Raw genomic sequence first — 72,089 nt, 5'->3', positions numbered from 1 at the left:
CTATTTATAATTGCTATTGAATTCTATTTTAAAGAAATCTCTCTAATGAAAGGCAAACCTCTCCTTATTTTTCTTTACAATTTAGTCTGTGTGTGAAAAGTTGGTCATTTAAAGTTTTTGTTTCCCATATAACTGGTCTCCTTGTTAAGTGCAACAAACCTAATATGCTTTGTTGAGTTCTCTATTTCTAAATTCAGTTTAACACCAATGTTTATTGCTTTCTTATTCTTTTGAAGACTCAGAAGTAGGTGGTTTGAGGGGATACAAAAATGAACAAGCCACAATTACTTTGTTGATGGAGCATCAAATCTAGTGGAAGAGCTAAAATGTCCTCAAATAACTACATTAGAAAACATAATGTGATAAATACGACCACAGAGCAACAAAGAACCTTAGCCAGATAGAGAAACATGCTCAACTGCTGAGTGCCCAGGGCATATAGGGCTGACAAACAAATGTTAGAGTAGCCCTTTCTATTTGAAAATGACTGAGCCCTGTTATGAATTATGCCCCCCCCACAAAAGGAGAAATTTAGACACAGAGGCAAACATGCACAGAAGGAAACAATATGAAGACACAGGGAGAAGATGCCCATGTGACCCGTGATGAATCAATGTACAAGCCAAGGATTGTCAGCAAACACCAGAAGCCAGAGGAGGCAAGGAAGAATTCTCCCCTAGAGGGAGCCCTTAGAAAGAGCATGGCTCTTCTGACACCTTGATTTCAGACTTCTAGCCTCCAGCACTGAGACAATAAATTTCTGTCGTTTAATTCACCCAGTTTTCATAATTTGTTAGGGCAGCCCTAGGAAACGGATAGAAGTCCTAAACTCAACGTGATACTAAAGAAATATAAAAGTACCATGCACCAGGCAGGGACTTGGAAACTACCAACCATATTCTGATTATATTTCAATCTAATGCTAAGATTCTGATCTGTGGGAGTAAAGAACTGTCCAAGCACCCTTAACATAAGACCATTTTTATGTATGCCATTTAAAAAGAGTCTACCGGCTACACTAGTATTTCTACTAGAAATCAAACTATCTACTGTTTAACTGCTTTTTTCTTTCACAAACAAAAACCAAGCAAACAAAAACTTCTCACGTTTGCAGTGCTGTACAGATGGTAGGCTTTGAAAAGTATTTTTTGTCAATTAACCCATAAAAATAGCATAAATTACACTTTTTTTCAAATGGGCAAATGTTTGCCCCAGCTAACCCAAGTGTGTTGTTAAAACCAAATACAATAATGAGCATCAAAATGCTTAGAAATATTTAGTAAAGCACTAGGGAAATATATAAAGTATTAAGATTACTGAGCAATTTAATCCATAAAATTTAAAAATACTCTTTAAAACATATGTTTACTTTAAATATTGACCATGTCTTTAAAAAGGTATTTTACTTGAAAATGAAATCATTATTGAATAAGATTCACTTGCATGATTTCTCTTTACGCGTATCTAATTTTCACTAAAGAAACCTGTTATTACTTAAAGGAGGGATTTATTCTGACATGAAAAAAATAAAAGACGATAAAAATGTGAGAGACTAACAGAGACTCAGAGAAGAACAGGATGCAAATGTAACTAACTCTAAAATCACTGTTGTTTACAAAGAAATCTCTCCTTTGATTTACCTGGGTGTGCATTAATCACATCTCAAAAAAACCCAGGAAAAGCAAAACAAAAATAACTAGAAAAGCAAAATGAGGGAATATTGATTTTCTTTGTTTCTCTGATTAGATAAGAGTTGGATGCCTATACTCCACTTTCTGAATTATTTATTCCAATTTGATTCAATGAGTATAATGTACAAATTCTTCCCTAGGTTAGACATTTGAGGGAATCACTAGTAAAACTTGACACTCTCCATCATTACCTGGACTAGTTGGAAAGACCTGGATTTTTTTTTTTTTTTTTTAAATAAAAACCCAATCGGGCTTCCCTGGTGGCGCAGTAGTTGAGAGTCCGACTGCCGATGCAGGGGACACGAGTTCGTGCCCCGGTCCGGGAGGATCCCACATGTCGCGGAGCGGCTGGGCCTGTGAGCCATGGCCACTGAGCCTGCGTGTCCGGAGCCTGTGCTCCACAACGGGAGAGGCCACAGCAGTGAGAGGCCCATGTACAGCAAAAAAAAAAAAAACAAAGAAACCCAGTCACTTTTAATCTATGGTAGAAACCTTGAACCCTGGTCTCTTGGAACTCTGGAACCAATTGGTTCCTCCTTTATGATGTCCCTGACAATCATTGCTCAACTCCTTGCCTTCTTCTTGCTCTAATTTACTACTTCCAAAAGTGCAACCACCTCCTTAACTTCTCTCTCTTCCCCCATCTTGTACATATTCCCTTTCTCTGTGTTCAATTCTCTTTCCAAGAAAATCTAAGGTGAAACCCAGCTTTCTTCTGATAGCAGATCACCCTTTAGAACAGGTAGCCTCTTCTCGCCAGTCCTCAGATTCCTGGCTAAGGAGGTTGGGTTGACATATTTTTGGATTCCCGTTGTCAACTCTAGATAATCATACAAAGTTATGCTAGAAATAGTAAGGTAATACTGGCAGGATATGGTCAGTTTGCCAAAAACTATATTCTTCCAAAACCCGTTTCTTTCTTATTTCTGTTTCTTAAAGGGAAGATATATAGTTTAATGGCTAAGATTGAGACATTCCTACATTTTCTCATGACTCTTTTTTTGCTCCGGACATGCAGGCTCAGCGGCCATGGCTCACGGGCCCAGCCGCTCTGCGGTATGTGGGATCTTCCCGGACCGGGGCACGGACCTGTGTCCCCTGCATCGGCAGGCGGACTCTCAACCACTGCACCACCAGGGAAGCCCCTCTCATGACTCTTGATGATGTACAATATATTTAAATTGTCAGGAGACAAGGAAAGTAATATGTTAGAAGAAAAAGTCAGAAAGGAATTCAGGGCAAAATTTTATCATTAATATATTGCTGACAAAGAAAATTGGGGGGAGAGTAATTGCTATCCGAATCTGTTGAAAAGTGTCCAAAGAATTTATTTTATTTCTATGGTAGGCTGAGTCTAAGCCAATCTAAGATCCTGCAACATCTGGTCTGATTTAAGCCATGTGAACACTTAATGTAGCTAGAAAAAAAATATTTTTGTGTGTAATTTACATGCTGTTTTAGTCACTGAATAATAATTTTTTTACAAGATTTTTTTTTGAGACCTGGGTTTTATCATAGATAGATAAAATAGAGAAAGAGATATTTTAATATATAGCAATGCGATCTTCCCAAAGGCATACCTCACAAGTCCTAAGAAGTAATACTTATTTGATTATTCAAACAGTGTTGTGTATTGAATAGGTCTCCAAGTACACATTGGAGTTTGTTTTTAAAAATTTTTTTTAAATACAACTAATAGCCACCACAACAACCCAAGAAGTAAAAGTAATTTAGACCCACCAAGCTTATTTTAGGTGCTAATGGAGGAAATTAATTGCCAAGTTGGCATCCTACACAGTTATTGAACACAGGAATCTTGATAATTTGTGTATATCTCCAGAGTGCATCTGAGATTATTAGGATGTGTAGCTAATGTTTTTCATATTCTCAGTGCATTAAACTTACTGTTTCTTGTATTAAATTAACAGTTTACTAATGACAGTTATCAAATAAAATACAAGTATTTGCCAGCCATCAGTCTATGTCCTAGATAATTGGTGTCAATTCGCCCTTGTAACAATCCAAGGAGGTGGTATTTATCTCCATTGGTTTATTTCCATTTATAAAAATAAGACTTTAGTTATCAGCATAAACAAACCAACAGCAACAAACATGATTCTGAAAAGGAAGAAAACAGGAGTAAGTGGTGGCAAGTCCTACCCAAGTTCACACAGCTTGGTACCCATCTAACAATGGCCACCTTGGTACTGTTTTTCCAGGTACGTTGGTATTGTACAAACTTAATAAAAAGCACCCAAACATGATTGAATGTAACTAGGGATAATGTAAGGCATTAGGCTTAAGTGAGAAAGAATTGGGGAGAGGGTGGAAGAACAGGTCAAAAAATGAAAGCTAGCCTGGTACATCATAAAAACAAATAACAAATAGAGCAAATGGGCTTTTCACTTTTGCAAAATTTAAGGACAGCTATCTTTCAGGACAGCGTTCATGAAGTACTTCCACTTCTTGACCTCTCAAAGTCTCTTTTATCTCATGTAGTCTCTGATTCTATAATGACTGCTGCTACAAATAATATTAGTAGACAGATAAGAAACAGACAGGGGAAAAGAAGGGAAATCACCTCAAACAGCGATAACAGAAGGTGGAATTAAGTCATTGTTATACATGGCAGTTCTGCCTTTCAAGACATCACTTTTGTAAAGCTCCTAAGAGAAAAGGGGATTTAAAAAAGTTTCATATTAATTAAATTCCATATTGCATCAACCCATCATCCAGTGTATTATGATATTACGGGAAAAAATTTGTCATTCAAGAACTTGCTAACAATCTCAATAGCAGTGGTCTCTTAGAAACAGATCTCAGGAAGGTGAATAACAACAGGCATGTGCTGCTTGGGAACAGAAGATTTTTCATTTTCCCCACTAGTCTGAATAGCTAGTTGATTTATTTAGGAACAAAAGCACAACATTCAATATCTTATGAAAGACGCCTACATAAAACCCTTTAAAAACTAATGATTTCTTGGTATAATTTGAAAGATGTGTTCAAGTACTAAACCAAAGTATAAAATCAGCCACTTTATCAATTCATACTAGTGGTTAGCCGCGAAAATCTAATGGAATAGTAGGAGGCAGAAAGAAGGCGAAAATGTCTTGAGGGAATAAAATGTCTTTGTGGAAGAAAAACTATGTGTAAATCCTCAAGGGCAGAAACTGGGGAGTAAGGCATGAAGGGGTATTGAAATATGGACCAAGTGAACAAGTGATTTGTAAGCCACAAACACCCAAATGAGTAACAGTTATTACTACTTTACTCATGAATTACATTCTTATACAGAATATTCACTTGAATCATTTTGGGACCTCACAAAGGAAAGAATACTGAATGACTTGTGTCTAAGGGAAAAACATAGAGACCACACTTATCTGGGAACCCTTCTATGATTGTGTCTATGTAGTAACAGTTTTTTGGCCTCACTCAGCACTGTGTTACCGAGGTTAGAACAGAATCTCTGGAGTTACACTAGCTGTGTTTAAAAATCCTGACCCCAGGGCTACCTTATTTTATCATTGTAGAAATTTAAGTGTTACACCACTAATGTACTTGTTATTGTTTAGCAATGTGGGGAAAAAGATACAACTGCAAACATCAAGGAGGTTCTAGTGGGCTCTAGGCACTTTTGCCTTGTGGGCCCCTGTGTCTCTCTCTGTCTCTCTCTTTGTAAGTACACATATACACACACATACACAGAGACTTAATACAATAAAATTGTATTTTATGATCATGTTGGTATAAAAAGACTCTATTACCATGTTAAGACATTTTCATCAACCTAAAAGTTCCTTTTTTTCTGCTGATTTTCAAAGAAATTAGAACATTTTTTTGAGTCCTAGGTACTGTGCCCACTGTACCTCGTGGAGAAGTCAGCTCTGCTTGTTTCCACTTAACACATTTATGGCCTTTGGCAACCTACCCAACTCCCTATGCCTCAGCTTTGTCATCTGTAAAATGGGAGGATTGTACTAGTACCTACTTCATTGGGCTGTTGTGATAATTGAATACAGAATCCATCTTGGAAGATGGAGGGGGCACAGGCTGGGGTGGGGATGAGGACCGATGGGGTAGAGAAGTGTCAGAAGCAAACTTGTTAGGCAAGGTTGGAAAATGGGAGCAGAGTGGTCTCAAGGAGGTTGAAATTGCTAAGCACAGTAAGTGTTTTGCCCCTTGACTGAGCTTCGCCAATTTTTATGCTGCTATTTTTCAAATATAGCTACCATTGAGTTAAATAGAAGTTCATTTAAACAAGTTATTGACTCCATACATTTTGTCATAGTACACTTTATCAAACAACCCTGAACAAAGCACAGTTATTAATGTGGGACTTATAGAAAAAGTTTATAGTTAAAAAAAAGTAATCATTGGGCTTCCCTGGTGGCACAGTGGTTGAGAGTCCGCCTGCCGATGCAGGGGACACGGGTTCATGCCCCGGTCTGGGAGGATCCCACATGCCGCGGAGCGGCTGGGCCCGTGAGCCATGGCCGCTGAGCCTGCGCGTCCGGAGCCTGTGCTCCGCAACGGGAGAGGCCACAACAGTGAGAGGCCCGCGTACCACAAAAAAAAAAAAAAAAAAAAAAAAGTAATTATGGGTGTGAGGGAGGTTAGTTGGAGGATTTTAGAGTCAAAGTTCATAAATAAAAATTTAGGACTAAAAGACAGCACAATTTTTTTAATGTAAGCCATAAAATTTGCAGCTGAGATAACTGAGTCTCAGAGAAGTTTGCATAATGCTGTAAATTAGGGTTATAACCCAAATCCCCCGATTCTTCCCTTTGGGGAAGAATCTCACTTTGGGGAAGAATACCTCACTCCACACCAAAGGTGGAGTAGTTCTGAAACAATGATTTACAAAATGGCCCTCATTACAGATTGGGGACTTTTGATAGTAGGAGAGAAGAGTTTTCATTAATTCAAAAGTATTTATTGCACCACTAATGGGCTTGTTAATGTTTATGCAATGTGGAAAAGACATGCTACAACTTTTAAGTAGTTTCTAGTTTAGTCAGCATTGAATGAATACACATTCACACGTGAATACACATACACACATGTGAATGCACATTCAATAAATAATTAAAGCAATATCAACATCACTGTAACTGTATTAAGTTCTATGAAAGAGAAGCACAGTGTTCCAGGAAAGTGGAAAATAAGAGCACATAATGTGGATGAAGTGTTCAGGAAATGCTTCCTTGAGAAAAAAGAAAAAAAGAATAGGATGAGAGTGGATGGTTGAGTTCAGACAAAGAAGATATGAGAGGGTATTCCAGGCAGAGATTAGGAAGGTGCCTGAAAGTGGGAAGGCACTCAAAACCAATCCACAAGCAGAAGGGAAATCAGTTTGGTTGGGACCTGGTGAGTGAGGAGTAGAGTGGGGCAAGATGGGGCTGGAGAGCTGGATGGAGGCCAGATCACTCAGGCACTTATAGAATGTGATAAGGACTGTTTGGTTTATTCTAAATGCCATGGACTGCCAATGAGCATTGACAGAATTTGAGAATAGGACAGATGAAAAATGACATGAGTTTGTGGTAGGATGGTAACAGTAGTGGAGATGAAGAGAGAGAATTAATTAAAGTATCTTTAAAGGTAAAATATACGGAACTTGGTTTCTGACTGGAAGGGGTGAGGGGTGTGAAGGAGTCATCAAGGATGACTCTGGTTGTCTGATACAAGTAACGGGTAGATCAGGCTACCTTTTTAAAGAGAGTTGACACCATGGTAGAAATAGGGATTAAATGTCTTTTCTTCCCTATGGCTCTTTGTTTTCTTCTAGTTCATCCTATAAAGTTAGTTTAATAGGATTAGAAGATTCAAGCAAACCTAAAATAGAGTCTAGAAAAACAGGGATACAATCTGGTAGTTTAATAATAATTTATAACCACGCTAGCTTGTATTTACTGGTGTCTGCTCTTTGCCAGACCCTTATCTAAGCTAGTTATATAAATATTACATCTATAGTTACTTATATAAATGCTTAATCAATATGAAGTTAATACTACTTTTATTCTTATTTTACAGAGGAAGAAACTAAAGCACAGAGAGGTCAAATAATTTAAACAGTGTGGAAATGATGGAGCCTAATTTTAACTATCAAGGGGTGCTGCCTCTCTTCACAAACCCCTCTAGTTTAATCTCACACAAAGAAGCAAAGGAGGCCTTAAAAATCCACCTCGGGCCAAAATCCAATATGCCAAGAAGTTGGTTAAGTATTTGGGGTTGAAACCCTAGATAACAGTAAATAGTGCTACTGCCCCATTGTCCTCTTGGAAACCAAGAAGCACTATAGTAGATCTCTGGGTGGGGCTGGAAATTGAGAGATTTGTGTTACTTGCCTAAGTTCTCAATGTAACCAAGGTGAACACTTCGAATTTTTTTTTCAGTCCCTTAACAACTGCTTTGCCATTTAAGAGCCCTCAGTCTTACAACAGAAATACTTAGGTATAAGCGCCAGAATGAACTTGTCTGTTATGAAGAAAGAAAATATACTATTATTATTATATTTGACAAAATCTTGTAAAATCATTACTCCTATAAAGCATGTAAAGCAGAGACCTATAATCTCTGTCCTCTGCTGTAGATACATGAAACATTAGCTTGCTTAGAAGAATAGTTATGTCTTAAGGTACCAACTGTTCAGTTTTACTACCACATGAATTCCATGTAATCAGTTCTTAGCATAGCACTTTGCCATAACTCATTTCCCAGTTCATTGACAAAAATGATCCTTCAACCCAGGTAAATAATAGCATATGGCATATATGTGTTATCTGATTTTGTGTCAAGCTTTGAGCACCTGAAGTAGTTAAAATTTTAGTAGGGAATGTAAACCATAAGTCAGATAAAAAAAAATAGAGACTGAGTAATATGTCTGCCTACAATATCTTGCACTGTTCTTACATTCTGTGAAAAAGTCAAAGGGAAGAGAATGGAGATATAAGAATGCACCCATGTACAGGGTTGAATCCTTTCTAGTTAACTGCTTTTAACACAACAGCTCATCACCATACCAGGTACAAGGCACAATGTAAATGAACCTTATTTTCAATTTATGTTATTTGGCTTAACTTGGAGATGATGGAAAATTTTATCTGACATGGAAAGGCACATTTTAGTGAATGCTGATAAAAATCCTAGTGCGACCTTACTGTTCGCAGAAATCTGTCTCTGAAGGACATAACCTTTTCTGTCATGACTGAAACTCTCATTGTAAAATGAGAAAATTAAATCACTTGGGAATGCTAGAAAAGACAGAAAACTTTAAACTAAATGCCACTCATAACACTAGAAAGCAGGAATAAATGATGTGTTGGCTTTGATACAAGAAAACATCTATGACATTATCTATCATTAAGTCAAAAAATGTCAGGTATGTTTTTCTTACAATAACGGTGGTTTTTGTTTTGATTTTTTTTTTTTTTTTTTTTTTTTTTTGCGGTACGCGGGCCTCTCACTGTTCTGACCTCTCCCGTTGTGGAGCACAGGTTCCGGACGTGCAGGCCTAGCGGCCATGGCTCACGGGCCCAGCCGCTCCGCAGCATGTGGGATCCTCCCGGACCGGGGCACGAACCCACGTCCCCTGCATCGGAAGGCGGGCTCCCAACCACTGCGCCACCAGGGAAGCCCTTGATTTGTTTTTTAACTAAATCTGGGATTGAGCTGTTCAAATAATAATTGGCACATATATCAATGTAAACAAACTTCTTGCCCCACGTATAAAATTTAGACCAATGAGAGTTTCAGAGTTCTGGATCCCTCAGTTATTTTCAAAAAAATATTTTAAAAAGCCTAAATAAACCTCCTTTCCCACCTCAATTCACACTGGCCAAACCATCTGCAGTCTACACGTTAGCTCAGAAGTTTCCATGATTATCAGCAAGTTAGCAGCAATCTTTCCAAAGATAGCATAGGTATAATAAGTACATGGATGCAATAGGAATAAAAATAATTTGGAGAAAAACTGGTGTTTGTTGTCAAGTACATATATCAATTTGTGTACACTTATAAAAAATTTTAAAATCCAGCTTCCAAATTTAACTACATCTAACTACATGTAAAATTACATATTAGAAATTTTTCAATAAGTTGTCCTATAGATATTTTCCTCTAGGAAGATAAGACACATTTTTTTTCTCATTTTTAAAATACCAAAAATTACTGTCATGTGTATTTATGTTTTCTTTGTTCACAGTTCCTGTTTTTAAAATAACATGTAAAAGAGCCATGATTTAGATATATCAGAAAAGCTGATGGTTCAGCAAAATTAACTGATAGTCAGAACAAGAGGGAATATAGAAAATTAGACTGCTACTTTAAAAAGTTTGCTAGAAACACTGAGAGATTTGAAACATTCACACAAAAATGCATATATGTGTGTATACATGTGCTTTCCCTAAATACCAGATTGCCGTTCATGTTTGAGATGATAGGAAATCTCTGTTTTTGTTTATTTTTAGAGTAATTGGTACCTCATAATAGACCTAACTTAAAAAGAACCTGCTAGGGCTTCCCTGGTGGCACAGTGGTTGAGAGTCAGCCTGCTGATGCAGGGGACACGGGTTCGTGCCCCGGTCCGGGAAGATCCCACATGCTGCGGAGCGGCTGGGCCCGTGAGCCATGCCCGCTGAGCCTGCGCGTCCGGAGCCTGTGCTCCACAACGGGAGAGGCCACAACAGTGAGAGGTCCGCGTACTGCAAAAAAAAAAAAAAAAAAAAAAGAACCTGCTAGTATATAATAAAAAGTGAAAGGGAACATTATCTCAAATGTAATATTTAATTTTTACTTGGCAATATTTATATTATATTTATAATCATCCATTAATTTGTGGAATTAACTACAATACATATATCAATTGTTTTCAGGGCATAATTTTTCTGGTAAATATTTGTGATACTAAGAAAATGACATCTCTCACTTTGAAATTAACTTTTTGTGCAATCATTAAAAGGGTCTTTATCCAAAAATATTTCAGAGTTTTATAAATTTTCCCAATAGCCTCTCATAAATCATATGCTTTTGAAGCACCAAACATTTCACTGTTCTTGTCGATTTTTCCTTAGGAGATAACTTTTTAGTTTGGTAACTTCTCTAACTCCCAAATGTTCCCATGTTAATCAGTGGCTTTGCAAATTATTAGAACAGTTGTCCAAGATCACTCTCATCTACTTCATGAAATCCTGTGGCTTTTTGCAAGATTTACGATGTAACTTCGCAATCCTCATTGCTCTATATTTATATAACATTGCCAAATTTCAAAACTGAAAATCAGCAAGAGATCTAGAAGTGTTCAGGCAATAAATACTATTTTTCTCTGAGAAAATATGAGTAATTTAGTAAACTTAGTTCATATTGTAATGGATTTTGAGCCTCTAATTCAGGGGTCAGCAAACTTATTCTTCAAAGGGTCCAAGAGCAAATATTTTAGGTCTCTGTTGCAACTAAACTCAGTCACTGTAGCATGAAAGCAGTTATAGACAATACATAAAAGAATGGGCATGGCTGTGCTCAAATAAAACTTTATTTACAAAAACAGATGCCAGGCTGGATTTGACCCAAGGGCCCTAGCTTGCTGACCCCTTCTCTAAATTAATAAACAATCAGAAAATGAGGGTCCCACTATAAGAAAAATATTTCTCCCAGAAAATAATAGAAAAAATGATTTCATCTATAATGCTGCCAAAACCTAAGTACTTTTGAAATTAAATACTATTTGCATGTCTTTACTAACACAATCACCCTGAAGATCACTATTAAGCAATTAATTAATTCTGTTATTTCTCTCCATCATTGTACTACTTTAAAATGTATGGAAAAAATTTCCCCAAAAAATATCTGAAAATTCATGTATTTCTCAAATTTGCAAGTTTCTGACCCTCTCATTGTTATTATTACAGATTAGGTACCCAGGTTACCTAATGGAGATATGATAATCATATGGATTAAAAAAACAGTGATGATGAAAAGGGAAAGAAAATGTCTTCAAAGTAAAAAATCAAAGTTTATTTGAACCAATTACATATAATCATTTGTTCTTCATGAAATGCCTCAGTTATGACATTTCCACTGGGGAAGTTTCCATGATGATGTCATTATATCTAAGTGAAACAATCATCTATATCTTGACATGTCATCTTTGATCCCTTTAAGTAATATGATTGATCCAATCAATAATAAAAAAGTAGATCACTATGGTGAGAGAGTACTCTTGATCTAAGTATACAGAGTGTTGCATATGCCTCTATATGCTATATTTAATTATTACTATGTTCATTTAATTATACTGCAGAAAAAATTCACAGACATACCCTTGATTTTTAAAGGACAATTAAGGCCTTCTTTTATCTATTTCAAATCATGTGATTCTGATTTCTTTCAAATTTTCCACTTTTCTTCAGTCCTTTAAAATTCTTTTTTTTCTTTTACTACACATGCATTTGAATAATATCCATTAATATGCATTGAATAATAATTTGATGTTATTGTTTAAAGAAGGGAGAATTAAATAAATTAAAATAAAATGTTCACCATGATACTTATAAATGTCTCACTGCAATTCATACATGCAAGTTTTCTGCAAAATCTAAATGATGCCATATTTCTAAAGAGCTATCTCCGCCTGCCCTGTTAATATTTTCTGGAAGTATTTTAATGGTAAAGAGGAGAACATTTGAACTGGATGAATATAAATAGATATGGAAAAAAATTTAATGAATCTACTTTTAAAAATAATTACTGAAGATAATCAGGTTTCTCTACAAAAACATCTCTTCTTAATGATGAAAGAAAAAAAGACCTATTAGGGCAGGTGGACAATAGCTCTGAACCATTATGTTATTTCCAATTTTCTAGAACAAACCTTAGGACAATCTTTGTGGGATAAAGAATAAGATTCTTTACTATCATGACACAAGATTTTCACTGAAGCTCAGCTAAGTTAGAGAAGTTCAGAATATAGAAATAGTAGGGTAAACCATTCCAAAATCACATGCTTTTTTGTATTCAAGGCACATTGACTCTCAGATCACAGAAGTCTCAGCATTTGGTGGTGTCCCACTATGTGGCTTGCCCATCAAACAAACCATTGACTGGTGCTGGTTAAAGCATAGTTAAATAGTTTCTCTATTTGTCAATTTAGAATGAGATTCTTCTCATTCAAGAACTCGTTTTTTTCCCTTTCATCTCTACTTTAAACAAAAATTATGTGATGTATAATGCTAACAAATAGAAACTATTATCAAAGGTTATCATATAATTTATTAACAATAGAACATTGATTTCTTACTTTTCTGCTTTATAAAAACTATAGTTCCAAAGCAACAGAAATAATAATTTGAAAACAGACAAAATTTATATAGCATTTATGATGTACAGGCTGTGCTTCAAGATATATAAAGTTAGAAAGGTTCATATACATGTAGGCATTACTGTATCACTACCTATATCAATTTACCAATCTAGATATACATGTATAAACACACGTATGCATACACATACACATGTATGTGTATAAATAAACTATTTTAATCCTCAAAATAACTCTATAAAGCCAATTCTATATGCATGCTGCAGATGTGGAGATTGAGTCCCTGAGCATCAACTTCCCCAAGTCACAGAGCCATTAACTGGCAGATCCAAGACTGGAGCCCAGGTAGTCCATGATACTAATACTATTTTCACAGTGTTAAGATTTTTTTTCTCTTCCCAAATCCTAATCGAATTAAAAATATTATTTTCAAAAGCAATACTCCAAAAAATTTGCCTAAACTAGATCATAATTAAGATTTCATATAAAAATCCTTCCAGGTATATTAGAACTTATGTCAGAGTAATGCCTGTTCTGGGAGACAACCACTGCTCACACATTTATCTAAGATTCTTTTCTACTCACCCCACCTCTTAGCAGAGCTCCTTAAAACACTTTTTAAAAATTAAAATGACTTGAATAAATCAGCAAATTAGTCATCAGAACCAAATGTTAATCTATTATTCCCTGGCTCTTTATCGAAAAGTGGCAAATCATGAAAACAGGAGTATATACAAAGTCTCTTCCCAAACAACTAAATGGCAATATATATTCTAGAGTCAACATATATTTTAGGTCAATTATCTTTGACTCCTTTCAGTTAAACCAACAAATTTACATAACCAAAACAACCCTTCCCTCTGTTTTCCAATTAATAGGGTTTTAATATGTTTAGAAAATATCTCATTGAATTCAGTGAAACAGCCAATTATAAACCAGGTGTTTCAATTGTATAAATAGTCTAAGATGTGGACTGCATTAATTATGGCAGGTCTCTATCTCAGCTCCAAAGCATCTGACTAAAATTGGAATGAAGAGTATTGCAAATTTCTTCAACATATCTAGACTCTGTTTTAATGTCTCATTACATTTTTAAAGGATAGAAGCAAGATCTCTAAGGCATGTAGAGCTCCTTGGTAATTATAAATACAAGATGGAATTAATAATAAACTTTTATTTCCATTTATTTTCTTATTAATTCATTCTTTTAAATTTTGTATATTGCAATGGGATTCTTTTTTCTCCCCTGTTACAGATGTTTGGATTCTGTAATCCCCTGAGGTATCAGGAGCCTGCATATCCCATCTGCAGTGATAAACATATCTGGTGATTAGAATTTCATACAAAGCAAAATATTAATACATCATTAAGTCTACAAAATAGCTGGTCCTCCATATGTTGTTTGTGCTTCAGATTTCTCAAACATTTTGCTATAAAATATAATTCAGAATAATAGATAAAAGTAAAGTCAAAGAAAAGTAAAGTGCATGTGGATTTTTTAACTTCTTTGTTTTATATTTTATTTGCATAAAGTATACTATTCAACTCTCAGTATTCCTTATTCCCTTGACATGAAATCTGAATATTCAGAATATATGGGGTTTGCAGAAGATATTGGTTTTAATAATACACTTGGCATTAAATTGAGCTTAATTTAAGATGGGTGGGAGAAATTCATTACAAGTTTCCTGATTGGGCATTAATTACCATTCAGATTATACAAAGTAAACTCTGTATTTTCCACTGTCTGTGCAATGGAGTAAGGGTTCTGTTTTGCGACAGAGCTTAAACGCAACTTCGTGTCTTGCTGCAACATTTAAGAAATAAATCAACTGTTAAGCAAAATCTATATACAATTTGTTGCACATAATAAGGCAATGAAGCTCAAAGGTGAAATGAACCCCAAATGAGAAGTTTCAACAGAAAGAGAGCAAAAAGCTAAAGAGAAAAAAAAAATTTCCTTGGTAGCCCTGTATTTGTTTTATACCTCACAAATGTGCTAAACAAGAAATAGGGGCAAAAACTACATCAATTGTGTGAAACAGGACTATAGAATCAACTCTCAGATTTGGACTGTCTGGTAATTATCAGCAGGTAATGTCTTAATTTTTCAGCTTCAACATTAGAGCCATTTACTTTTCCACTAGCTTCCGTAACTACTGCCTTACATACGTCCTACTTACCCCTTCTCTCTTCTGAGTACATTTCATCTAGGATTACTCCAATCTGGGACTAAAATAGTAAATACTGGAGGGACTAAACAAGCCAGTCTCCTCCAGTGAAAAGATGTAAATAATACAATATTTCACCTAACCAACAAACACAGAATTAAAGAACTCGATCCAGCAGAGCTTGGACCCATATATTTTAGTTTGTAATGTAAACATAAATATGACCCTGGAGATTAAACAATTTAATATTTTTCACATTTAATGAAGACTGGGTGCCTCCTGAGTGTTTCCTGAGTATTTTCACATTTAATGAAGACTGGGTGCCTCCTGAGTATAAGCATCTTAGAAGCATATTTTTCATAAAACCAAATTAACCAAAAATGGGAAAGACCTTTCAGGTCAGTCAGACCGTCCCCTGGAGACCATAGAGGGCAGTTACCTATAATAAACACTCCAGTATTTGGTCCCCTCGAGTGTTAGAGTTCCCTAGTGTTAGGCCAGTTTCTGACCTTTTATTTACAGTGTTATTTATTATTCATATTTTATTAAATATTTAAAATGCCACCTATTGTATTTGATGACTATTATAAGAAGAAAAGGTCTCTGTTCTTCAGACCTAGCTAGTTAATATCCTGGACTTGGCATTAATTATCTGACACTTCCTTTCAAAAATTCCTGAAGCTCCGTGTTTGTATTTAATAGCCAGCAGTTGCAAACCCCTTTGGCAGAAACCAAACATAGCCATGAAGATAGCCAGACTCAGTAATTAGTTCCTTCTTGACCTCTTCTTTCATAAATGAATCCATCATTTCTGTCTCTTCTCCAGGAGTACCACTGATAACCGATATTAACAAGTATATACAATAGGTGACAAGGGAACATTTGCTTTAAAAAAAAAAAAAAGGAATTTCCAAATTCAGTATTGGTTCTTTTATAGAAGTGGTTTTTAGGCATGACTATTTCTTACATGGAATTTATTAAACCAATAGTCTCGTGCTTATCTGTATCTGTCTGTCCGTTTCTGTCTCCATTTGTCTGTCTCTGTCTCTTCCCCATGGTGTGGGAATTTGAAAGGGAAGGGAAGGAGTACATTACTCTGATTTTTTAACAGTTCATCTCCTAAGCCAAGTGTCTGGTTCTTTCTGTAAAGCTCTATATCCTTAAATTAAGAAAAAGGAGAAAATCTCCAAACCTTATCTTTGAGGAAGTTAATCCTAGGGCTGTGCATAAGAATTCTATAAGGAAAGACAATCAGTTGAGTGAACCATGAATCAACAACAGAAAACAAAACCGAAAACAGACCAACAAAACAACCAAAGCACTTTTCTGTGATGCCAGCAATCAATTTAGACCAGCTACAGAGAAACAGAGGTGCCTGGAGGACTTTTCTTGTGGGGATGAGATGTCTCTGGCCATGCAGAAAAAGTTCACAACCAAGGTTGATAACTGGTTGTACAAGGGAACTTGGCATAGGTATAATAACCTATACAGTAGTCTAAACATATTTCCTGAAATGTACCCTGCCCTTAACTATTTATACAAAATTTTATTAAAACTGAGTCTGTCCTCAGTTTTGTTGTACATTGTAAGGGAAAGGCCTGGGTAGGAGAGCTGCAATACCATCATAGCAGATGCTTTGACAGTGGAAGGAACACATGGAACAGGTCATGAAGAGGAGGATGGCAATGAAGGGAAAGCCAGAGGGAAGAAGCAGATAAAATACTTAGCTAGCATATGCAGACTTATGCAAACTTGGACAGGGAATATCACCCCCCCCAAAAAAAAGTTCATGCAAGCTCATGCCATCATGATTTGGATTATGGTAAATCTCTTCCAGCTGCTTATTGCTAATTTTCATTCCTCCGATCCTTTCTACCTGCCTCCCAAAATTTATGTCTTATGTATTGTCCTTTATTTTCTTCCTTACTCCACAGCCCTCAACAATTTCAGAGCATCCTAACATCAAGTTGGATTTGTGAGTCAATAGAGAAGAAATGTTAATAAAAGAAGCTGGACTTCCTGGGATTAAATCTGAGATCCAGCACTGATTATCTGTTTAACCTTGAAGGAAAGGAACTCATCTGCAACTCAGATTCCTCATATACAATATGTAAATAAAATATTGTGCATACATAGATGTTTTTGATGAGCAAATGAAGTCATTTGGGAAAATCACTTGGCAGAGTGCCTGGCATACAGTATACTGATATTAGCTCCAATTATTAATAATTATAATTAGGTGATTTTAAATATGTATCTCCAACCATGGTATTTTTATATGGTTCTTTCTGTAAAGCTCTATATCCTTAAATTAAGAAAAAGGAGAAAATCTCCAAACCTTATCTTTGAGGAAGTTAATCCTAGGGCTGTGCATATATAAACCAACCATGGTTTATACCAAAGCTCCATCCTTTATTTCCAACTCTTTGTTGATTGTGTCTTACTATAACTGAATATTCAATATTTGTTAAAACTAAACTCATACTTTTTTTTCTTTTCAAACTAAGCTATTTCTTTACGCTAAGATCCCATTTTCTCTCTCAGTCTAATCACTTATGAAAGTCTCCAGATACTACTGATACATCTTGAGCATTCCTTCCCTCCTTTTCATTTCCAAAGTCACCATTCTAGTGGAAACACTCAACTTCTGCCTCTAGTATTACAACTGCCTCCTAACTTTTCTTGCCCTTTCTAATACTTACTAATACCTACTCTAATCACTTGTCACTCTAGAAAAATCAATATTCCTAAATCACAGATCTTAATCTGTAGACCCTTCAAGTTTATAGTAGTTTGAACCCTTTACAAATTTTGCCCCAACCTTCACATCCAGTGTTTACTACTTTCATACAAAAATTTAAGCTCTAATAAAATATATTTTATTTCTGTTCTCTGAATATTCCACAAATTTCTCTCAGTCAATGTTTATTCTTTCTGAAATGTACTCCTCACTGCATTTCTGTGTAAGATAATATGTGCACTTCAAGGGCCATCTCTAATGAAGTATCATGTATAAAACTTTTCTTGATCACAATATTGTCTTCACCAAGACTTTCTAGCATTTGATTTAATTTATCCTGCCATTTCATCATAACATGAAAAATAATACGTGTTTATATATCTTGCTGCATCTTTCCTTCATCTCCACTAGGCTTAAGGATCCTTGGTAAAGGTTTATAGGCATAATTCAGTCTTACATTTACATTAGTGCTTTGCATAATGTGCCTGGTTTACATTCAGATGTATGATTAACTTAATGGCACTTAGTCATTTTAAAAAGTGACACAAAAATAATTTCATATATCCAGTTAAAATTGGTACTAAGTGAGAAGAAAATATTTATTAATTAGTTTTATTATGGATATAAGCTCCAGGTAGTAATCTAGCCAAAAGCTTATTAATTTTTGTTTCTTAAACAAAGTATTATTTAGGTCAAGGGGAAATTCATTTATGTTTTTTAACAAAACAGAATATCTTAAAGATGCACTCATATTCATATGCTCATATTATGATTATAAAGTTAAAACACTAAAGCCTAATGGTAGAGATTCTGATTCTGGATAGCCAAAAATTATCCCACCAAATCTCACCCTCCTACATATAACAACTATAAAATCGGAGAAATCTTTTAAAATAACAATGAGCTGAAGACCTTGTAGAATGAAAAGAAAAACAACATCTGGAGAAAAGCTGACACTTTGAAAAAAAGATAATCATGGAATGAGTTATCCATTTGTACAGCTTTAAGCCTGAGGGTAGGTCACTTTCAACCCCATGCAGGGTGGCAGAAACTCCAATGAAAACAAACAGACTTTCTGGCATAAACACCAGAGGAAAGAGTTTGTGGCAATCACAGAAATTGAAAAGGAATCCTAGGATGAAGAGCCAGAGAGACAAGAAACAAATTTTATGTATAGACTTTGCAAAATTTCTAGCTGACCTCTGAAAAATACAAGCATAGATCTGGCTTGAGGCTGATTTAAAACAACCTACCTAAGAACAAATTAGCTGAACTGAGATTTCAGCTGCTTTTCCTAGAAACAGAATTTGCAATTTATGTCCAACAAAAATAACTGCCTGGGGCTTCCCTGGTGGCGCAGTGGTGGAGAGTCCGCCTGCCGATGCAGGGAAGAAGGGTTCGTGCCCCGGTCCGGGAAGATCCCACATGCCGCGGAGCAGCTGGGCCCGTGAGCCAGGGCCGCTGAGCCTGCGCGTCCGGAGCCTGTACTCCGCAACGGGAGAGGCCACAACAGTGAGAGGCCCATGTTCCGCAAAAAACAAACAAAAAACAAACAAACAAAATAACTGCCTGGTAAAACCACACCAACAAACAAAAATCAACATTTTCCAGAGAAATGTAACTGAATATAGAATCTCCACAAAAATACAACCAACATACCTAAGGTACAATCCAAAATTACATGGCATATGAAGTACCAGGAATATGTTAACAATTTTCAAGCAAAAGACAATATCTGAGACAAGCCTTGAGATGACCTAGATATTGGAATCGTAACTATACTCAAAAACATAAAGAATAAGATGTCTGCAGTGAATTAATGATAGAACATTTCAGCAGAAAAATTAAAACGGTAAGAAAGAACAAATTAAAAATTCTAAAAATTTGAAATTTAAAAATTACTGATGTGCTTAACAGCCTAGTAGAGGTACTAGATGAAGAGCAATGACTGCATAGATAGGTTAATAGAAGTTATCTAATTTGAAGAAAACAGAAAAAAATTATTAAAAAAATGAAAGCCTCAGACCTGTGGAATATTAAAAGGTCTAAATTATGTGTAATTGGAACCTCAAAATAACAGGAAAGAACAGAGTAGAAAAATATGGGAAGGGAAGCCCATGCACCTAGAGCCTGTGCTCCACAAAAGAAACCACTGCATTTTCTATTATTTAGTTTTTATTTTTATATATAGACAAGCAACAAGTATTTACTGTATAGCACAGGGAACTATATTCAATATTTTATGATAAGCTATAATGGAAAATAATCTGAAATATATATACATACACACACAACTGAATCACTTTGTTGTACACTTGAAACTAACACAATATTTTAAATCACCTATACTTCAATAAAAATTTTTAATAACATATTTAAGAATGCCTCAACTGTTTATTTAAAAAAACATACTTCTGAATAATCAAGGGTCAGAGAAAAAAATCATAATAAAAAATAGAAAATATTCTGAACTGAACTACAGTGAAAATGCAATACATCTAAATCTAAGAAATGCTAGTAAAGCAGTGCTTTGAGGAAAATTTACAGCATTTAAGGTTTATTTCAGAAAAAAAAGATCTGAAATCAATTACCTACAATTTTACCTTAAGAAGCTACAACAACAGCAGCAGCAACAACAATGCAAACTAAAAGGAAGCCAAAAGAAGGAAATATACCAATAAAAACAAAATAAGAGAAAATGGTAAATGTCAAAAGTAGTTTTCTTAAAAGGATAACAACATAAGTAAACTTCCAGCAAGAATGATGTGGAGGCAGTGGAGGGGGAGAGCAATTATCAATACCGAGAATAAAAGAGGGCTTCCCTGGTGGTGCAGTGGTTAAGAATCCGCCTGCCAATGCAGCGAACACGGGTTCGAGCCCTGGTGCCGCGTTTGAGCCCTGGTCCCAGAAGATCCCACATGCCTCAGAGCAACTAAGCCCGTGCGCCACAGCTACTGAGCCTGCTCTCTAGAGCCTGTGAGCCACAACTACTGAAGCCCACATGCCACAACTACTGAAGCCAGTGTTCGGTGCTCCGCAACAAGAGAAGCCACCACAATGAGAAGACGACGCACTGCAACGAAGAGTAGCCCCCGCTCGGCGCAACTAGAGAAAGCCGGCATGCAGCAACAAAGACCCAACAACGCAGCCAAAAATTAAAATTAATTAATTAATTAGGAAAAAAAAGAAGAAACACAGTCCTTGCTAAAACTACAGACATTAAAGAGATGAGATAATTATGAACAATTTCATTAGCACAAATTTAAAAACCTAGATAAAATGGGAAAAAAGATTCCTTAAATAAGAGGTTGCAAAAATAACACAAATTTAAATAGAAAATATAGTATATCACTTTATCTAAATTAAAAAATTGAATTTGTTACATGTATAGTTTAGAAGTTCCACAATGAAAATTCCAGGCTCAGATGGTTTTGCTTTTGAATTCTGCCCCAATTTTAAGGTAAAAATAAAAACAATTTTACACAAAATACTTAGCAAAAATTGAGAAAGAACACTTCCCAACCTGTCCTATGAAGCCAGCATAATTTCAACAGCAAAATCTGACAAAGACATTACCAAATAATAAAATCACATACCTCTATTTTTCATGTCTATAGATGAAGAAATTATTTCAAATTATTAGAAAGTCTTATCTTGTAATCTATACTAGGATAATACAGCAAGACCTAGCAGAGTTTCAGGAAAGCAAAGTTGATTTCAATTTTGAAAATTAATGTAGTTTACCATGTTAGCAGAATAAAACATTAAAACCACATAATCAATAAGTGCATAAAATATACTGACAAAATTCAATACCCATTTATGATTAACAATGGCAACAAAAAAACACCTCTCAGCCAATAAGTAATAGGAAGAAACTTCCTTAATCTGATAAAGGGCATCTATTTAAAAACAAAACAAATGTACAGCTAACATCCCTGCAATCAGGAACAAAGCAAGGATGCCCACCATCTCACTGGCAACACTGTACTAGCAATCCTAGCTGTTAAATAATGCATTAAGAGACATAAAAGTTGTAAAGCTTGCAATGAATAAAATGAACTGTCTCTAATTGCTGATGAAATAAATGTTTATATAGAAAATCCTAATGAATTGACAAAACAATGATTAAAATTAATATCTTAGGATCTGAGGTTAATACATTAAAATCAATTATATTCTAATATACCAACAGGAGATGATTTGAGAAATGAAAAATGAAATTATCTTCTTATAATAATTTCCAAAAACTATGAAACATTTAGGTTAAGCATAAATTAACAGACCTTTTTCATGAAAATTACAAAGCATTGTTGAGAGAAAATTAGGAGGGATCTAAATGAATAGGAAAAAAACACCATATTCATGGATTATAAAACTCAACATTATTGAGATGCAATTTTCCCCAAATTGATCCATGTTCAAGACAACAATCTTAATTATGATCCCAAATGCCTATTTTGTAAAATTTAACATGCTAATTCTTAAATTTATGTGACACTGCTAAGGACTGGAATAAATAAAACAATCTTTAAGTAGAAGAATGTGAGAAGACTTATCCAACCTGACATTAAGACTAACTATAAGCTATACTAATCAATATAATGGTTACTGTAATAAATATCGCTGAATAAATCAGTGGAAATTAGAAAGTCTAGAAATTCTGCAAACAGCTTTTTTTTTTAAACACAAAAGTGCTTTTCCTCATTGCTTTCAACTGAATATTCATATAACAAAGTACTATCATTATCTTACACCATTCTCAAAAATAATTCAAGATTCATCATTGATCTAATTATAAAAGCTTAAACTATAAAGTTGTGACAGGAAACTATAGGAAAGTATCAATATCTTCATGACTTGAGAGTAGGCAAAGATTTTTATAGAGGTTATATAAAGTCAGATATACTAGGAAAAATAAAAGTAAATTAGACTTTATAAAATTTCAAAAAAACTGTGCTTCTCAAGAGACATTGTTAATAAAGTTAAAAAGTAAGCTACAGACTTGGAGAAATTTTATGCAAGGTATGTATCCATGATATACAAAGAACATTTACAACACAATAATAAAAGGAAACCCCACTCCCCAAAATAATATTTTAACAGTCTCTTCACAAAGGAAGATATATGAATGGTCAATAAACACATAAAAATAGCTCAATATTGTCAGTCATTAGGAAATTGCGAATCAAAATCACAAAGCCATACAACTTCATACCCATCAGAATTGCTAAAGCTGAAAAGACCCTGACAACAAAGTGACAAGAAAGTGTCAAAAGCTCTCATGTTTTATTAACAGGGGTTTAAAATGATACTGCTAGTTTTTTACCCAAGAAAAATGAAAAAGCATATTCACAAATAATTGTATAATAATGCTCATAATAGGTTTATCCATGATAGCCAAACATTATAGATATCCCGGGTACACATCAACTGGTAAGTGGATAAAAAAATCTACTGTATATAGATATTCATACAGTAGAATACTATCAGCAATGAAAAGGAAATAACTATTAATAGACAAAATAAATATATACCATACATATATATATTTAAAATCCCAAATGATAGCAGCATTACAGGTAAGAGTACATAATGTATGCTTTAATTTATATGAAATTCCATAAGAAGAAAAATTGTTCTGTGCTGAAGAAAAACCAGAACAAAATTTCTCTCTGGAGGGTATGGACAGGAACTGACAGAGATGGGACATAAGGAAACTCCCTAGGTCGATGCTATGAGTGTATTGTTTGATAGGAGTTTGCGGTGCATAGTTTATTCATACTTAGCAAAACTCCATCAATCTATACTTAAGATTCACCAATACTTGTTCATTTCATTGTACGTAAATTTTAGTTTAAAAGATAAACACTGTACACAAATCTTGGACTCTAGTTAATGATCTGCAAACTGAACAATTTAGGAGACAGTCTACTAATGTCTAAATTTAGTTTGAAATTCATCACAAATACAGTAAATTAATAGATGAATAGAGAGATGAACACATAGGTAGATATGTGGTTTACAAAAAAAGAATAGCATTAAAAGTTAATGGTAAAAGTTGGGAGTAGATGTGTAGATTTATTGTAAATTTTTTCAACTTTGGCATGTTTTTAAATATTTCATAGTAAAATATTGGGAAAATGAAAGAAATCAATGAAAATAGACATTTATATATTATAATTTTATATTTATTTATATATATATCATATACTAAATCAAATAAAAACAAACAAACAAAACAAAATAAAAACAGCTGATTGAAGCTATTGAAAACGTTCAAGGCAGCAAGGACTTGAGGAGCCAAGTTTCCAGAATAAAAGAAAAGGCACTGAGATGAGCTTAGATTTATCAGTTTTTGTATCAACCTATTTACTGAGCCTTAATTTGCTCAGGATGAGGGACCAAGACAAAAGCAGCAGTTTAGAGCTTTCTGTGACCTCACAGGGATGCAGGGATAGAAATTATATTTCAAGGTTGCAAAGGAGGCCATGTCTTAAGGGGCCAAGATCCCAGAGAGATAAAGGACTGCAGAATTTTGCATTATTTTCCCCTCAAGCTATTTGCCAATGTCTAATTCAGTGGGAAAGAGATTAAGAATACAATGAGAAAATTGCATGTAAGAGGGTGAGAAAAGTAACTTTTGGTAGTCTCACTTTCCTGTCATCACAAAAGTTGGAGTTCAGGAAACTCCATAAAGGAGAAAATCTGCTAAACACTCTCACTGAGGGCTATGATCAAGAAACATGTGCAAAACTGGAAGTAGTTTAGTCCTCAAAAGACTGGAACACAGACTAAACCATCTCAAAAATCTGACTGCCTTTACTCTAAATGCCTTCCAGAAGAAAACTAAGTCCTCTCTGAAGGAAAACATCATAATCAAGAACCTCTATTTTTTTTAAAATACACATTATCCAGAAATTATTTTAAATATGCCAGATATACCACTTCCATTCAACATTGTACTGGTGTTACCCATTGAAAAGACTAGAAGGAGAAATCAAGAAAAAAATAACAATTAAAAGAAATAACACTGTCATTATTCTCAGATGAAAGGATTATGTGCAAAGAAAATCTAAAGGAATCTAACCATTGTTAGTAAGTGCATTTAGCAAGTTTGCAAGGGAGAATGTTAATACATACAAAAATGTATGTCCATATACTAGCAACAAACAATTAGAAATTGAAATTTTAAAATAATATTTATGTCAGAGCACAGATGAATTTTAGGACAGTTAAAATACTCTGTATGATACCATAATGATGGGTACATGCCATTACACATTTGTCCAAACCCACAGAATGTACACCACCAACAGAGAACCATAAAGTAAACTACAGACTTTCAGTGATTATAGTACATCAATGTAGGCTCATCCATTCAAAAAAATGTACCACTCTGGTGGGGGATGCTGGTGATATGGGAGGCTATGCATGTGTGGAGGCACAGGGGATATGGGAAATCTGTATATTCCCTTCAATTTTGCTTTGAACCTAAAACTGCTCTAAAAATATAAAGTCAAAAATTTTACAAGAATATAAAACTACAAACACCTAAGAAAAAAATTTGCAGGAGATATGGAAGAAGACCTCAATATGGCTTTCTACAAAATACTACTGAAAAAACTTAAAGACTAAAATAAATTCAGCATTAGCTAAAATAATTTTGAGGAAGATAACCAAATTGGACAATTTAACACTATCAAATATCAAGGCTTACTTGATAAATAAATGTGGCTTACTATAAAGCCACATTTATTAATAGTGTTGTTTTTACAAAATAATTAAAAAAATAATAATTCCAGAAATAAACTCAAACAAATATGAGCACTAGATTCTTTTTTTTAAACAAAGGTACCATTGTAGTAAGATGGGAAAAGGATGGTCTTTTTTGTAGGTGGTCCTGGGTCAACTGGAAAGCAGTATGAAAATAAATATTGTTGTTTATTTTAACTTAAACACAAAAGTAAATTACAGATAGGTTTGAGAACTACATGTGAATTGAAAACAACGAAATTTACAGAAAATAACAAGACTACAATCATAACTGTGGTATGAGCAGATATTTATTAGCAGAGTGAAAAGTTAGACTAGGAGAAAACAGATATATGTAACCAACTAACCAGCAATAGCTTGTAGCCAGAATATATAAATCTTTTCTACAAATCTAGAAGAAAGAATTAGGCAAACCAATTTTAAAAGAAAGGGACAAAAGACATCAACAAAATATAGCCAATGAACAAAAAGGGCTCTTGGTACAGTTAATCATCAGAAAGAGGTAAATTAAAACTTTAATGGAAACAGATTTGCTGGAATAGCTAAAATGTAAGTTTGACAATATCAAGTGTTACTCAGGCTATGCTGATGTGAATGTTAATTGGTAAAAATCAATTGTTGTATATCTTTGTGTCTCCACAATTCCAGTACACATTTGAGCACCATAAGACATGTATAAAGATATCAGTAGCAGTGTAATTCACAATACTTAAATGAAAACAACATAAATGTCAATAAACAAAAGAATGCATAAATAAACTGTGGCATATTTATCCAAAGGAATTCCATAAACAAAGGGAAATGAATGAACTTTGTTTACACTATAACCTGCATGAATCTCAAAACCTAATATTAAGAAAGGAAGCCAAAGAAAAGAGTACTTTCTAAATAATTATTTGTTTATGTTCAAAAACATATGAAACAAACCAATGTTGAAAGAGGTCAGGAGAGTGGTTAGTAATAGGGTGGGGGTCACAGGACTGACAGGGGACATAGGTAAATTTCTGGGCTTATGGGAATATTCCATTTCTTCACTGGGATTGTAGTTACACAGGTGTGCTCACTTTTCTAAAAAGTCATTGAGGTAAATAAGTGTGGTTTGTGCAACTTTTCAATATGTATATTATACTTCAGTAAAAAAGTTTTCTTAACAAACAGTGGTGTAAACTATATAGGTAAACATAGAGCCTTTAGAAAAAGATTCCCTGTTTCCTGTTCACTCAAAGACAGGATGGTTTGAATGTCCAGTTATCTGCATTGTACTTACCTTTTAGTCTATATAGATTAAATAAGTCAATATAATGATTTTTTAATATTCCTGTAATCATTCATATTTTTCTTGCCTATATATGTGCATATATCATATAGGGATCTAGATTTTCCTCTTGAGAATCTGGCCATTTAAAAGTAAAATTCAGGGCTTCCCTGGTGGCGCAGTGCTTAAGAATCCGCTTTCCAATGCAGGGGAGGCGGGTTCGAGCCCTGGTCCAGGAAGAGCAGAGCAACCAAGCCTGTGCGCCACAACTACTGAGCCCGTGCTCTAGAGCACGCTAGCCATAACTACTGAGCCCACGTGCCTCAACTACTGAAGTCTGCGTGCCTAGAGCCCGTGCTCCGCAACGAGAAGCCACCGTTGTGAGAAGCCCATGCACCACAACGAAGAGTAGCCCTTGCTCACCACAACTAGAGAAAGCCCACGCGCAGCAACAGACCCAACTCAGCCAAAAATAAATAAATAAAATAAAATTTAAAAAGTAATAATAAAAGTAAAATTCAAAACCATGAACCTAGGGGCAGGACAGGAATAAAGATGCAGACGTAGAGAATAGACTTGAGGACACGGGGAAGGGGAAGCGTAAGCTGGGAGGAAGTGAGAGAGTGGCATGGACATATATACACTACCAAACATAAAACAGCTAGCTAGTGGGAAGCAAGCGCATAGCACAGGGAGATCAGCTCGGTGCTTTGTGACCACCTAGAGCGGGGGGATAGGGAGGGTGGGAGGGAGACACAAGAGGGAGGGGATATGGGGATATATGTATACGTATAGCTGATTCACTTTGCTATACAGCAGAAACTAACACACCATTGTAAAGCAATTAAACTCCAATAAAAAAAAGTAAAATTCAATCTAGGCACATGTTAATTTGATAAATGAGAAATATTCTACAGGTGCTATCTGAATGGGTGTAACAAAGAATGTATGGTTCTAGAATGGAGCTTCTCTGCTGACTCTGTACTGGGAGAAGCGATCCCTCTCCACAAGAAGTACTTGTTCAAGGCCTCACGCTGATATACTCTGGTTAATTAGATCTTGCCTTTTTTAACATTTTAAATTGGAACAAAGTAGTATGTATATCACTTCATCCCAATTTAAAATATGCTCGACGATGCAACAATGTGTGTGTATATGCATTACATACATGTATATATGTGTATATGTATGTACATGTGTACTTTATATGCATTTGTTTACATATGTATATTTCTCTGTTCTTAGACTATATTATACCATATTAAAAGTTCAAACAAATTTTGGTTTGGAGACTATACAATCGAAACTCTAAAATATGGAGTATCAATAGACAATGTGGCCTAGCTAAAAATATACCCTCTTTATTTCATATTCTCTCCTTAAATAACTTGTAACTTGTGATACTGGAACACAAATTATCATTATAATTAACTTATGTATCTATTTTCTTTTTTTCTTTTCTTTTTTTTTTTTTTTTGCTTATTTCCAAGCACAGGAAAATTAGGTGAATAGTGATGCTACCTATGGTTAGGAATAACTGGTGATAGCTAGGCTCCTGGAGTATATTATTACTACATTTGTGATATGATTTGTAATGAGAAAAAACAAGTAGCAAAAGCATATGATTATTTCTGTAATTTAACTTACATTTTTTAAAACCGGTAATAACTAGTGTAATTTAGATCTCATAAAAGAAACAGAGATGCTCTACTGAATCTAAAATCAAAGCCCATGAAAACCTTTTACACACAATGTAAACAGACATGTTTAATATAAGCATCTGCCAATCTAATCTGATAATTTTGCTCATGTTGTATTTTTTGCCCATTTGGCATGTTTTTATGCAGCAATTTATACACAACACTGTATCAGCATATATGTGGGTATGCAACCAGCTGTGTCCTATTATATAATTTGCAGGAGAAAAAAAAAGTTTGACAAAGAAAATTGCTTTCTAATGAAACAAGGGGCAGGGGTGTGAAATTCTAAGATGAGAAACCTATGGACCTATTTTCCAGCTAAGCCTGCAAGAGGCATATCCTGTTCCTAGACCTTGGACTATAATGTTGACTGCTCTTGATCAGATTGGCCTGTCTACTCCAATGCAAAACTCACACATTGGCTTTACAAAGGAGACTGCCACGTTTGAAGTCAATCCTTTGAAAAGATAGGAAAAAGCAGCAGGCACTTTACAATCTCCAAAAGGGAGTTGTTTCTGGAAAAAAAATTTTTTTCCCAATCAGAATATTGTAATTAGTAGTAAACAGAACAAAGAGTGGTGGTAACAATGCACAATCAGAAACATGCATGAGACGAGCAGCTGCCAGTAGTCAGAGTTTCTTGTTCACTGTTTTCCAAAGCACTGTTTATATTATAAAGGGGGAAAGAATATCAAGGGAATAAAAATTGTACAAAATGAATATGGGTCATAATCCTATCACGTCTGCTCCTCCCATCTTCCACCTCCAATTAATTTTTTCCATTTGTTTGGTAAATATTCCCAGGTATGAATCCTTTGATCTGCTATCAGTTGGCCAGGTACAGTTCCTTGTAGACATCTCCTGTAAATCTCTTAGGTTTTAGTAATCCATTGTCTTTGAATATTACAGACACCTTAGAAAGATTTTTCTCTTCTGTGATATGACCATGAAAGGATGAATTTTTCTTAAGGCATTTGATTCTTGTCTTGTCTAATTCTCTTTATTCTCATCAGTTAGTTTTCTCATATTTGGTGGCCCATGTCAGTACACACAGAGTGTGGGGTTCCGTACTCCTATAACTGTTGTCTGTATCCAAATATCCTCAGATTAGTAAACGTGTTTTGAAAGAAAAACTCCAAGGTGATTCAGACACACATTCTACCCATTTTGAATCACAGGCATGATGGCCAAGAATGCACTTGCCTAATAGACATCTAGTGTTTTTGGCTCCTGGCAGTGATCTGCCCTGGTGGATTAACAAATCAGCTTCCCTTTATGAATCAACTTTCCAATTAGTTTGATCATAATGATTCAATGCTGATCATGGTGATGTAAGTATTTTTGTTCACGGCTATTGCTCCCATAGTATAGTAACATATTGGAACTCTGAGATTTGCTTCTTTTGGGTGTGCTTTTTGGTTAACATGGGTCTGTTTTTGAGTCCGCAAGACTTTCACAAGAAAGGATCAGATCCTGGACTATAAAAACCTCATTGACATGCGACTTCTGAGTTGCTGCCCAGCCGTGCTTAATCTTGCCTTATCTGAAACCACAACAATTCTATCTTCTTACTGTCAATAGATAAACTCTCCATTAACTGTCCTTTCTATTAAAACCATCAAATATCCACGACGTTTCTTCTTAGATCATGGGACACGGTAGCACTAGACTTAGCACCCCTTTCCAGTGATCTAGTAGTCCCTGCCTTCTCAAGATCATGCTCAGTATACTACTACTACTACTACGAATAATGATTATTCCTATTTTTATAATAAAAAAGAATAAAACTGAAGTTAACATTTTTGAACTACTCACTATGTTCCAGGAACTGTATGTGTTAAACCCTTTACGCTATTTTACTGTAATTTCCATAAAATCCCCTAAGGTAGGTTCTGTTGGGTTGCTAGACCCAATTCCACTGTAGCAGGGGTGGAGTGGGGTCCTCACACCAAAAAGCAATTCTCTGGGCACCAGCTGGTGTCCTATAATTCATCTCAGTTCTGACCCCATCCACCAGGTGATAGCACCTGATTCCACAGGTAAAGTTTTCAGTCCTGCAGGATTGCCCCCTTTCCCACTTCAGATGCCAGTCGTAAGCCCAGGTTATCACCTGTACTTCTGATCTATAATCAGCTATAGGTCAGAGGTTTCAATGACCCCCTCCTTGGGTTTCAGACACCATCAGTAGAAAGTCCAAGTTGTCACCTGTACTTTTGACCAACTGGCTATAAATCAGAGTTTGCCGTGAGCCCCTTCTCAGGTTTGATTAAATTGCTAGAGCAGCTCCCAGAACTCAGATACACATTTTACTTAGTAAATCACCAGTTTATTATAAAAAGGTTGTAAAAGGGAGGGCCATAAGACTCATAAGGCCATGTATAGAGAAAGGGTACAGAATTTCCATGCCCTCTCCAGGGGCATTGCTTTTGGGTCTTTTTATGGAGGGTTCATGACATGGGCCCGACTGATTAAATTATTGGCCATTGTTGACTGAGAGCGATCTTCAGCTCCTCTCCCCTCCCCAGAGGTCAGGGGATGGGACTGAAATTTCCAACCCTCTAATCACTGGGTTGGTTCTCCTGGCAACCAGCTCCCACCCTTAGGTGGTCCAAAAGTCATCATTAACATAACAAAAGACACCTTTGTCACTCTCAACACTTAGGAAGTTCCAAGGGTTTTATGAGCTCTCTGCCAGAAACAGGGACAAAGACCAAATACATATTTCTTATTATAAATTGGTACTATCATTTTTCCCAATTTTACAAATTGAGGCACAGAGAGATTAAGCAACTTTCAAGAAGTAATATAAGTAGACATGTTCTAGTCCAGGTTTGCTTATAATCACCTTCATCACAGCACAGTTAGCTGTGCTGAATCACAAGCTGATTTTACTAAACAAACATAGTCGAAGGTTACTGTGCCACCATTCACAAAGAGGCTTTGAGTCTATGTCTCGGTTTAGAAGGAACATCTTACAGGGATGGGGTGTTTGGTGTTGCTGGAAGGTCTGGAAAGTAGAGAGTTTTACATAAACAGAATTACTAGTCACATAACCAGGTTATGTTAAACTGAGCCTAATTTAACCCCCAGCATATGAACCCAGCAGTATGAGGTGATTTCAGCAGTATGAGGTGATTTCAGGGAATTAAAGTATGTTTCATCATTCCCCACAGGAAAATAACAATTCTTCTGATAACTATTATCATGGAATACTGACTATGTACCAGGTACTGTCCTAAGCATTTTAGCTGCATTAAAAAAAATTGGTGTTTGGGGCTTCCCTGGTGGCGCAGTGGTTGAGAGTCCGCCTGCCGATGCAGGGGACGCAGGTTCGTGCCCCGGTCTGGGAAGATCCCACATGCCGCGGGGCGGCTGGGCCCGTGAGCCATGGCCTGCGCGTCCAGAGCCTGTGCTCCGCAACGGGAGAGGCCACAGCAGTGAGAGGCCCGCGTACCGCAAAAAAACAAAACAAAACAAAAAAAACAACTTGGTGTTTGGAGACAATGGTGAGGACTCACTAATAATAGTAGATACATTTTGAGAATTAAGCTAGTAAAATCCACACACAATGGATGTGAGAGATAGATCTTTCTTACAAATGCACACATGAAATATTCAGGAATATTCATAACTCTGACACAAGGGAAATGAGAAAAAAAATTTCAAGGATGCTGAACGGGGATGTTTTCACAAGTAAGTAAGCAGAAGTCAAATCAGATATCATGCCTAGTTCTGAGAAAGGTTATCCTGGGGCAGAGGAAAGACTAGGTTGGTTCAGCCATTGAGCTTAAATAAACACACAAGCCAACAGCAACCATAGTGACACAAGCAAACACTGGCAGGCTCTGTCCAGGTACCATGTGAGGGAAGTGGTGGCCTGTGACAAGCCTCCTTGAATTACTACCCACTTGACATAAATCCCCATTACAGAGATTGATTCTTCAAGCTATCAGGGTCTAAAGTCAATACATTAGAAACATATAAATATAGAATCGGAAAAAGGGATGCTATTTAACAGGCAAACTTATGATTACCATTTTTTTCACATGTGGTTTTCTTTTAAGAGAGAATGTGCTGGTAAGACTGGTGTGTCTGTTGGTTGTTTTTCCTATTGTTAATAATACACTGGTATGTTGACATATCTATATAGTTATGGCTCTAAAGGAACACAGATTTAGACCAATAATGTGAGTCAACCCACGGGTAACCAGTATGTGAAGGAAAGCAGGTTTCCGAGCCAGCGTGAAAGCTGGTTAGATCAGTTACTAGAGTCACATGTCATTTAGTGAGACATATCAGCTTGCCATCACCTGGCTAAGACTCCTCCTGCACAAGTGGGTTCCACTAACCACTGCATTTTAACTGTAATGTTTTCTAATTATCCCTGTATAGGACTCGTTACTTTTGCTTTTAAAGATGAGGAAGCTGAGACTCAGACAGGTAAAATAACTTCCTCGACGTTACTCAACAAGTACAGAGCCAAATACTGAACACAGAACTATGTGGCTGAAAATTCCAAGTTCTTAACACTACAAGCCAGGGTGCATTCTCTGAAAGAAATGTAGTTACACATCACTGATGCCATGGGGATAGTATGCCTTAAAAAGGATTCAATGTGAAAACCCCAGAAAGAGCCGAGAGCAACCATTAGTTAAAGAACTTAATAGATAGGCTTTCAGAAGCTTTCACTTCTTTTCTTACTTTTTGTCAGTTTTCAGGAGGATAAAAAAAATCTTAAAGCTGTGTTCATGACAGATACCCATGGGGGACACTCAGTGTCACTCACTATTCACACAAGCAGGTTTAGTATACTGGAGGGCTATCACCTAAATAAGGAAATGCAAGCTGAGGTCCCCTTCTCATATTCGATACCTTCAGTTACTCTGGAAGAAGGCAAGAAGCAACAAATTGGCAGAAAACTCAAGGAAAAATACATTTGTAAGAGGAGATTATTCATTATACTAAATTGCGTTTGTCTCATGACAAGAGAGAGGGAGTATTAATATCAGAACTCAAATGACTCTCCCTTCACATAAGGACTATTTTTCAGATGTTTGAGCCAAATTGCACTGTCAGAGAATCGCTCCAAATTTCATAACCACTGTTATGGCTCAAGAGCAAGGCGATCTACTTAAAGTAGAGTTTGCCTTAGGCACAATTGTGAAGTAAGTAGCATTTATCTTCTGGGTCCTTAGTGCTCTTTCTCTGTATTCCCTCATCTCTTCTGGCAAGGCCTGCTGTTGTCCCTGTTTTTTCTTTTAATGGAAGAGTTAGCAGTCATGTGCACTTTAGTACGAACGCATTTTAATGAGCACAATTAGCATGCTTCCTCAATTAGGGTACGCTCGTTTTAAGAATTATTTCTAGTTGTGAAATAAAAAGCTGTGTTAAAAATTTTGAGACATCAGGGAGATGATGGAAGAGCTCTTGAGGAAATTAAGAGAATTTTCATGCAGTTCCTGAAATGATACTATAAAGGCAATCACCTACAGAAATGATGATAATCGGCGAATATTTTAACTTTAATATTTCTTAAAGAAACCCCTCATCTGAAAACTAAGAATTGAAAGAAAAGTTAAAGGCCGGTGTGATGAATCATTTTCTTTCAATAACAGAATTTTAGATCAGAGAGAATGTTAAACCTACCACTTGAACTTTCTATTTTCCATCTTTGCCCTTTACTATTTTGCTGGGAGCATGGAGCCCTTTCTACCCACATTCCACACACAATTTCTGTCTCATAAGGCATTGCCCAGAGCTTCACATTTATCTCTCATTCTCAGTGATACATTCCTCACAAACCAAGATTTCCACTTCTCAGTGACCTGTTTTCAACAAATGACTATGTCAGAAAATAATCTGATAAATTAATATTTACCAGAATGTGCATGACTCAAAATGGCCTCAAGCTTCAGTCATCCATACTGTTAAATGTTTTCTTTTAAAAGTGATTTTGTTAAACGAATGGAATGTGGCCCAACTTAATTATGAAATTTTAAACCATAGGCATATGGTGGATATTAATTAACAAGTGTGCAGGCAGGTGACCTTCCCAACTTCATACCAGCAACAAAAATAGCAAGAATAGCAACAGCAGCAACAGCGATGGTGAAGCAACGCAAACAACCACTAATACAAGGTGGGCAATTTTCTACTCTAGGTGTGCATAAGGTTGAGCCCACCTTGATGGGACACTGGTAAGAATGGCACTAATTACAATGTCTGTCACTCAGAGTTTCATTCAGGAGGAACAGCCTTCTATGAACATCTTTGAAGCATCTGTTCATTAGGAGTGTTAGAGGATGCAGAGGTGATTATCATTATCAAACAGCACTAGAATGATTGGATTCACTGGCATCTCCCACCTAGCCATTACAGTCGTTGCTTTAGAGTTATTCTGATCACATTTTAAGTTCCATTAGCGCTAAACCCTTCCTGGAACAAGCCCTAGGATTCTACCTCTCTTCTAGTAGGTATGTTGTCTCTCTCTTCCATAACTCCACAATATCTAGAGCTTTTGATCTCTACCACTGAACGGAAGTTTGGATTAAAATCTTTAAGCGGTTATAGGAAATAAAGTGAATCCTTCTCTTGCATAGGCATAACAAAAAGGAGCTGTGTGCATGCAGATACAAGTCTCTTCGTCTGGCAGTTCAGATCCCATGCCCATTTCTCTTTGATCTTCCTCATGGTCTTGCTATCACTTTGAAGCAGCATGGCACGCACTCTGGGTACCAGCTTATTAAATACAGGTTATTGTTAAAAGAATATTCCAACTGAGACTGAGCTGATTCATGTATGGTCTCCCTTGTTTACTAAGAATACTTTTGACTGGAAAATATTGAAAGGCAGGTTGCTTTTCTTTTCTTTTCAAGAAGTTTTAACTCCCTTTTATTTAGAAAAATCTTTGAAGTAAAATTTCACTGATCACTTCCCAAATTTTTTTAATCCCCAAAGCCTTTGTAGTTGACGATATTTCTGTACACAAGTAACTCAGTTATATCCTACTGTCCCATTAACTAATATTGTCATTTTTTACCTGAAAACAGGTTGCATAACCTAGGTGTCATTGGAACGAGAGACATTTGGAAAAGCTAGTATTGTTTACCAGCCTAAGTTTCATAGCTTATATTTTTTCATAAGTGTGAAATGTGGGGAATTATATATCATTATTAAATAATGATTTTTCAAATCCCAAATATATAATAATATAAAATGATCAAACTTTAAAAATTATATTACATATACATAGAGAGAGATGTGTGTATATATAATACATGCATTTGTGGAAGACTGGATTACAGATTTTTGAATAAAACAGACTGGGGTTTTATGCATTTTATATACTGACTTGCCTTGAGAAGGTTTTGTAACATTTCTGGTCCTCCGTTTCCTCATCTATAACAGGATTGCTAAAACCCATCCCGAAAACCTGTGTGAGGGCTGGAAATTGTGAACAATGACTATGGGAGTACCTGACATTGAATAGGTTTCTAATCAATCTAACAAACTCTTAATCAATAGGAGCTGGTGTTGCCACGGCTGCTGCATCTCCTGCTTGGGATGTCATTAGCCAGCCGGCAGTAAATAAATCTCCGCCACTCAAGTTGTTTCTGTGACGAGTAGCACGATAGGAAACCATACTTGCGATTCAGAACATCTGCCCCTGAGACTTTCATTTTGGGGTCCATATTTTATAGCCTGTTTGTCTTCTTTGCTCTTGGCACCTTAATACCAATGGCTCGTGTCCCTTATGGAAGTCTCATGGGCTTCTAGCTGTACCTATTTTAGCTACTCTGGAGGAGGCTGTTTGGACTCCTCAAAAGTTAATTTCCATACAAAACAGTTCTTATTGAAAGTCAGTCACTTAAACACATTTTTGATATTTTGTGATAATCCATTTAGATGCTCTACTGAGGCAGTTAGCAACCACAGGTAAATAATTTTACTAATATAGCTAATTATAATGATCTTACCAGATGCCTTCAGAAAAAAAAAAATTGAAAATATATCAACCAGAGAAAAGACACTATAGAGAAAACATGGAATTATATAATTAGTATCCTCTCATACCCAACAAATGCACAGCTTAGTCATCCTCATTATTACATGGAGATTGTAAATCATCTGATGTCCTGCTCTTATTCCACCCTATTCACTGATAAAAAGACCATGGGCGGGCTTCCTTGGTGGCGCAGTGGTTGAGAGTCCGCCTGCCGATGCAGGGGACATGGGTTCGTGCCCCGGTCCGGGAAGATCCCACATGCCGCCGAGCGGCTGGGCCAGTGAGCCATGGCCGCTGAGCCTGCGTGTCCGGAGCCTGTGCTCCGCAACGGGAGAGGCCACAACAGTGAGAGGCCCGCGTACCGCAAAAAAAAAAAAAAAAAAAAAAAAAAGACCATGGGCTACATCCATCATTCAATCTATACCCCTAATCAGTTATTTATTAAACCCTTGCCGCGTGTGTGTCATTATGATGTGTTGTGGTTGCAATTGTACGTCTTATCCTGTTAAGATGGTTCTAGTAAAAGCTTATAGATTCTCAGATTACATGTCAGGCCCGGACTTTCATCCCTCATATGCTGTTCATTAAGTGTGAAGCCTTGAACAATGTCTGGAGCTAATCTGCTTCCCCTTCCTCATCTATGTAACGAGGAGGCTAAGACAGAGGATGTCTCAGGTCACCTTGCAACTGCCAGACTCTCTGCTCTTCCTCTTCCTTCCTGAGATGCCAGGTGGGATTGCCTGTGTGGGTCATGGAGCACACTCCTCGCTCCAGCCATAAGGAACCACACTCATATGTACCTCACTTCCGGGATTTTGTGCTGCATCATACCCCCTGCCCTTTATAAGAATAAATTCTCGTCATCCTTTAGGTTCTGGTTCAAATGCCATTTGTTTACCCGGAGGTCTTTCACAGTCTTGTGTGGAACGCTGCTCTTTTGCAGCCATAGCATCTGAAACCCCTTTGCCACTTTACAACAGTCTTGTTTGTTTGTCTGACTGAATTCTTCACTAGATGGCAGCTCTGTGCCTTGCTTGCCCATTGGATTTTCGGCTTTAGAGTGGGATCAGGTTTACAGTAGGTATTCAAAGACTATTCCTTGCATGAATTAGGAGTTGAATTTTCTGCTTTAAATCCTTCAGTGGCTCCGAAATGGGCACTGGGCTACTCCTCCCTGATCCCCCTTCAGGATGAAGAGCTCAACTTGCTAGCTGCAGGCAGCAGAAGAGCTATTAGCAGTCTCCCTCCCCATCCCTGCCCCAGAGCTGTCCGTGGGAAAGGCTGAGGGAGGCACCTGAGGTGACTGCGCTGCAGTTCAGTTCTCCCCTGTGCCCAATCCTGTTTGTTTTCCGCACTCTGATCTGAGTGTCATTTTCTAAAGCACTCAGTAATAAACCTTCTGCCTGCAAAACTCCACCTCAGACTCTGTTGTCCAAGGAACCCAACCTTTGATACCATAGGTCTTAGAATAAAATCCAAATCCCTTCAAAGGTCTGCACAACCGTGAATGAGCTGGCTCTTTCCCCCTCTCTCTAACCTATCCTCATCACATGCCATTTTTCCTCAACACTACTGTTTGTCCTTCCTTACATTCTTCAAATTTGCTCCCACCCCCCATCCGGGTCTTTTTTTTTTTTTTTTTTGGTACGCGGGCCTCTCACCGTTGCGGCCTCTCCCATTGCGGAGCACAGGCTCAGCCGCGGCATGCGGGATCCTCCCGGACCGGGGCATGAACCCGTGTCCCCTGCATCGGCAGGCGGACTCTCAACCACTGCGCCACCAGGGAAGCCCGGACATAGACTATTTTTAAAGTAATTTTTCTGCACAGAGTATTAGAGTCAAACATAAGAGCTTTAAATGTAATTTTAAATGCATGCCCCTTTGGAAAGAGAAACAAATATTTGTGATTCCGTCTCACCTTCTGTGTTCAATCAGTAGTTCTGCTTCTACAGAAAGGAGCATATTACACACTGGTGCCAAAGCCAAAATCTTGCCTGCTATGCACTCAGGCACTTGTGTTTCTAGCTTCTCTTTAATAAGCAAGCAGTTCAAATATGAGCAAGACACACTTGGAAGTACTATAATTTATTATATTAAGAGAAAAATTAAGCTTAGTCCTAACTTTGAGGGTACATGTTCTCCTTTCATATCACTATAGAGGATATTACAGTACTTCTAGTTTCATAAATTTTAGGATGATTAAATCCAGTAATACAATGCCTAAGAAATATCAGTTCTAATAACATTTTCCACTCTCCAAATTTACTTAGAGACACTGTCTACAAGATGCCAAATTTCTGGAAGCAAACTAAAAAATGTGATCAGTCACCTGAATATTTTATCTACCTCATATTGAACATTGTGTTATTTATAAAGGAGAAGGTTGAGTTTCTTTTTTTTAACCTAGTATCCAGAATATTTGGCAAAAACACTAAGTCAGTGGAATCTGGCTGCTTTTGAGGAGAGTAATAATGCATTCTGCATTCTTATAACTTTTTGCCTAGGTGTGTTTGAAATCACAACATATTTCACTATATCTAAACTGGCTTTGCATTAATGTTATACTTAATTAAAAAGCACATTAGAAGTAGTGTTTAATAGGCTGATTACTGATGAATTTCACAAAATGTGGTAATTTTCTTTGGCAAAACAATTTTGGAAGTCATTTGGCAAAATAAAGCACTGCAAAGGAGATTGATTTTCCAGATGAACATCTATTACTAGTCTTCTACTTTTATTCCCAAAACTTTGAGTGTCAATTACAAAATAATTGCTTCATAAACATCAATAAATACTTATATATTTTTATCTTTGAAGTAATGTTAAATTTTATAAAAAAATACTACTTTCCTTAGAGTCCATACATCTAGGAGAACAAGTTCTTGCTGAGAATAAGGAAAGTCAGTTACAGTAATTTCCCTAAATAATGATAGTGATGCAACCAATCTGTTCACACCGTCATGTAGTATCAGTAACCTTTATTTTCATTATTTTTTCATTTGTAGTATTAGTAATTGATTTTTTCTTCCTTTGTGAGTCACTACTATATACAAAGAGTATTGCTGGATATTTTAAATTTATTTTAAGAGAATATTCTCTGAGGTGAACACTAGTTAAATTTTGAGTGCCTAAATGAGGCACTCAATGAGAGTTGAAATAAACTATCTTTATGAAACTTCCAAATAAAATAAAAAAACTAAAAAAAAACAATCTTTCAAGATTTAAGAAAGTATGTTTTATCTGCAAATCAATGTCATTGCTCAGCTCTCTATTGTCAGGGAAAGAGTCAATCTGAGACAGATCTTGTGGACACTTAGACCCTATATTTGCAAAAAAAATGAATTATTTAACATGTAACCACCAGCCTGATCATGACATTAAGATTTCCTTCCCCTTTAATTAAGATAACCATTAGATAAGTATGAACAAGAGTTTTGTTTGTTTGTTTTACTTTGACAATTTAAGAGTTTGGGAAATATTTGACTAACTTAAAACCTAATTATTTAACTCAGCATCAACCAGAATATCTTCAAGAAAAATTAGTGTAACTGTTGAAAACATACTTTCCCAAAGTATGTGATAACTTGTAAATGAATAAATGAACTCTTCTCCCCTCTAAACACCACCTACTACCTCCATTAATGGAAATTATACAATTAAGGATGTCAATTTTTGTGGTAGCATATAACTATATTTAAAACAAAAGTGTGAAAACCAGATATTGGTAATTATTAAATGTTTTTTTTTTTTTTTTACTTAAAAGCCTCAAAGTCATTGGCAACAATCGCTAATTCATCATCATAATTTCCAATCGTTCATTTTTGCAAAAGGTACACTGAGGTATTTATAACAATATGAAAATTAAAATGAGTACAATATGTCTGGGACCAAAAATATATGCTATCTTTAATCATTGATTTTCTTTTTTACAAGTTGAATTCTGATTCATTAGAAGAAAATTTCTCTGGGACTTCTAAATAGCATATTAAAAAATTCACTTCAGAAATCAAGAATACATGTATAGTTCAATTTAAATCTTTTGAAGTAAGAAAATATGAGCAAACACAAGCAAATGATGTACAGGAGAGAGAATTCAATCAGATATCATCATTAATAATATAGTATAAGTTAACCGGGAAAATCATTACCAAAGAGCTATACAATACCAACTTTAAAAGTTTGAAATTTTTTATCTTCCAAATCACCCTAAGTCAAAGTGTTTCCTTATTTTTCTCCTTTAGGAAAAGAATAATACTTGCACTGACAAATGGCCATCTTCATCATTATATAATGTATATTTATCTGAGCTAAATAATCATTTTAAGAGACATTGGACATTTGGGTTTAAAATCTTAAATAATTTTCCAGGTATAGGTGAAGAGAAAAAGATAGCTCAGTGCTATATTCAGGGATAGTCAACCCCAGCTAGGGATCATTAACCTTACAACACATGTTATAGTGATAACACTAATTAATATTTCTAAGAAGTGTCCATACCAGAGGTTTCTTGTCATTTATACAGCTGAAGGAGAGAACAACCTTATTAGGAATTTATAAGTCATCTCAAAGGATATCCTTTTGTAATGACACAGTCTTTAAATCAAATTTTAAACAGAGGCCACTTTAAATTTTTTCTTTTAACACAACAATATCCAGTAGCCTTCCCTCTCTGTCTAAATTAATTCTATGGCTGTTTCAAAAACTAAAGATATCACTCATATTCACCTTCCCAGCATTGTCTCAGGTAGGAATTAGCCTCTTTTGTCGTAGACATCTTTGGAGTCTTCTCCCAGACAAGGCCTTCCTCTGTGAGATTTGCAGTCCTACACACAAGGTAGGCCCCAGCAACCCTATTTTTACTACATTATTCTGCTCGCTGGCAAGACTCTACTGGACTAGAAATGGAAACCTGGCCCAGGCTGGACCATTCATATTTGCTCTTTCAGAGATGGAACTGGACTAGGATAAGCAGGTCAATCTCTAATGCCCCCATGATGGATAGGCATGCTGTCTGCAAATGTGGGGTGGACTTTTGCCACGAAAGTGCAATGCGAAAAGCAGAGAAAGGATCAAGCGAAGATGCAACATCATGCAACTTAAAGGAGTTTGAGAGCCATGGTGCTGGAGGCCAAGTGCATTCTAAGTTTTCACCTCTACCTTTCTTAAAGTGGGGGTGTCTTTCTTCCCCTCCAATTCCATAAGCTAGCTTTATATTTCTTAATAAATCCCCCCATCTTTGCATGAGTAAGTGCCAGTTGGTTTCTGTGACTTGAATCCCAAAGACCACTGATTAAGACCCCCATCCTTTTGCATCATATGCCCTTTTCCAACATTTTTAGATGGATAAAAATACTCGGACATATGTTTTATTATGATGAAAATATATGAAATATTCTTTGAAATGTTAGCAACAAATTCGAGAATTATTATCCCCCATCATATATTTTTCTTCCCATGACACGCAATCATCAGAAAATGCTTTTCAACTTGGCAGATCCGTGAAACATTTTCTTTCTAGTTAGTCCCCAAGACCTTCCTCGGGCTTGCTAACATACTTCCAAAGTTAACAAGCATATCGCCTGTACAGCCTGTCTATCTTTGTCCAATGTGATGCCCACGTCTCTAAATCAATCTTAAAACCACAAGCCCCTGTAAAGTAACATGATGTGTCACAACACGCAAGCACACTACGTAGACGCTCCTAGCCAACTTCAATACTCCTGAACCTAGTAACACTGAAGTGTGAGTTCTGGAGTATCTCCTAGTTAAGCTTCACCAATAATAACTCTCAAATCCCAAAGTATTTGAAACAGGTCTGTGGGTATTACCTTTCACTTTCAGTTGAAATAAGAGGAGCTCTATTCGCTTTTCTTAACAGAGTAAGACATTGCCAAAGACTATTTTTCTCAAATATATTTAAAACGGATCTACCGTGAAAGCAAAAGATTTCTGCAATGGGGAAGGAAAGAGAGGAGAGGAAAAGGGAAAGAGAGACAGAGAGACTTGGTTAACAACTGTTTACTTGCTTCAACATATTTTAACATAGTTTTGCATACTTAACTTTCCTACTTGTTTTAATTGGAGTGTGGGGACGTATTGATCATTAGAAAAACATTCCAGAGCCTATTTTGGTTAAAAACCTAATTAAGATAATATTGCCTCACTCTAATCAAGAGATGAACAGTTAGTGTCACAAACTGTGTTCCCATCAGTCAGTTAGCTGTAGTAAGTTAGCTAACCATGAACAGTTACGAATTACTAGTGTGTAAGATACACTAGGCTAGGCAGGCTGGAGGCGATATTAAACAATAAATTAGTACTTCCTTCAAGGGGTTTTAGGGGGAACTGAACAAGCACAGGTACGTAGACATGATTAAACATAAGTAGTTTTCTTACATCGTTAAAAAAAAAAAGCAAATTCTGCCACATGCGAGAACATGGATGAACCTTGAAACGAGCCAGCCACAGAAGGACAAAACACTGCATGATTCCACTTACAAGAGGAATCTAAGATAGCCCCACATAGAGAAGCAGAGTAGAATGGTAGTTCCAGGGGCTGAGGGGAGGGGGAACAGGTATAAAATTTCAATTATCCAAGTTGATTTAAGTTCCTGAGGTCTGCCGGACCACAAGTGCCTACGGTTAACAATATTGTATTGTGCATTGAAAACTTTGTGAAGTGGGTACCATGTTAAGTGTTCTTACCACAATAAAAAAAAAAAAAAAGTAAGAAAACATCTCAAACGTGCACAAAATTCAACGGGGAGCTTGTAGCAAACCTATCTGCGCCGGGAAAGGTACCTATGTCTGTGAACTAGTTGAACACAGCAGAGAGCTGCTCATTATTGCTTTGTTGAGACAAGAGGGAGCTGACTGGTGTGTATTCATATCATCTCTGCTCCGGGTGTCAGCTCGTGACAGCCACGCCTCGGTAGCAGCAGAGGTGGTGGGGCCTGAGCACTGCCCTAGCAGCCACCAGCAGTACCGCCTGGAGAGCCGGGTGCTGAGAGATGTGTCTCCTCTCCTCAGGGGGTCTCTGGCAGCTATTCATATGCAAGTTAACTATGTTAGGGCTGGCTCTGCAAAACATCTCTAAGCAAGAACTCCCACGGAATAGTAAAATGGAAATTCTGCTCTCAGAAAACCTTCAGAATTAGGTTTTATTTCTGACACCTCAGATAACAATAGAAAAAATTTGTCTTCATACATTCAAAGTGCCTCACATGTATTATTTACACTTTCTACATCCGTGAGGAATTGGGAAAAAGAAAGCAAAAAAAAAAAAAAAGCAAGAGAAGATCTAAAGCGTATAAAAGCTCAGTGATTCTCCGAAGCTGTATTGCTAACAACAATAATTTCCACTACAACTGCTACCCCTGCCACTAACTGCTAGCGCCTACAAAACTTACTACGTTATGTGTCAAGGACAATGCAAAACACTTCAGCATCCCTGGAGGGGCTCTGTTGCCCCATTTTCTTGGTGAGAAGAGTAAGGCTCATAGACATAGATGTATGTAACTGTGCCCAGGCACACAGAGCTACAAAGAGGCAAAACGGGTTTGTCTGATGCTGAAGCCCATGTTCTGAACTACTAACCCACCACCCTTTAAGATCTCTCAGAAGGCTTTTTTGTACATAGTCATTCTCTGTTGTTTTGCCTCCATATATTTATGTATTATACTCCAAATTATTGTACATACTTAATTCTCACATAGCATGCATAAAACTAACTGGTCAGCAGTTCCCTAGTACTCTATTTCAAATGTCAAACACATGTCCCACTTGACCATTCTTTGAAGCACTTACCTTGACATGATATAGAGAGATATACTCATTTGTTTGTTTATTGTCTGTCTCCCTCATTAGAATGTAAGGCCCATTAGAAAAGGGACTTTCTGTTTGAGTCACTATCCTAGACCCAGAGTCTAGAATAGTGTATACATTCAATATGCATAAGTTGAATGAATGAATTACAATCTAACCCTAAAATACCAGGACTATCTTTACTATTATAGGCTAAAGTTATAATTACTTTTTAGATGTACACGTCATCAACTTATTAGAAATATTCTTACTTGAGCTATTTAGATTCTATAAGCATCACAATATGACCCAGGAAGCATGCAGTTGTTGGAAACTGCTATATTGATTTTAAGTAAAGAATAAATGAACTAGGAGAACAAATATTCAAGAAGCAACACCATGTGGCAGAGAAAAATCAAGCTTTGAAATTCCCGAAAATAAAGTTTAAATCCTGTCTCTGTCACATAATGTGTGACTACAGGTAAGTCATTTATCTTTATGTATAAAAATGGGAAGCAAATAAGATTACATATAGGGATTACTGAGGATAACATGAGATAACACAATAGTCTGTGACTTTTAAAACATAATTTTCCTGACTTCCTCTCAAAGGCTGCAAAACAGCAAAGCATTCTATTTCAAACAATTCCAAGTTTCTCTACCAAGTCATCTGTGGCAACAAAACAGAGAGGAAGAAGAGAGATGCTGCAAGGTGCTCACAGACCTGGAGGTCAACTGAGAAAACATCAGACAGAACATGGCATCCTGGGTGGTACCCCAACAGAATGGCACAGCCGAGAGACGAAAGAGGATGCATGAAAAGCAGCACAGAAAAGTGGGCAGCGTGGCTTTAGAACTCAGAACTGTGGGGGGGGCGAACTACAGAGGCAGCGTAGTGTGATGGCAAGATAGTGAATAGAACTAAATTCAGACTAAAAAGCTAGAGCTTTTATTTCAAAGAGAGGGACAGAAGGGATAGGCTGGCTTACATTTCACGAAAGCACCAAAGAACTTCACAATCTTTGGGAATTCCCCAGGGTGTAAAAGTTCAATAAAAGAAAATTGGATTAAAGTACTCAGCACTAAGTGAACATCTCAAGATTAGTTAGGTAGTCCGCTTCCCTCTCCCCTTAGATCCTTGGACTGGACATAGTGAAAGAATCAGAAACAAAACTAAATAGTTCTTAAGGAGACAGAAAAGTTTATTGGATGAGGACTGTGTGAAACACTCATGATGAGCAGATTATAAACAGTTTAAAAGAATCCCCCCTCCTTTTTCTGGAAGACAATGTTTGAGGTGATTAGCATATGGAACATGGTAGACGGAAATAAAAATAAGGAAAATTATTCCCTTTTGTGCTTTCTTTCCAGGATTTTACAATTTTATGTTATGCTAGGTTTATGCGACTTATGAAGAAAAAAACCTAAATGGAAGTTTTGTAATTATCCAAGGGATTTAGATATATAGAAAAGCCAGTTTGGAGAATGTCCCTCAACATCATTAGCCATTTCTTTTTATTTATGTTTCTTAAAAGCAGGAGTTGTATCTGACAATTTGATAGATATCCTTAAGATATTTAAAACAGAGAAAAAAGTTCGTCTTTCTTGCAATGTTTGGACTTTGAGTTCAAAGCCTCCAGGCAGAGAAGATATATTACACGTGGATTATTCTTAGGAGGTCCTAAATGAAACATTGTGCATTGAATAATCATGTTTTCCATAAATTCTAAGGTACACATTTTTAATTAAAAAATGAAGCAAACACTTATATAGAAAGTACAATGTTCCAGTTACTGTTTTTAGTGGTTTGCATATATTAAAATATTTAATTTGTAAGCAATCGTATAAGATAAGAACTATCGTACACATTTTACAGATGCAGAAACTGAGGCAACTGAGGTTGTTTAAACTTACCAAAATTACTCAGCTGGTAAGCAGCAGAGATAAGGTTCGAACACAGAGAGCCTAGCTAAAGAGACTGTGTGCTTAAGTATAAAGGGTACTGCCACTCATGTCTTATTTGATTTAGTTCAGCAGAAAGTAGCAGAGGAGACAAATCTGTCTGCTGTTGACTGGAAAACAAAATCTTAAAATGTGAATATATATACTATCCTCATAATGGGGTATAACATTTACTCTCTCCTCTCAGATGAATTATTTTCCCAGTGCTGGGATTTTTACCAAACAGCAACAATATTCATAACCATTCTTTGTCACTTATTTTAAACTCAGTTTTTTTTTTTTTTTAAATACAGATGGAAGATTTAACCTATGAATCAATGGATGCAGGGGTCCAAGGAGATTAGGCATGAGAATGGAGAGTTAGATCAAAGAGTACCACTACTGGAAATGGGGTTTCAAGGCACTGAGAGAATGCTGGTGAGGCACAAAACCACACCACAGCTGAATGAAGGCAGAAGAGGAGAGCAGTAGAGAGCACAGGCTCTGAGGGTGCCCTAGGCTGAAACCTTAGGTGATCTTGAACAAATCACTAATCTCTCTTAAGCTTCTAGTTTCTTCATCTGTAAAGTGGGAATAATCATGGAAGGTCCCTTATGGAGTAGTTCCATAAATTGTAGCCGTTATTTAACATTACATGTATTAGAAATGGAATAAGGGATATTAAAGAATTATACTTGATTAAAAAAAAAGATCTAATAAATAAATAAAGCAGTACTCTGTAAGAAGTTGAAGACCACGTCAGAAGTCGGTCCCCCCAAATCAGAGAAATACAGATGTTAATTTCTATTCTTTTTAAGAACAAAACTAATTGTTTTTGTTAATTAATTCAAGTATGTCTGGCAAATAAATTATAAAAGAGTAACATCAGAATAGTTAAAATATTATTAGTCTTTATGCGCCCATAAGTCGATCTAGATTTTTTTTTTTATTTTGGTGAGGAAATATATGAGCATCTATTTGGAAAATAACAGCTGCCTAGTACAATTAATCAGTTTCAAATTTTATTCCACAACTGTATAATCATAACTATAACTTCATTCTTAATACACAAAATTTTAGTGTACCCAATTACCAATAGAGATCTTTATGATTTCATGGAAATTTTTTGCTTTCAGCTTTTAAATGACCTTTCTAAAAATTTACAGTAAATGTATACAAAACGTTTAAGAGCTCTTGTCTTTGTGAACAGCTTAATCAAAGCATAATTTAGAGATACTTGACTTCATACCTAGAATTCTAAGTTGGTGTGTATACTATTTAAAAAGGTGTAGAATGGGTCCTCTAGTGATTCTATGTCTGTAAGTGATACATGAAAAAGGTTTTAGTAGTTTTCTATTTATTTATATTTCAAAATAATGATTTTCTTCTAAAGCAGGAATATAAAGTTTTATTTACAAGTTATTTTAAATTTTAAAATGTAAATTTTTAAAAATAATCTTAAAAAGTACATTAAAAATATTACACAAGCAGTATTATTATAAAATCCACGAATAACAAATAAGGAAAACATTGGAAAATACCAAGCGTTTAAACTTTAAATATAAATTTCTTCCAGGTTTTCTTAAAAACAATGTGTTGTGTTATGTAATCTATTGTATCTTAAAAGTGGAATAAAAATACAACTGTCATTAATTGAATTAAGGATTTCAGTTGACTATTCTGTATTATGTAGGCAAAAATGACCTGATTACCTAATTTTCTTTGCATGTGTGTTCGTGCATGCTCTTCAGCTAGTATTAAAAGAGATATAGATGTTAACTATAGTCCAACTATTGTGCATTATTAAAATGATAACCAGTCATACCTTTCCATTTTCCCTTTTCAACTATAAGAAACCGGGAAACAACTAAGTAAGAAGGAAAATGAAAACTACTAGGAGATTTTATTATTTGAATTTAAAACACTTGACTTCTCTTATTCCAACACTACCCCTCCCCACATGTATTTCCAAACCAATAGAAGCAAACACAACAAACAACACACACACACACACACACAAACACACTCAAAACACTACCTTGCCCTAACAGTTCCACAGTTCTAATTAAAAGCTACATTTTGTTAAGCAAATTAGGAGTTACAATAAAGTGGAGGGAGCATGTGAAATGAATAATTAACGTTTTATAGACTTCAGCATCATAATTAAGATTAAATGCCACATACATTCAAACTAGATTAGCACAGCCATTGAAAGAAGTGATGTGCTCAGTGGGAGAGTATGCTTTTGCTAAATAATGTTTTATGAAGAGTATTCTAAAAACATTAAGCATAAGATTGTCATATATAAAATGATTCAAGTTTTATACAAAAGAAGCTGTAATTCCGGTAAATGAAGTAATTTCATTTTCCTGCTGTTTTCACCTTTAGGAACATACTGTAAATGGAACGGAATGCCATGTGATATCTTATTAAAGAGTATGAATACCCTTGTTTGAAATTAATAAACTCTCACTACATAAATTTAGGGTAACGGACAGTCCAAGGTACTTAACCTCACTTATTTCTTTGTTATTTCTTGGAAAGATTCATTTTTTTTAACTTATTTATTGCACCCCACAATCTTGCTAGCAAGTTTTTTGGGGAGGGTCATTACTCAAAATAAATATTCATTTAATTTATCTTTAACTAAAATCTTTCTTGCATTTTGCCATAATTCCTGAAAACTCTTCGAGTTGGCAATTAATATTTTCCCTAGCATGTGCATTTCATTCATGCTGACAGCTAATAGCTTTTATGCTGAGATTAGACTTGATTCTGAGCTACCTTCATTCAACTCTCCCCCTGTTCTTCTTTTCCCCAAAATTTCAACAAAATAGAATCTTAAAATAAATCCAAAGCAAAATGATTTTTACACTAATTAATTTTATTAGTTACACTAATTAATTTTATTAGTTCTTTTCTGACTAACCTCTCCACTGTTTTGTTACTGACCTGAAACTGTTTAAAAAGTAAAAAAGTTCTCTTAAATCTAATTCCATAATGATGATATATATTATCACACCAATTAAAAGAACACTGAAATGAATAAAAACTTTTTAAAATTTAAACTTTATATTTACTTATGTGTATATATTTATATAATTTTATGCACATACATTGATTTTGAGATCAGAAACCTATTCCCTGAATTAGCAAAATCATTGCTCAAAGTGGTCACCTAATGAACAAGTAATCTAGTGAAAATACTGATAGAACAGGCAGCACAGATATATATATATATATATATATATATATATATATATATATATATATATATATATATATATAAAATTTTAAGCATATTATTTTATGATCTCATTATTTTGGTATGTAAAAAAAAGTCTCCTCAAAATTCAAATAAAATTAAAAGTTATACTATTGGGATATATTAGGTTAAGAAAGAAAAAACTGTCTTTTTTGTTTGTTTTTATTTTAGAGAAATGAATGTCAAATGTCTGTTCAAATGTCTGTTTTATCAAAATCATACTATGAATTTGATTTAGCATATGATGGCTCCCATAAACTGAGGGAGGAACTTAAAAAAATATATTTATCCTTCTTTTCTTGTAGATAAATTATTCTCTGGAAATTGCATTTACTACTCTAAAAATAAATCAAGCCAAAAAGAGAAAAAAGATTTTAAATACCAAATAAAAAGTGACTATCTAATTACATTACAAATGAGACAAGGGGAAATCCTGAAACATTTTCTATTAAATATATACCAGATAAAAATTTAGAAAATTCATGTCATGAATTTATTAAGAAATCCATCAGGTTTACTTTTTTTTTTTTTTTTTTTAAGCCAACTAAGGCCAGGGAAATCTTGAAAAGAATGGAAAAAATAGGTACCAACAACAACAAAATTGAGCTAATCAGGTCTGAAGAGGGAAAAAAATATGCAGTTACTATCTTTGTCAATTCAACAAATTATTTTTTAAAAATTACATTAGTCACCAGTCTTGGTGTAAAAAAAAAAAATTATTGCTTTATGGATTCAAGCTTTAAGATGAAACTTAGATAGTATTACCGTAACTGTAAATTACATTTATAGCAATATAATTGAAGGTCCTACAAGCAGGTAACACTAATAGCCTATCAATTACAGTGCCATAAACATTGTTTATAGCAGCATAAATACTGATATTAATGTAATCAAGAATCAATAGTGGTTATTCCAAGTGTCATGCAAAATATAACTTAGATGAAATATTTAACTTTAAGTCTATGTGGAATGTATATTGTCATGCAAGGAAATTCTGTATGGCAAGTCTACTCAAACTTAAATACTGATTTAAAATGAAAAGAAAAATAGCTGTATTCGCTGGACATCCTGGATACAGCAAAAGTTTTTATTTTATAAAATGGCCTCCTTAAAAAAATGATGTATTGTGTTAATAAAAAAAAAACAGTTAGTATACATGACAGTGATTTTCACAATAGTGTGAGTGAGTCTCATGTAGCGATCAAACTCAAGCACTGTATTCCATTTTACTGCTGGGAAAAAGTAGTTTGAGAACAGGAGTAAAAATATTGTTGGGGTCCCTATGGCAAGTTTCTACTTAATTCTCCTTCAGTAGTAGGCAGAATTCTAAGACTCCAAAATTCCTGCCCCGTGGGCAAGCCCTGTAAATCCCCTCCCCTTGAGAACCATACCTGATCAGACAAGCCCTTTTTTAAAAGAAGATCTAGAGGTCAAAGAAGGGAGAAGTCAGAGTTTCTTAACTGTAGAGGATGCACTCATGTTGGACTAAAGGAGCAAACTGCCATGTTTTGGAGATGCTCACAGGACACAGAAGGGCAGGCTGCCTTTAGGAGTTGAGAACAATCTGCAGCAAGTATCCGCCCTCACCTGCCAACTTGTGGATGGACTTACTGACATCGGTATTCATTTGAAACTATTCTAATTATAACAACCTTGATCATATATAGTTTAGAAGGCAACTCCCCTATCTATCATCCCCAGTACACACAGCTCACTGATAACAACCAGAAGAGAATGAATTCTGCCAATAACCAAAGAAGATGGAAGGGGACTTTGAGCTTTGGATGAAAATATAGCTCCAATCAGCACCATGACTTCAGCCTAATGAAACCCTGAGTAAGACCCAGTTAGCCCATGGCTTCTGACCTACAGAACTGTGAGATAATATGTGGATGGTCTTTTAAGTCTCTAAGTCTGTGCTAATATCTTACAGAGAAATACTATTAAAAAGCTAATATAGCTGCTTTAACCCTTCTGTTCAAAAAATCTATGTATTTCTTTTTCTTATCTATTCTAGTATCAAAGCAATTGAAAAATTTAGAATAATAATTAAAAAAAAACTGTGTTTTCCCTGATCCTCCAAACTGGTTCCAGCTCACAATGAACATGTAAGACTCAATGCCTCAAGTTTGAAACGTGGGTGCACATGCTGATAATACTATCAGAAAGGCATCTATAAGCGCCTCATATGCATAAACTTTATTGGCATATATATGCAGAGCCATTTACCTTTGAAAAGATCAAGGTGTAGGGATCACAGTGTGAAACCTATGAAAACTTTGAATTCAAGTCCAAACTAAGAACGAGCCAGCTGTGTGTCACCATATTAATGGGTAATAGAATCACTGAATTGCTTCAAAACTCAAAAAGGATTGTCCATCTCAAATTCAAGGACTGAGCCAGCTGTGTGTCACCATATTAAAGGGTAATAGAATCACTGAATTGCTTCAAAACTCAAAAAGGATAGTCCATCTCAAATTCAAGGACTGAGAGTAGAATTATAGTCCCCAATTTCACCCAAATACTAACTTGGTATCATTATTTCAAGGAAAGAAAGGAAACTTAAACTTATTATCCTCAGGTACCATGTACAGACTGGAAACTTTTACTATTTGATATCATTTAATTATCTGCCACATTTTTAGAGTGAATTAGAAAGAGGCAGTAACAACAGCCTGAAAGTCAGGTAGCACAAAGCTTGGGTGAACCGAGCAGACTCACATAAGAGGTTAAGGTATGGAAAGTGGAAATCTAGGGAGTGCATGCCCACTCAAACAGTATCCAAAAAACTCAACTTTAAAAAAAATCTTCTGATGACCAACTAAAACACATATTGCCCCCATGAGCTTCCAAGAAATAACACAAAACAAAAGAAATGGTTAGGAACACAGGCTTTGTAAGTTGTGTTCTGGGACCGTTGTTAGTAAAATACCTAACCTCACAAAGTCTTATTTTATTTAATTTTAAAATGGAATACAATATTGTCTGTTTTTAAATTGTCTCAAGGATTAAATCAGATAATGCACTGAGAACAATGACAGACACATAGTACAACCTTAATACATGTGTTAGCAAGTCATGGACATAGGGATCAAGTAGGAGTGTCAAAATTGAAGAGCCAAATGGATCAACTCTATCAACTCTAATCATTTCTTCTTTTATAACTGGGGGTTGTACACTACATATAATTTAGTCAATTCCGTGTATATAAATAGATATATATATGATATAAATTTTTATAAATTGGAAAAGTCACATTAAAATCTTGATTTTGGGCTTTTTTCTTTATAAAAAACAGGTAAGGATTTTAAAAGTAGGTATTACATCACCTGGAGCAAAATTCAAAAGATCTAAGTGGTATCCAATGAAAAGAAAATCTGTCAGATCCATGTTCCTTAACAAATCAGTTCCCCTCTTTGAAGGCATCCTTTGTTGCCAGTTTATCGTGTTTCTTTACATCCAACATCTTCTCTAGATTCTTTTGATTGGGGGGTGGGGAGAAATTTTGGATGCAATGTTTCTCATGGCAACATTCAGTGGCTGCCTAACTACCCCTCAACCATACTACTGATCTGCTAACAATGGAAATAATTTTAGGAAAAAAGACACTTAAAAATTAGTGTTTGAAATGATGTTGCCTGAGCACATGCTGATACCATTGCTTCTCACCTCAGAGCCCTAGAGGACACTGATAGGTTAGAACTGAGTACATTGAAAATGTTCCATTGTTTATATAGACAAATTAAACAGTCACATTCACCCAGGTATTATATTTCTTTTCTAGAAAAAACTCAGTGAGACTTGGAAATGTTCATAGCAATTTTAGATTTTTAAATATTTTTTTTCAGACAGAAGACTTATTATATTTTGTGGTATTATTTAAGCACTAACATATCCGGAGACTTGAAAGTTATCCAACCTTCACAACACTTTGTTCTAAAGAATTGTATCTAGAAGTAACTTTCTATAGGGCTGAAACATTTCATTCACTCAAGACATTTTGGGTTAAGTTACCCTGTAATGAAGACTTTTGCCCAATCACATTAAATAGCATTCAATTATTAATTATTTGAAAATTGAATGAGACTTCAGAGAAGAACTTTCTACTGATACAGAAGTGATTTCCCAAATACTGTGGTGTTCTGTGAATGCATTTGCTGTGGTTGAATACTCTGTATTGGCATTGTAAAAATGAACAAAGAGAAACCTCAATTAAAATAGAGTTGGGACGCCAAAAGGGGGAGCTGCCCTGAAACAACAACAGAACCCAAGAGGAAGAAGAAAGACTTCTTGCCTAGGAACAGCTCATCCATGAGAGGCTGTCACAACAGTCAATGAAAAGCCACTACACATTTTGAACTCTCAATTCCCTCAGTGGACTCTTTTTTTTTTTTTTAATATTGCTTTTAAAGAGGGTAAAAGGAAGTTGGAAAAGAGTTCTCCTCTCCTCCCTGTGAGGGGATTTGCATGTGGCTTGCCATGGTTGCAGATTCCAAAAGGCAATTCTTTGCTGATCCTGAATAAACCCATTTTTGCTGGAGAAATAACTGGTAGTCATCTAGCTTAGGGAATTGCTATGAAAATTCTTTTTGTTTGAAACAGACAATTTAATGTCCTCTCTATAGCTCAGTGTCACAATTTAGGCAACTTCCTTTAGCACGTGTTGGCGTGAATCCTAATTCCTACTAAAATGACTTATCCACATTTTTAATAACTAAATAATTGATATGTTGGGGGACACAATGCACATGATTTTAAAACATTAAATATAAAAGGACATTCTAATCAACCTTGAACAAGATTTTTTTAAGAACAATATTTTCTAATATAATAAGTGTTAAAAGTGCAGGGAAGTTAAACACCAGTTAATAACAATCAGGTAATTTATGCTAGTTTCATATTTAGGGTTAAGTACTGTAGCAAAAGCACTTGTTCACCTTAGAGACTATGTTTCATTTCCAAAATAATCCTCAAATTAACAAGATATACATGTTGGCATAAGCCCTGTTTCTTATGCACAGTAGCTCCCATTGTCCGCAAGGGTCCCCTTGGGTCATTTTGCTATGGAAGCAGTTATCTTTCCCACATCTGTAACCTGAAAATTGTATAGCTGTAAATCAGTAAAGAGCTCTGCTTATTTAGTATGTTTAATTACAGGTTCAAAAACTGTAAGGCAGTGGGATCAAGATTATCCCAAAACAATCGTCAAATTGACAAAACTGGGGCTTCATTACTTTGAGGTAATCCATAATCTCATTTAGGCAACTTGTTTAGATATCAATACAGAAAATGATATAGATATAGAATTCTTACACCATGCCAAGATTTGGCCAAGAAGAAACTAGCAGGCTCTTTTACTAAGATTCCTAGTTTGGGGCCATGTTAATGTTCCCTTTAGAAATCTACAGGGAGGTTCAACCTTCAGATTAACTTGAATACCCAATGGTATCCAGGCTGTCAGGAAAGGTTGTGTAAAGACTCTTTTAATAAGCATTCAAGATGGTTATTTGCATAAGCTGTCTTCCTTAAACTAAGTATTAAAAAAAAAATGGTACTGTTGCACAAAGCCAAAGCAGTAAGCAATTAAAGTCTGAGCCTGGAATTTCCTTTGCTATTATTCCATAAACAAGGAAAAATAGTTGTCTCCAATTCTTGCTTCAAAAGTCCCATAAGGCGGCTCTGGATCCAAACAATTGGAACTGTACATCCAGATTACAAACTGGGGTTTGTTAGAGGACCTCAACAGGACAAGGGCTGTGTACTAGTTTGCTAGAGCTGCCATAACAAAGTAATACAGACTTGGTGTCTTAAACAAGAGAAATTTATTTTCTCACAATTCTGGGAACTAGAAGTAAAAAAAAAAAAAAGAAAAACCCAGGTATCAGCATATCAGCAGGGTCAGTTTCTTTTGAAGCCTTTTTCCTTGGCTTGTAGATGGCCATCTTCTCCATATGTCTTCACATGGTCCTGTGTGCGTGTGTGTGTGTGTGGGTGTGGGTATGTGTCTGTCTGTGTCCTAATCTCTCATAAGGACACCGGTCACATTGGATTATCATAATGACTTCATTTTAACTTAATTACGTCTTTAAAGATTCTATCTCTAACACAGTCACATTCGAGGTACTGGTGGTTAGATATCAACACATGAATTTTGAAAGGACTCAATTCAGCCCATAACAGTATGTAAGAGTAGACAATTAGAGATCCCAGCTCAAAGATTTTTTTACCTTGGCAATTCTGCTTACCAGTAATGCATACATTACTTTTGCCCTTACTTTGTCTCATTATCAAATAATATATAAAGTGGTTTTCTATTTAAAAAGAATCCGCTGATAACCGCTGGTCTTTCTTCCCAGTACCCCAAATACTGAATCTTTCCAAAAGGCCTGTTCAGATCTTTTTTAAACAGGCTCCCCAACAGGAAAATTTCTTTTAGACCAAGATATCTGGACAATAATCTTGCCATAACATTTCTTATTTTCTGGTTTTAACTCCAGATATAACTTCAAGGCTGTGAAACTCTAGAAGTGCTTGTGATGTTACTATACCTCAGATATCATAACTGAGGGAGGACAAATCTTCCTTGATACACATTTTATTCAGTAGTAAATCTCCTTAAAGTTTTCAGTGAGGAATTTAGTTCTGCCCAGAACAAACATCAGTCTTTCCCGGCTGTATAGAGAAAGTCATTTGGTGCTGAGGGCATTGAGTTAATTAGCAACTAGAAGAAAACAACTTGGTCTCTACATGCCAGGTACCTCAAGGGTATATAGTAACTGACAGACAAAAGATTCACAGATCTGAGATTCTGGAAACTTTCTTGAGAATATTAGTTATACCTGCTAATATTGAGTAAAAAAAATAAATATGTAAGCTATTGTCCCTATTCTTTATAAATACCCAAGCTTGTTATAGTGGAATATCTTGTTTCATATGACTGTAGTTAGTGACCAACTTGCTATTTGTGTTACAAAAGATAAATGAAGTTAAATCATATTTAGATGATTTAATAGATAATTATTTATTTTTAAATTATTAATGCAAACATAATACCAGGAAAATGTAAATAATTAATGATGTACTTATAAATAATTTCTATTAGTGAAATACATTAAGAAAATGATTTGTCCTTACCAACAGGCTTATAAATAATTAACAATAACTACAACTGACATATTTTAGATTCACCTCAAAGCCCTAACATTTAACCCTCTGTTTATAATATGAAGTGCAGTATTAAATGGAAAATAAAATGTACTTATGAGTAATCTTTATTTACTTCAGATCATTTTAAAACATTTTAAAATGGCAGGAATGTAAACAACATTCCTATTGTGTTTAATATTCATAAAGATAGGGCAATTTTTCTTTTAAATTTTCAATCTGGAAGAAGTTAAAATGTGTGCTCATTGAAACATAATTTTATAGTTCCAATCCATAGCATGCTCAATTTATATACTCCCTCACTCAATATACTGTGTTAAAGAAAAAATAAATATGTTTCTGGAACAACTTTATAGAGTTGCTTTTCCAGCAATATGCTTCCAGCAGACCCCTCCCTCAACAAACTTGTCCAGGAATGGAGTAGCAGATTTGGGTAGGTTACCTACAGTTCACCCACCCAGATGGTAAACAAGTAGGGATTTGCCGGGGTGCTTAGGTAGCGGTTGTTTGCAAGAAAAGAGCAGTTATCACATAGCCAACCTCTCCACAACAGTGACTGCTTGAGGAGTCGGATGTCCTCAGTAATGACAAAGGCCAGCTGTCATCCCTGCTCATCCTTGCACCAGGAGGTCTCTAACTCCATATTGGGGCATGCATGCTTCTCATTTAACAGTTTCTGAATCTTTACCATTAAAGATACCTATGTTCGTTAAATGGGTCTGTTCTTGTTTTCTACCAGTTAATGTTAACTTTCTGATGATCATATAGTATATGCAGAGATCTATATAAATAACGCATATACATTTACTTAAGTCTACGTTGCATGTGTTATCTATATATTATACGTATACCCCATATTTATGTGTATATGTAAACATAAATCTTATGTAATACATATTATATATAAATGCATATAAACAACATATATATACAAATCTTAAGATATACATATCAAACTCCTTCATATTTTTTCTTTTCAATTCTCCCTTCAATAACTACCTGTACTTCTTGATACATTTCCCAATATACAGTAGTCTCCCATTGTTTACAGCATATACTTCCCAGGACCCCCAGTGTATGCCTGAAACTACAGATAGTATGTATAGGGCTGGGTACTATGTTTTTTTCTTATATGTACATACCTATGATAAAGTTTAAATTATAAATTGGATGCAGTAAGAAAATATCTGAATTGCCAACATTACTACTCTTGTACTTTGGGGCCATTATTAAGCAAAATAAATGTTACTTGAATATAAGCACTGTGATACCATGACCAGTAGATCTGATAACTGAGGTGGCCATTCAGTGACTAACAGGAAGATAACATATGCAGCCTGGAAATGTTAGATGAAGGGATGATTCAAGTCCTGGGCAGGACAGAACAGAATGGCAAGAGATTTCATCGTGCTACTGGGAATGGCATGCAATTTTCCATTTAATATTTTTGCACCACAGTTGATAGTGGGCAACTGAAACTGCAGAAAGAAAACCTTGGACACGGGGCTACTGTACTTAAAGTCCATCAGTCTTATAGAGTCAATGGTGATTCTCTTTATCTTTGATTTCTGTGTTTTAATGCATAATTTGCATATCTGTTCTAATTCGTGATTTCTTTTTTTTTTTTTTTTTGCGGTATGTGGGCCTCTCACTGTTGTGGCCTTTCCCGTTGCGGAGCACAGGCTCCGGATGTGCAGGCTCAGTGGCCATGGCTCACGGGCCTAGCCGCTCCGCGGCATGTGGGATCTTCCCGGACCAGGGCACGAGCCCGCATCCCCTGCATCGGCAGGCGGACTCTCAACCACTGCGCCACCATGGAAGCCCAATTCGTGATTTCTTAATCATTGTCCATCGCCATTATAAGTTGATTTTTTAATTTACTCTCATAGTTTTCTTTCAGTTGACAAGGTTTTTTTTTTTTTTTTGGAAGACTGAGTATGAGGGGAGTCAGCACTCTCTACTCTGTCCTTTTATGCAAAACTAAAATAAGATCAGTCTACTGTTATTAGGAAATTTGTTTCTTCTTTTTACCATGTTATCCTAATAGTTGGAAGCCTTTGCCACTGTGTCATTCATACCTTTGTTTTTTATAATATCTTTTATGATCTTACTTTATTACATAATTAGGTAGAAATCTATCCCATAGGAGATAAATAGAGACAGGGAATGAACAAAAGGCAGAACTTTGTTATACAGGCATACCTTGAAGATATTGCGAGTTGAGTTCTAGACCACCAGAAATAAAATAAGTGAGTCAAATGATTTTTTTTTTTTGGTCTCCCAGTGCACATAAGTTATGCTTATATTATACTGTAGTCTATTAGGTGTACAAGAGCATTATGTCTTAAAAAATGTATATACCTTAATTTAAAAATTCTTTATGGCTAAAAAGTGCTAACCATCCTCTAAGCCTTTAGCAAGTCAAACTCTTTTCATCGGTGGAGGGTCTTTTTGTCAATGTTGATGGCTGCTGACTGATCAGGGTGGTGGTTGCTGAAGGTTGGAGTGGTTGGGGCAATTTCTTAAAATAAGACAACAGTGAAGTTTGCCACATCGGTTGACTCTTCCTTTCATGAAGGATTTTTCTGTAGCATACAATACTGTTTGGTAGCATTTTACCCAGAGAACTTCCTTCAAATCTCCTTTTTGCAAATTCCTATTTATGTTGATACTTTGACCTCTTCCCATCATGAATGTTATTAATGGTATCTAGAATGGTGAATCCCTTCCAGAAGGCTTTCCATGAACTTTGCCTAGAACCATCAGAGAAACATTACAAGAGTTATTTCTTAAAAAGTAAGACTTGAAAGTCAAAATTACTCCTTGGTCCATGGGCTGAAGGGTGAATGTTGTGTTAGCAGGCATGAGAACAACACTAATCTCACTGTACATCACCATCAGCACTCTTGGGTAACTAGGTACATTGTCAAGGAACAGTAATATTTTGAAAGGAATCTTTTTCTGAGCAGTTAAGTCTCAACAGTGGGCTTAAAATACTAGGTAAACCATGATGTCAACAAATGTGCTGTCATCCAGGCTTTGTTATTCCATTTATAGAACACAGGCAGAGGAGATTTGACGTAATTCTTAAGGGTCCTAGGATTTTCAGAATGGTCAGTGAGCACTGGCTTCAACTTATAATCACCAGCTACATTAGACAAGAGTCAGCCTGCTCTTAGAAGCTTTGAAACGAAGCATTAACTTCTTCTCTCTAGCTATGAAAGTCCTATATGGAATCTTCTTCCAATATAAGGCTGTTTTGCCTACACTGGAAATCTGTTGTGTACTGAAGCCACCTTCATTAATGATTTTAGTTAGATCTTCTGGATAACTTGCTGCAGCTTCTATATGAGCACTTGCTGTGTCACTTTACATTTTTCAATTATTTTTTTATTGAGGTATAGTTGACTTACATTATTATGTAAGTTTCCAGTATTTCACCTTGTACTTTTTTTTTTTTTTTTGCGGTACGCGGGCCTCTCACTGTTGTGGCCTCTCCCGTTGCCGAGCACAGGCTCCGGACGTGCAGCTCAGCGGCCATGGCTCACGGGCCTAGCCACTCCGCGGCATGTGGGATCTTCCCAGACCGGGGCATGAACCCACGTCCCCTGCATCGGCAGGCGGGCTCTCAACCACTGCGCCACCAGGGAAGCCCAACACCTTGTACTTTTATGTTATGGAGATAGCCTCTTTCCTTAAACCTCATGAACCCATCTCTGCTAGCTTCCAACTTTTTTCCTGCAGCTTCCTTACCTCTCTCTTAGCCTTCACAGAATTGAAGAGAGTTAGGGCCTTGCTCTGGATTAGGCTTTGGCATAACAGAATGTTGTGTTTGGTTTGATCTTTTATCCAGACCACTAAAACTCTCTCCCTATCAGCAATAAAGCTGTTTTGCTTTCTTATTTGTATGTTTACTGGAGTACTATTCTTAATTTCCTTCAAGAACTCTTCCTTTGCATTCATAACTTTGCTAAATGTTTGGCCTAAGAGGCCAAGCTATTGGCTTATCTTGGCTTTTGACATGCCTTCCTCACTAAGCTTAGTCATTTCTAGCTTTTGAATTAAAGTGAGAGATGTGCGGCTCTTCCTTTCATTCAAACACTTAGAGGCCATTGTACTATTATGAACTGGCCTAATTTCACTAATATAGTATCTCAGGCAATTGGGAGGCCAAGGAGGGAGAGAGAGAGAGAAATGGAGAAATTTCTGGTCGGTGGAGCAATCAGAACACACATATTTATTAAGTTTACCTTCTTATATGGGCATGGTTCATGGAGCCCTAAAATAATTACAAAGCAACAAAGATCACTGATCACAAATCACCATAACAAATATACAGTTGAACCTTGAACAGCACAAGTTTGAACTTCAAAGGTTCATTTATGTGTGGATATTTTTTCAATAAATACACAATTGGCCCTCAAAGTTCAATCAGTGGTTGACTGAACCCATGGAGGTGGAACCTGCAGATTCAGAGGGCTGACCGTACTACACCATTTTATATAAGGCACTTGAACATTTATGAATGTTGGTATGCATGCAGGCTCCTAGGACCAACCCCCAACATATACCAAAGGTCGACTGTGACAATAATGAAGAAGTTTGAAATACTGTGAGAATTACCAAAATGTGACAGGGACAGGAAGTGAGCCATTGCTGTTGGGAAAATGGTGCCCATAGACTTGTTCAACACAAGGTTGCCACAAACCTTCAGTTTGTTTAAAAAAAAAATTATATATATATATTTGTGGAACACAATAAAGCATGATAAAATGGTAAAACAAGATATGCCTGTATATACAGCAAGTCCTCTTTGCAGCAAAATAAGCATTCAATAGGGTTTCTTAAACAATAAAAAAGGAAATGTGCCAATTCTATGATGAGGCAAGTTAGAACTAGATATAGTAAGTCATAATTTACAATGAAGATGTAACACTTATAACACTCAGTAGCCATTATGAAGCAGCAACTTCAGGAGCTGCAAGGAAATTTAGTAGAAACACACTAATAATAGAAGGATAAGAGACCTTAATACACCACTCTCAGCACAAATCAAGGTGGACAAAATAAGGAGATAACAGCAATTAAAATAGGGGTGGGATAGGGAGGGTGGGAGGGAGGGAGACACAAGAGGGAAGAGATATGGGAACATATGTACATGTATAACTGATTCACTTTGTTATAAAGCAGAAACTAACACACCATTATAAAGCAATTATACTCTAATAAAGATGTTAAAAAGAATAAGTATAGAAATGGAAAATCTGAACATAATTATTAAGATACATCTTAATATATTTTGAAATTTACACCCTTATAATAGAGGCTACACCTTCAAGAAAAATGGACCTTTCACAATAAGTGGTCATGTACTAGAGTCACACTGAATGTATCTTTAAGTCGCATAAAGTAAAAATAATATAGACAACTAGAAAATATAAACAAAAATAATCCTTCAGTTAAAAATTAAGACAATGAAACTTCTATTAAAAGACTTGAGAGGGGCTTCCCTGGTGGCGCAGTGGTTGGGGGTCCGCCTGCCGATGCAGGGGACACGGGTTCGTGCCCCGGTCCGGGAAGATCCCACGTGCTGTGGAGCGGCTGGACCCGTGAGCCATGGCCGTTGAGCCTGTGCGTCCGGAGCCTGTGCTCCACAACAGGAGAGGCCACAACGGTGAGAGGCCCACGTACCGCAAAAAAAAAAAAAAGACTTGAGTAAAACAGAAAATACAAACTGAAATTATATAATTTCTAAAAACATAAAACGCGTTCCACTTAAAGCAGTAGTGAGAAGAAAATTCACAGCACTAAACAGTTTTATAAGGATAAATTAAGAAATGAACATAAATGAATTAAATACCCAGCTTAAGAAACAAACAAACAAAAAATAAAAACCTAGGGAACAAATTAAGCCAAAAGAGTACAAGAAGGGAAGTAAAGATAAGAGCCAAGATTAATGAAAAAAAGGAGAAAAAGTTACCTAATAAAAAAATCCAGTTATTGTGAAATGTAACAAAAAAAGACAAATCACTAGCAAACAACTACAGACAACTAAGCAAAAGAAAAAAATAAACAGAAAAAAAGAAAAAGTGAAAACCTAGATGAAATGCATAATTTTCTAGGTAAAAACATATTATTAAAAAATGATCCCATTAGAGATAGAAAGCTTCAACAGACCAATTTTTATGGTAGAAATAGAGAGTGTTATTAAGGAACTACTTTGCCAACAAAGCACCAGGTCCAGATGCTTTCTCAGAGGAATCCCACCAACCCTCCATATACTTGAGAGTTTCAGTGCTTTGTTGTCCAGAGCATTGAAAATGAAGAAAAACTTTCTAATTCCTTTTATGAAGCTAATATAACATCAATACCTAAATCTTATAAAGACGGTACCAAAAAAGAAAGCTATATTACTTTAAAATATCATTGCAAAAATACCAGATGAAAGGGTGAAAAACTCTAATACTCCATTAATAAAAATACCATAACTAAATAGAATTTATTCCAAAAGTACAACACTAGTCCAACATTAAGAAATCCATTAATATTATACAGTTGTTGAAAACGAGACAATAAACCCCAAATAGAATCATGTATACCAAGCTCCACATCACCAAACTGAGACTTAACTCCAGTTTCAGCTCTCTCAGAAATGGAATCTTAAACCAGTCCATCAGGAATTGCCTAATCAACACTAATTAGGTAATCTGCCTGATAGACCCCTGCCATGCCTTAAAGTCAGTAACTTTTCATTAGCCAACCTGCTTTTTTGCCTAGTATAGCTAGCTTCTTTGTTCCCACTCTCCTCTGCCTATACAATGCTTTCATTTTGTACAGCTCTGCAGAACTCCTTTCTACCTGCTAGATTGGATGTTGCCTGATTCAAATCAATTTTTACTCAAACAAACTCTTAAAATTTTTAATGTGCCTCAGTTTATCTGAGTACATAATAATATATATTAATCCATTAAGGTATTTTAAAAATCATGAATGTCTCAATAGATGCTAAAAGCCATTGATAAAACTCAACACTCCTTATTTAAAGAACACCAACAAAAAGACAAATTGATGGATATGTTAACACATTATAATGTTAACTTTTAGCCCTAAACCCAGTATTTTACTTTATCCAGACACATTAGAACATATCTACTAAGATTAGGAAAAAGGCAAAAATGCCCATTACCTCCATATTTGAGAAATTACAGACAGGTATAAAATTGATAATAAAGAAAATTCTATTTTCTTTATATGATCGTATACCTAGAAAAACCTAAATAATCAATGATGAAACTAATTCAATCAAAAATTCACTATGACAGCAGTGAATTTGCATTTACATGTAAATCTACATTTACATTTAATTGATTTATGTAAACTTAGTCAAGTCCTTTGATCCCTTCAGAGACTTCATGTACTGCCCTATGACACCTGTACTACACTCATTTAAAACTGAAAATTCCATGCTTCTAATGTAAATCTTCCCATTCTATGTCACAAAGCAATATTTTAGAGCATCAACTGAGACAATGGAATTGAAATACTTAGTAAAGAAAGCAATTACTTTATTGTTTGTTGAAGTATGGATTGAGTAGTCTACTTGATAATTTAGTAAGCTTACTCTAATAAATAAAATTTTTACATTCATTCTTTCATGGAACCATTATCATAAAAGGGAGCAGTAGAATAAGACTCCTGATTTTATAATATTTGTAGGATGGAAATAGTCAACTGACTATATAATTCAAGTAATATTTTCATTCACATAACAGACATAAAGTCTGTATTTCAACTAGTTCAAATATCCAATCCAACATAAAGAAACTCTGAGTTCTTTTTGCTTACATAAACTTGGTTTTCTCCTTACACTTGTAATAGTGCAGCATTACCACTACAGGCATTTAGGGATCCATGATGGCCCCAGACTGTTTCTTTTCTATTAGTCAGAAAGAGGCTAAGCTATTCTAACACAATTTAATCACGTTTCTTCCACAGCTCTATGGATGATTTCCATGTCAACAGGTCTAGAGCCTGCTCACTAGATACAGAGGTGGAAATAAAGTACTGACCCTTGAATGGCAAGACACAGGCTGTACAAAGACCATGATAAGAGAGAATGCACTTTCATTCTCTGCTAAATCTGCTCTATTACCCACCTTTATCCTCCTCTCTGTCTACTAGGCAAATCACTGCCACTCAATACAACCCATGGGTTTCACAGAGGATTATTTTGTTGTTGACAAGGAAACAGGAGGCTTGTATTCTTCTGAAGAAACATGGCATTCAGAATATAGCACTACACCTTACTAATACATTTCTTTTTTATATTTTTCAATAATTTACTCTTAAGAAAAATATCGGCATTTCTACATGATATACATTCATTAAAGATACCATGAGCGGGGACTTCCCTGGTGACACAGTGGTTAAGAATCTGCCTGCCAATGCAGGGGCACTGGTTCAAGCCCTGGTTTGGGAAGATCCCACATGCTGCAGAGCAACTAAGCCCATGGGCCACAACTAGAGAAAGCCTGCACACAGCAACGAAGACCCAATGCACCCATAAATAAATAAATAGATTTATTAAAAAAAAATACCATGAGCATCAAGAGTGTGCTAGGCAGAGGGCATACCATGGTAACAAAAAGGAAACAACCCTCACCATAAATGAATTTACAATCTTATGCATGAAGGCAAAAAGTAAATAAATATGAAAATATTTAAGTACAATTTGAGGGGGGAAGGAATCACTCTTAAGGTGATGAATATCTTACTTCAATAGAGAATAACATGCTTTAGATGGCATGGCCAGCAAGAGCTTATCTGAGAAGGTAATATTTAAGAGACATTAGAAATAGACATTTCTTCAAAGAAGACATACAGATGGCCAAAAAACACATGAAAAGACACTCAACATCACTAAACATTAGAAAAATGCAAATCTAAACTACAATGAGGTATCACCTCACACCCATCAGAGTGGCCATCATTAAAAACATCTACAAATAATAAATGCTGGAAAGGGTGTGGAGAAAAGGGAACCCTCTTGCACTGTTGGTGGGAATGTAAACTGGTACACCACTATGGAGAACAGTATGGAGGTTCCTTAAAAAGACTAAAATCAGAACTACCATATGACCCAGGAATTCCACTACTGGGCATATATCTACAGAAAACCATATTCAAAAAGACACATGCACCCCATATTCATTGCAGCACTATTTACAATAGCCAGGACATGGAAGCAACCTAAATTTCCATTGACAGATGAATGGATAAAGAAGATGTGGCACATATATACAATGGAATATTACTCAGCCATAGAAAGGAATGAAATTGGGTCATTTGTAGAGACGTGGATGGACCTGGAGACTATCATACAGAGTGAAGTAAGTCAGAAAAACAAACATCGTATATTAACGCATATATGTGGAATCTAGAAAAATGATATAGATGATCTTATTTGCAAAACAGAAATAGAGACACAGATGTAGAGAACAAACTTGTGGATACCAAGGGAAGGGAGGGGGGGGTGGGATGAATTGGGAGACTGGGATTGACATGTATACACTACCATGTATAAAATAGGTAACTAGTGAGAACCTACTGTATAGCTCAAGGAACTCTACTCAGTGCTCTGTGGTGATCTAAATGGGAAGGAAATGCAAAAGAGGGGGTATATGTATATGTATAGCTGATTCACTTTGCTGTACAGCAGGAACACAACATTGTAAAGCAACTATACTCCAATAAAAATTAATTTTAAAAAAAGCAGGATCTATTCATAGGATATTTGGGAGTTGTTTTCTACGCCAATATAACAGCATTTGAAAATGCTCTAAGAAGTATTCTAGAAATTGATAGAAGTTTAGACGTGATGCAAAGCAGTGTCCATGGAAAAGAGTAGTTTTACATGTGGTTGAGAGAACCGATGATGCCAGATAATCAGGTTCTCATAAGCCGTAGTACAGAGCTTTCTTTTATTTTTTTCCTATAAATGCAGTGGGGGAAAAAGTGGTAGGTTTTAAGTAGGGCACCATCATGGTCTAATTTATGATTAAAATTCTGACTGCTGTGTGGAACACAGATTAAATGAGACAAATAATGGAATGTGAGACAATAGTTAGTCTAGATGAGAAGTAGATCATGTTGGCCTGGATTAGGTTGGGAGAGATGCAGAAAAGTGTAATTATTCAAGGTACTTTGACATTATAAGTAACAGTACTTGCTGATGGTTTGGATGGTGGAAATTTAGGAGAAGCAGACAACCAGGATTATTCCAAGATTCTGGCTTAAGCAATATATCTGTAGCAGTGTCATTTCCTGAAATATTTCTAAATATTATTAAAGAGAAACTAGATTATTTCTTTGAGTTTTATTAATTACTTTCCCACCCTGTAAAATCTTATTGAAATGGTCAAACAAGCATAAAAAAGATGCTTATTATCTTTAGTCACTAGAGAAATGCAAATCAAAACCACACCCTCTAAGATGGTTATTAAAAAAGAAGGAAGGGCTTCCCTGGTGGCGCAGTGGTTGAGAGTCCGCCTGCTGATGCAGAGGACACAGGTTCGTGCCCCAGTCCGGGAAGATCCTACATGCTGTGGAGCGGCTGGGCCCGTGAGCCATGGATGCTGAGCCTGTGCCTCCGGAGCCTGCGCTCCGCAGCGGGAGAGGCCACAACAGTGAGAGGCCCGCATACCGCAAAAAAAAAAAAAAAAAAGAAGAAGGAAAGTAGTAAGTGTTGGCAAGGATGTAGAGAAATTAGAACCCTCAAACATTACTGATGGGAATGTAAAATGGTTCAGCATTGTAGTAAAGAGTTTGTCAGTTCCTTGAAAAGTTAAAAATAGGGTTACCAAATAACCTAGTAATTCTACATCTAAGTATATATTCAAAACAATCAAAAACAGGTACCAAAACAAATACATGTACACACACATTGATAGCAGCACTGTTCACAAGAGCCAAAAGGTCAAAAAGGCCCACATGTCCATCAGTGGGTGAATTGACAAACTGTAGCATATATATGCAATAGAATGTTATTCAGCCATAAAGATTGAATAAGTACTGCCACATGCTACAACGTGGATTAATTTCAAAAACATCATGCTAAGTGAAAGAAGCCAGACACAAAAGGTCCCATATTATTTCATTAATATCCAGAATATCTAGAATAGGTAAACTCATAGAGACAGAATGTAGATTGGCAGTTATCAGAGGCAGAAAGGGGGAGCAACTTCTTAAAGGGGTTACAGTTTCCTTTTAGGGTGTTGAAAAAGTTTTAGAACTAGGAAAAAGTGGTGGTTATACAACATTGTGAGTGTGCTAAATGTCACTGGATTGTTCACTTCAAAATTGTTAATTTTGTTATGTAAGTTTTACCTCAATTAAAAAAAATTCATGGAAATGTGATTTTTACTCTTTGAGATAAAGCTAGTTTCCAAAAGAACATACATAAAGACAGCTATTCTTAAGAACAATGAAAAGCTGCTTCATAGCATAAGTATTCAAAAGGCATTAAAAGGCTAAGAAGCCATCAAAACATCATCTATCCAACCATTTATTCATTGAATGAATATTTATTAAGATTATCAAATGCTGGGCGGTTGTGGGATGAATTGGGAGATGAGATTGACATATATACACTAATATGGATACGAGAGATAACTAATAAGAACCTGCTGTATAAAAAAGTAAAATCAAATCAAAAAAAAAAGAAAAAGATTAATCAGATGCTGACCCCCACTAGCTCTGAGTATACATTGACATATAATCTGCCTTTAAAGGATGGATTGCATAGTAGGTGAAGAGAAACATTTTTATACATAAGAATAACTATTTTCCAACCTGTCCCTGGGGATACTGACACCTACCCCCCTGATTTAAGTGGATCAGATGAGAAGACAAACACACGTAGTAGAGAATGCATCGGCTGATGTACTGGTATATGCTCCATAAAGGATGTTTTCCATGGCCTTTACCTCTCGTTAATTCCCTACTCATATCCAACAGTGGGACAAATCTAGCTTTAAATTCATAAATGCATGGTGTATTATCAGTGGTGGTCATTTCTCTGATATGTGGTCTTTTTTCCCCATTCCTTCTTTGGTTCAAGTTATTTTCACCTTTCTAAAATATAGGAGATATACTAGAGGCTATTCATTCAGCTATATTCTACAAATTGAAGAAATTAAAGGTTGTAAAACATGTAAGTAGACATTCTTTACAGAGCTAGTTAATCTATACTTCAGCCAAGATCCCTGGGCATCTGCTCAAGGTCTAGTGCTGTCATGGTATAATGCATTTTGATGCATCTATGCAAGTTTCTAGTTATGGAAGTGATACAGTGTACAGTCTGATTGTCAAAGGGCCAAATCTAAAAGTCTGGAATTCTAATTATCATTATATGCTATTAATCATCTAACTCCTTATATACTTTTTTTAAAGCCTCTTGATATTTCCAAATAATTTTTTCTGAATAAAAAAACTATATATAACTCTGTATTCAGTGTGCAAAGCTTATGACTTGAAATATCATTGTGTTGTCCAAAAAATAAAAAATATAGTTTTAAATTGTAAAACAAGTAAAAAAATGCCTCATTTTAGAAAAATTGGGAAATATAGAAATATATAAAGAAAGGCAAAATTAAATAGCATATAACTAAGAAGTGTCTGCTAATGGCATTTAGGTATAATTCCTTCCTGTTTTTCTATTATTGTAGTTTATCTTTTGAATTGCAGCTCCAGGGTAAAATAAATATAGTTTGATCCAGTCTGTATTTCGTGTCTCATTTGTAACTTTCAACAAAAAACAAAAAGATATAACTAATCTTTACAACATCTGGCCTCTAGGCACCCAGATTTTAATTCCATACTCGCAATGACAATTTTACTAAAAATAGATGACTGAGTCCTTTGACTTCTCCCCCACTTCCAGATGTACCAACCCTCTTGCTGGCATCCCTGGGCTATTAATTAAAATGAACAAATATAGATGAGCATACAGCTCTAAATGATCTCTATGGTCTTTTGCTCCAGAGATGGCAGATCCAGATATTCTAAGTACCTTCTACTAAGGAAGATAGGAGCAGCATGAGAAAGGTATTCCTGTGTTCAACATTCAACAGGCAATTCTTGAATACTGAGTAGGAATGCTGGGACTGTGCTGGGTTTTGGGGCGAGGAGGATTATAATCTTGTCCAATGCATCACTCAGCTTGGATGAGGAGAAGAAATACAAACCAGTGACAGCTACATCAGTAATATATAATGATGTTCTAGAGGTGGTGGAGGACTTCAGATGGAAGATTAAACAGATGTTGGAAGGTGAAGAGATGGAAGGGGAGAATGATGTTAGTATTCCAAACAGAAACAGAATGTGGACAGTCAGGGGACCTAGACAGTGTACAAAGTCACATTCTAGGAACTCTAAGGAGTTCATGATTGACAGAGCATAGAATGCAGGTTAAAGGGAATAGAATATCTAGAGATGAGTCTAAGGGGATACAAATACGACCATGTAAGGCCTTGAGAGTGGGCTAAGTAATTTGAACTTGAACTCAAGAGCTACATCTTATTATAAGGCATGTGGTGAGTACTCGGGTTAGTAGAGGAGCATGAGGGAGGGAGAGGAAGGGAAGGAGAGAAAACTTGGTGAACAGCAGCCATCCTGACAAGGGTTATCCTCTGTTCTTCCTCCGCCTCCCCTGGCTTGGACCCAACTCTTAGTTCCTTTATATTGGATAAGTATTTCCTGAAAACCAATTTTGTGATGAGGATTGTCCCTAAGAGGAACAAAAATAAAACACAGACATCTTCTCTGCTCTTCCCTGGGGCTTAGAATTTATTAGTGGAACGGACAAGTCTATAAACAGTTAACAGAAACAATATGTTTACGGCTTAGAACAGGGATAGAGGGGGCTGTGTGAAAATAAGGAAGAGATAATTCACTATGGTTTGGGTGGAATAAGGGGTCAATAGGGAAGGCTTTGAGTAGGACATTGAGGCTTTGGGTTAAAAGTTTTGGAGGTAAGAATATCATAGGCAGAGAGATAGGTGCAGAATAGGCAAGGGACCAGGGCAGAGGGTGAGTGAGAGAGAGATACAGTAAAGACTGAAGGTTAAGGGAGCTATTTTAATAGAGCTGCAACAACTGACAGAGCAGGACCCACTCTCCAAGAGACGTTCCAGAGATCTAGCCCTAGTCATAGTACAGCCTGGGGCAGGACGAGGGCCGCAGGGACCCTGCAATGGCCAAGGAAACAAGAGTCAAAGGGTCAGCGTGGACACATCCTTTCCACCTACCTACCTACCTACCTGCCCCGTGAGGCTCCTCTCTCCTCTTGTAAGTCCTTCCTCCTGCCTTTGTCCTTATTCCCCCCTCCCCCGCCAGCTGTTTCTCTGCCCTGCTACTTCTAGAACTTTCCCTTCAAGAACACACACAGGCTAGGAACTGTTCCTTTCACTTTTTAAAGTAACTTATTTTTAGTCCTGAGTTCCATTTTGGGGGAAAAAAGAGGAGTTTAGTTATATATACATACATACATACATACATATATATATATATATATATATATATATAGTTTTTTTTTTTTTTTTTTTTAAAGAGAAGCATTTTCTTGTGCATGGCTCGGCACTGATTTTTTTTTTTTTTAATGCAGATTGAGAATGAAAAGAAAAAAGAAAAAAATGGAAAAGAAAAAAAAAAGTTTCCCTACCTCTAAGGTAGCTATACTCTGTGGTTTGTCCCCTGACTTTAGTAACAAGAAGCCATTAAGCAGAATCAGTGATGCTACAAATGATCTCTTTACCACTCTTACTAGTAATGCTGGTCTTACTATATTTTGTAATTCCAATGTTACTTAAAATGTGTCCCCTTAACATACGAATCACTAACAGGATTTTGACATATGAAGTTTAATATACTACAATAATATTTTCATGGTTAAATCCTATCTATTTTCTAAGGATGTGCTAAAACACATGTACTGTGGGAAGGAGGGATATTTGGTAAAAAAGAGCTTAGATCAGGCCCCAGACAGATCTGCAGATAAATCACATCTCTACCAGTTACCCGTTTTGTTATTTTGGGCACGTTTCTTGACCTCTACAAGCTTCTTCCTGAATCTGTGAAATGAGGATCATTCCTTCATTGAGGGTTTTCTTGAAACTCCCTGACAAGCCTGCTTGCCTGCCTTCTTTCCCCTCTTCCTTCCCAACTACCCATTGATCAACAAATAGGTGCTGACTAGAGAGC

The sequence above is a fragment of the Hyperoodon ampullatus genome (assembly GCF_949752795.1).
Source record: "Hyperoodon ampullatus genome assembly, chromosome: 4".
Lineage (NCBI taxonomy): Eukaryota > Metazoa > Chordata > Mammalia > Artiodactyla > Ziphiidae > Hyperoodon > Hyperoodon ampullatus.
The sequence above is the reverse complement of the archived record's forward strand: the minus strand, read 5'-3'. Positions refer to the sequence as shown.